The sequence below is a fragment of the Malania oleifera genome, chromosome 6, assembly GCF_029873635.1.
Source record: "Malania oleifera isolate guangnan ecotype guangnan chromosome 6, ASM2987363v1, whole genome shotgun sequence".
Lineage (NCBI taxonomy): Eukaryota > Viridiplantae > Streptophyta > Magnoliopsida > Santalales > Ximeniaceae > Malania > Malania oleifera.
This window is the reverse complement of record NC_080422.1, coordinates 72,036,179-72,108,267: the sequence shown is the minus strand read 5'-3', so window position 1 is coordinate 72,108,267 and position 72,089 is coordinate 72,036,179. Positions and strand designations below refer to the sequence as shown.

The following is a 72,089-nucleotide window of genomic DNA, read 5'->3' as shown; positions in this document are numbered from 1 at the left end:
TCCTGCAGTGGATGTAGGACAATTTTTGCGCCGAACCACATAAATGTGTTCTTGTGGTTTGTGATTGTGCATGTTTATATTTTGCTGAATTTATTGTGGCTTTACTGAATATTGGTTGGTGAATAAAAATTTTTCTTGGTCAGGCTTGACTCACCCGCACACATTGAAATAAGCAGGTTTTAGTTTAGGAATTGTTGTGGTTATTGCTTAGATAAAATCAAATTCTTATTGTGGTTTGTTTATAATTGATTAAAATCTAAAAATTAGTATAAGCAATTAGGTTATTCACCCAACAAGTGGTATTAAAACCTAACTATGTGATGGGGACCGATAAGTTTGAAATAGAAAAATTCACCTAAAAAAATGACTTTGGTTTATGGAAGATTAAGATGCGTGCGATCTTGGTACAGCTGGGGTTTGAGGAGGCTCTTCTTGGAGAAAAGAAAGGGGCATCAACTTCACAAGAGGGGAAACTAAGTCTACCCTCCACCGACAAAGTGAAGCCCGAAATCCTCCAAAAGGCACATAGTGCCATTATCTTGTCCCTAGGAGACAAAGTGCTTAGGGAAGTTGCCAATGAGGATACGACAGCTAGAGTTTGATCAAAACAAGAAAGTTTGTACATGAAAAAATCCCTAGCAAATAGACTCCATAAGAAGAATAGACTTTATACCTTTATAATGACCCCTAGAACATCTATTGATGAACATTTAGATGAATTTAATAAAAATTTTTTGGATCTTGCTAATATTGATATTAGTACAGACAAACAAGACCAGTCAATTCTTTTATTGAGTTCTCTTGATTCCACATACGAAAATCTTAAAGAAACAATGATGTATGGGAGAGGGAGCCTAACTTTAGAAGATGTGCAAGTATTTTTGCACTCTAGGAAATTGCACACTAAGTTTGAGTCTAAATCAGGGTCAAGGGAAGGGTTAAATGTGAGAGGTAGGTCTGAAAAGAGGGAGAAGAAAGGAAAAGGCAAGAGGTTTAGATTAAAGTCTAAAGCAAAGCACTAAAGTGGTTTTCTTGTCACAAGGAAAGGCATTTTAAGAGGGACTGCCTTGAAAGGAAAAAGGTTTGCAATGCCACCACCTTTGAATCAAAGTGTAAGGCAGCTGTAGTTTTAGATGGGTATGATAGTGCAGAAGTATTGAACATCTCTGAGAGAGGTTCGGGAAAAGAATGGATATTAGATTCAGGATGTTCCTTCCACATGTGTCCATTGAAAAACTAGTTTGAGTCCTTTACATGCTTAAAAGGAGGTCATGTTGTTCTAGGAAAAAATAAGTCATGTAAAATACAGGGTATTGGGATAGTGAGGCTTCTGATGCATGATGGGATTGAAAGAGTGCTAAGAGATGTGAGGTACATACCTGAGCTAAAGAGAAACTTAATTTCTTTTGGTAGCTTAGATAAGACAGGGTACATGTGTAAGTCTGAAGGAGGTAGCCTAGGATTATGTAGAGGTTCACTCGTAGTGATGAAAGGGGTGTTAAAGAATTGGTTGTACACCTTGGTAGGAAAGACAGTGATTGGTGAGGCTTCACCTATCAATCTATGGGTAGAAAATCGAGTTTCCTTGTGGCATGAGAGGCTAGGACATGTTAGCCAACAGGGCCTAACGGAGTTAGAGAAACAGGAGCTGCTTGGGGATAAGAAACTTGAGGAATCGTCATTCTGTGAGAAATGTGTCTTAGGTAAGTATACTAGGGTTAGTTTTAAGAAGTCCACTCACACCACAAAACAAACTCTAGATTACATATATTCAGACTTGTGGGGGCCTGCTACGGTTAGTTCTCATGGTTGTTCTTGGTATTTTCTGTCTATTATAGATGACTTTTGTAGGAAAGTATGGGTTTATATTCTAAAACATAAAAGTGATACTTTTGAAAAGTTTAAAGAATGGAAAACCTTACTTGAAACTCAAGTTGGCTGAAAAGTTAAAACACTGAGAAGAGACAATGGATTAGAATACTTGTCAAATGAATTTTTGTAATTTTGTAAAGCTGAGGGAATTACTAGACATAGGACTGTTAGGGATACTTCCTGACAGAATGGATTAGCTGAAAAGATGATTAGGACTATTCTGGAAAGGGTAAGATACATGTTTGCCACTTCAAGTCTGCCCAAGACCTTTTGGGGAGAGGCGGTGACCACTATTGTATTCCTTATTAATAGGTGTCCTTCCTCAACTCTAAACTTTAAAATCCCTCAAGAAATATGGTCGGGTAGGCCTGCTAATTATCAGGGTTTAAAAGGTTTTGGGCGCTTAGCCTATGCTCACATTAGAACTAATAAATTAGAGCCTAGGGCTATTAAATGCATTTTTGTGGGATACCCAGAGGGGGTTAAAGGTTAGAAGCTCTAGGTTACAGAACCTGGAAATCAAAAATGTATTATTAGTATGGATATAGTTTTTAATGAAAGTAAAATGGGGGGAAAACAAGAAAATTTAGACAAAAGTGTTAGACACTCTGATACTAGTGACCTACAGCTTGAGGTGGAGCAACCCTCCACTTCTCATAGCCATTTAGAAACAGATGTTGTAGATTTTGAGGAGCAAAACTTAGAACCAGAAACCTCTGAATTAAGTAAAACCTACCTTCTAACATAAGATAGGGAGAGAAGGGTCATAAGACCTCCTCAAAGGTATGGGGAAGCTGATATGACAGCTTTTGCTCTTTCTGTTACTAAAACAGAAATTGAGGTGGAGCCTAAGACTTTTAAAGAGGACATGGATAGTAAAGAGGTTGAAAAATAGATTCTTGCATTGCAAGAAGAAATGGTGTATCTAAACAAGAATAAGACATGGGTGATGGTACTTCGACCAGAAAAATAGAAACTCATAGGATCCAAGTTGATCTTTAGGAGGAAAGAGGGAATCCCTGGAGTTGAACCACCTCAGTATAAAACTAGGTTAGTGGCTAAGGGATTTACACAAAAGGAAGGGGTAGATTATAATGAAATATTTTCCCTTGTTGTGAGGCATAGTTCAATTAGAATTCTATTATCTTTTGTTGCTATACATGAATTGCATTTGGAACAACTTGATGTTAAAACTTCTTTCCTGCATGGTACTTTAGAAGAAACAGTTTATATACAACCTCTTGAGGGTTTTGATAGAGAAATGAATAAAAATCATGTATGTTTATTAAAGAAATCTTTATATGAGTTGAAACAATCACCTAGACAATGATATAAACGATTTGATTCTTACATGATTCAAAATGATTTCTGTAGAAGCAATTATGATGGCTGTGTTTATTATAAATCATGTGATAAATGTCATATATATTTTCTATTATATGTTGATGACATGTTGGTTGTTTGTGGAGACTTGGATATGTTAAATCAAGTTAAGTGCTTGCTTAAATCTGAATTTGAAATGAAAGACTTAGGACCTGTTAAAAGAATATTGGTATGGAAATAACTGGAGAAAGAAATAGAAAGCTTCTCTACTTGTCTCAAAAGTCTTATATTTCAAAGGTGTTAAAAAGATTTGGAATGAGTCTTGTTAAATCTACTTCTGTTCCTATTGCACAACATATTAAATTGTTTAGAAAATAGTGTCCAAAAACTAAAAATGAGTCACTGTTTATGAATAGAATACATTATGCTTGTATGGTTGGTAGTGTAATGTATGTTATGGTATGTTCTAGACTTGATCTATCTTATGTTGTAAGTCAAGTGAGTAGATTTATGAGCAAACCTGGAAAATCACATTGACATGCTTTGAAACAAATTTTTCAATACTTGTCTGGAACAAAATAGTAAGGATTAATATTTGAAAAAAGGGATATGCATTGTGAAATAGGATTAAAAGGATATGTAGATTCTGACTATGATGGAAATTTAGATACCAGGAAGTGTTTGTCTAGTATGGTCTTTTATTTTTTAGGTAGTGCCATTAGTTGGAAATCACACATGCAGTCGGTGGTAGCCTTGTCTACCACAGAGGCTAAATATATTGCCATGACTAAAGCCTTCAAGGAGGCTATATTAATAAATGGATTGTGTCTAGTGTTAGGATTGTATAGTGGAACCGTTATAATTTATTGTGACAATCAAAACACTATTCATTTGGCTAGGAATCATGTTTATTATTTCTAGTGGTGAAATAGAAGTAAGGAAAATTCCAACAAAGGATAATCCTTCTGATATGATGACTAAAGCAGTACCTAAATCCAAGTTTGAACATTGTTCAAACTTGGTTAACCTTGGAAGTTGCTAGTGTTTGTTTTGCAGGAACCGTCATGGGAGAAGCTAAGAAGGTGCAAGGGTCACAAGCTTGCCAAGGTGGAGAATTGTTGGTGTGTCAAGCTTGAAGGAATTCAGGCCATCCATTCTTTAGAGATCCAGCGGCTGTTTTTTACACTTTTATTATTGGGGGGGGGGGGCATTGATGCAATTTATCTGTAATTAATTGTAAATGGAAAAACAGGAAGGGAGGGGGGGGGGTTTTATTTCTCTTTTGGCAGCTTCAGAAGAAACGCAGCGCAGTGAGGATGTCTTCCCTTTCATAGCTGAGAGAGCCTTCACCCGAGAGAGAGAGAGAGAGAGACCAGCAACTTGAGAGTCGTCACCAGCCAAGGGAGATCTTTCCGTTGCAGTGCACGTGAGAAGGAGACAACTAGAGGAGGGTTGTTCGGCATTGGGGATCTCTATCCTCCAGCGGTGGGTCATGCACAGGTAAGGGGAAGGTAAGCACAGATCTAGGTCTTGGGAGGGTTTCTTTGAGAGAAATCAGGGAGGAAGATAGGAAGAACTCTTCGTAGGTTCAAAGGGGGCTTTTCTTGAGTCGTTTCTTGAGCTGATTTTCAGAGGAGATCGGTAAACCAAGAGAGGTAAATTTTTGTACTTAAATTTATTTCCACCGTTTTTAATATAGCATCTAAAAAAAATTTTGTTAAAAAAAAAATTTTATTATAGATATTTTACTAAAACTACCAATGGTTATAAAAATTATATCACAGGCAGCAGATCTTCATCTTCCATGCTCTGTTCTTGAATCACTGATTGTCCTTTCACTAAGCTTAACACCCCAGCATTACCAGCATTTCGAGTATTATCAGCATTAGTGATTAGCTCATTAAGTTTAGCACCCCCCCCCCTCAAGAGCAAAGCTGTTGCTGCTTGATCATCCAAAGTATAGTTGATGAGCAAAGATATTAATCAATCCCAGCTTCTTAATCATTCTAATATAGTTGTCTACACCAAATACCTTAGTAAAAATGTCAGCCAACTGATTTTTAGATGCAACATGAAAAGTTTTGATTGTACCATCTAGAACTCTGTTTCTAACAATATGATAATCCGCTTTTATATGTTTTGATCTTTCATGGAACACTGGATTTGCAGTTATATGCAATGTTGTCTGGTTGTCACAGTAAAGTAAAACTGATTTTTCATGCTTAACTTGTAAATCTCTTAGTAAAAATAAAATCCAAGTAATTTCACAGGTGGTGCTTGCCATAGATCTATATTCAGCTTTAGCTGAAGATCATGATACCATTGATTGCTTCTTTGATCTCCAAGAAATCAAAGCATCTCCAAAAAAAACACAATACCCAGCAAGAGACTTCCTTGTATCTAGACATCCAGCCCAAGCAGCATCACAATATGCCTTCAACTGTAAATCTGAACCACTAAGAAATAAAATTCCTTGTCCAAGTGTCCCCTTGATGTATTGCAGAATTCTTGTTGCAGCTTGCATATGAGGAATTGGCCAAAACTGACTTAGCCTATTCACAGCATATGTAATTTCTGGTATGCTAAGTGTTAAATACATCAATTTTCCTATGAGCCTTCTATGCTTGCCTGAATCTGATAGAAGTTCACCATTGTCATTTGACAATTTTAATTGTTGTTCCATTAGAGACTTAGCAGGTTTACAACCCATCATACCTGTTTCCTTTAAAATGTCTAAAGCAAACTTTCTTTGATTTAAGCTTATTCCCCTTTTTCCTCTAGCAATTTCAAGTCCTAAGAAGAACTTAAGTGATCCAAGATCTTTAATTCCAAATTTAGCATCCAAAACTGACTTTAAATTTGCTACACAAATGGGATCATTTCCTGTGATGATCATGTCATCCATATAAACCAATAAAGCTATGAATAACGAACCTTTGGCATGAACAAAAAGAGAATTATCAGCAGTCGATTGAACAAAACCAAGTCGTTGAATAACAAATGACAATTTTGTATACCATTGTCTTGAAGCTTGTCTTAGACCATAAAGAGATTTAAGCAACTTGTAGACAACAATATTAGATGATTGTGAGGAAGAAGAAGCAATTGAAGGCCCCCTTTTATTGTGAAAACCAGGAGGCAATGACATATATACTTCTTCATGTAAATCCCCATGTAAAAGAGCATTGTTTATATCTAATTGGTGAAGAGGCCAACACCTGGCAGCTGCTAAAGCAAGAAGTACTCGAACAGTTACTGTCTTAGCAGCTGGAGAAAATATTTCAAGAAAATCAATGCCTTCCTATTGTGTATACCCTTTAGCCACAAGTCTAGCTTTGTATCTTTCCTCTATTTCATCAGAATTTAGTTTAGTCTTATATACCCACTTACATCCAATAGGAGTTTTTCCAGGAGGTAATGTGGTAAGTTCCCAAGTTTGATTCTATTCAAGAGCCTGGATTTCCTTGTCCATTGCTGATCTCCATAAAGGATTTTGAACATTTTGAAAGAAAAATTGTGGCTCTTAAGGTAAAGAATTAACTGCCAGCCGATATGAATGATAGAGAGATTCTAAATGGGATAAAGTGAATCCATCAGCCATATCATAAGCTGCCCTAGAAACATGTGTTGTAGCACAAGCATAATCCTGAAAATATGTTGGTTTAGTGGATTGCCGAGATGATCTTCTGATAGGTGCTGATGGTGATTCATGAGCTGATGTAGAAGCAGGTATTGAAGTGATAGGAATAAGAACTGTAGGCACATGCAAAGAAGGAACTGCAGTAGATACATTAGAAACCTGAACTGGAGCAGAATTAGGCGCAAAATTTAAACAAGGAATAGACACATCTTGGATAGGAATAGGAGTGACAAAAAATTCATTTCTTGAGCTTAACTCCCCAGCATTACACGCATTTCCAGTATTATCAGCATTAGTGATTAGCTAATTAAGTTTAACAGTCTCCGAAGCTGAGTTCCTGCCATAGATGAAGGCCATTTTTTGGGCCGAACCATGTTAATGTGTTCTTGTGGTTTGTGATTGTGCATGTTTATGTTTTGTTGAATTTATTGTGGTTTTGCTGAATATTGGGTGGTGAATAAAGATTTTTCTTGATCAGGCTTGACACACATGCACAAGTTGAAATAAGCAGGTTTAAGTTTAGGTGTGGTTGTGGTTGTTGCTTAGATAAAATCAGATTCTTATTGTGATTTATTTATAATTGACTAAAATCCGAATATTAGAATAACCAATCTGGTTATGCACACAACACTATTAAATTAAAATTGAACAAAAAGGTTTTATTAATGTTAAGTGAGAATATGAGCAGCACATCATCCCAATCAGAAAAAAAGGAACAATTTGCAGAGTACACAATGTATAATTAGACATGATTGTATTTGTGGTAACCGTGCGTATGCGTTGGCCTTTTCACGAAGATCAGAATAAGAGTACAAATTTAGCTATGAAAATGAATAAACTGAAGGGAATGACATGGGAGCCCCGTTTATGCCACAGCGAAAAATACAATTCAATTAAAAAGCAGGCTGATTTATTTTTCCTTTAAGAAATCTTCTGCACAGCTTTTCCCAACACTTTCTGTCCGGTTCCGCTTTCTGCAGTCTCGATTTGGCGTCATCCACAAAACCCCTCTGTTGCCATTAATCAGCAACAATCATCATCAGTATAACATATAATAAATATTTAATTAAACAGATGATTAATTTAAGTAAATTAATTGAATTAATTAAGTATATATATATACCTCAATGGAGCCATTGGAGAGGAGACGATCGATGAGGTTGCAGAGAATGTCTTTGGTGTACTCAGGATGACCTTGAATCCCAAGAATGTGGTCTCCCAGGGTGAACATCTCCACTCCAGTTTTATCTGAGAATGCCACCACTTCTGCGCCCATGGGAACCTCCCACACCTCATCTTGATGGCACTTTATGATGGAAAGCGACGGTGGAATTTCGCCCACCTCATCCAGGAAGCTGCTGCTGCGTCCACCCGCCAGATCACCCTTCCTCGCCATTCTCACTTTCCTCAGCCCAATATCCCATCCACTGTACGCCCTTCCCACTTTTCCTCCCAGAGCCCTGCACAGCACCTGGCGCACACAAATTAAACCATTTCTTTTAGCCATGCAGCTAGCGCCCCAAAAAACACAAGACAATAAACAAGAGGAAAACAGAGACAATTAATTACAAAATTAAGCAGAAACATAAACAAAAGCGAAAGGGTATATATATATATAGTTAGGTACCTGGTGACCGAAGCAAATCCCGAGGATTTTCTTCTCCATGACGTCGAGGATTTGGAGTAGAAAGCAGAGTTTGAGGACCCAGTGGTCATTGGTGCAGGCGTCGAAGGGGCTGCCGCTGATCACGAAGCCGTCGTAGTTGTGAAGGTCGTTCGGTTGGGGGAACTCTCCTTCCACCACTCTGAACAAATCCCACTGCTCTCCATCCTCCTCAAACGCCGCCACAAACACGTTGAAGTATCCGCCGTACGCCTTCTTCACATACTCAGAGTCGTGCGCTGCCAGCAGAAGAGCGTACCTCTTCCCTGCTCCTGCTCCTTTAATCTTCATATCGATATATGTATCTCTGGCTAGCTAGGCTAGAAAGGAGAAGGAATTACAGTACGTACGAGAGAGAGAGAGAGAGAGAGAGAGATTGTGTTTGCTGTGTGGGTAGATATGGAAGGAATTGAAGTAATTAATGCTAGCTGAGGAGTGCGAAATGGAAGAGGAGAAATGGTCCTTTTATAGTTGAAGGATTTGCTTGGTTTGGCTGCGGGCATTGTATTTAGTTTATTATTTCTCTTGGGTGGGCTTTCTACGACGTTCACTGGTGCATGGCTGATGTATACATAATATTTATATATATAAATAAAAGTTCATCAGAAAGTATGCTATTAAACTCGAGAGGTTTATTGTTTTCGACACATTGTAAGTTATTAGTTGGGCGCTAAAGATGTGGAGTTGACAAAATTTTTTTTTTTTTTTGTTGATTGAGTTTAGAACTTAAAACAAATTATTTTTAAAACATTTTTCAAAAAAGTTAGAACTTATGACACATTATTTTTAAAAAACATTTTAAAAACATGACATAGTGTAATATTTTAGTAATTCTTTGAAAACTGGAAGTAGAAAAAAAAATTAGTTTTCAAAAAGTGAGTCTTTCTCTTAACTCTATAAAGATTTTATAAAGAAATGGTTATAATGCTTTTTAGAATATCAACCTAATTTTTAATTTCCATCATATTTATTTTCTCCCACCAAATGCTATTAAGACATAAGAATGAAAATTTGATCAAATATGATTAAAGATTAATAAAATTAGATGTCATTGATATATAAAATAAAATTTATATTTATTACTTTATTATTATACATGCATACAGGTACATAATCACTTTATTTAAAAAATTAAGTATTACAAAAAAAGTAAACTCTTTTTTATTTTTTATTTTTGACATGAAAAGTGAATTCTTTCACATTTATCTTCTCCTAATGTTTTTCAAGTTCCAAATAGACCATACCAGAAAGTTTCAACCATTGATTGTAAGTACATATACGATCTCCATACAAAAATTTTCAAAATATTCTTATACAACAATATAGTGATATTATATATATATATATATATATATATATATATATATATATATATCGAACATACCATCGTATCTTTCCCATATCATAGGCTTTGCTTTTCACATATGGATGATTCATGGCAAGAGACCCTCTTGAACCCTCCATATGCTAAACCTTCTATATGTTTAGTTGGTGCTTGGAACTTATAAGAAAATGTTAAGAAGAAAGGAACAAAAAATAAAGTAATTAAATTTTTTTTTTATGTTTGGTTATCAAAGAAAGTGAGATAGAAATAAAATATGTAATAGATTAATAAACAAAAAAAATTGATTTTACATGTCATTAATCAATTATTTTTCTTAATATTTAGTCATGTTAGGCGGTATTTTTTATTTTAAATATTAATTAATATACTAAAAAATACTTTTTTGTCCAATAAAATCGTTGATCCAAACAAAAAATACAAATTTTAAGTGAATAACTCTTTAATTTGAGCATAAATAGTAATAGTATATATTTAATAATATAATTTTATGGCACGAATTTTAAGTTGTATAAATTTTAATGAAAATATATATTTAAGATATTTTGAAGAACATTTAGTTAAAAATCATATTTTTACTTAATTTTTTAAAGAAAAATTACCAAGTTCAAGTTTTCATAAATAATATTTAATATATTTTATATGATGCACTAAGAAAGGGACTCAAGGAAAATGAGAGGGCCCTACCCATTAAATTATTCGCAGTGGAATACACACGGTTTCACGCCCAAAATAGGCATGTGCAGGGACCGCGTTCTAATATAATATGTACTATAGACCCACGTGCTCAGGCCGAAGTTAAATGAATGGGAATTATACTTTCGGCTTCCTATTTTATGAATACCCCAAATTATGGAACTTGGGCGCCCGAATTGTTGAGAAGTCAATAGTTGACTTAGGCTCTTGGACGACTGAACATATTTGTGCATACCATCCACGGGTGCCCGAACCACCTGAAAAATGACTTTTCACCAACTCGTGCTACCAAGTTATTTAGATCATATTAAGTCCCGAGCGACCAAACACTCAAGTTCAGGCCACCTAATATATGACCAGGCACCTGGAGTTACGAAGCAATGCTACTGACTTTGAATTAGGCCACCGAACTTTAATCCGGGCGACTGAACTGATTTAAATGACTTTTATTATTGTGTCTGTTTGGGCGACCAAACCGCGGTTCAGCCACCCGAACATCGCCGGGTTAAAATTATTTTAACTGTGATAAATATGGGTTATTTTGGGCTAACTGTGTTTAAACAATTTGAAACTTTTCTAAGAATACCCAATAGGTCCCAAATGATTATATTTTTGACCTTGTCTATAAATATGGTGTAATGACCCGAAAAATAATGGTGTTTAAATAATAAAGAGAGAGGAAAATGGGAATTCGTCGATGACGTGGCAGTATAGGCTCGTCAAAGAAGGCATGCTTCGTCGACGAGAAGATACCGAGAGGATATTTTGGGCGACTCTGAATTTCGTCGATGAAGGGGAGAGTTCGTTAACGAATTTCCTCCTGACCTCGTCGACAAGGTGACGTGGCTCGTCGACGCAACCAATAGTATAAATAGCGCAAAACTTGGTTTTTACGCAGAAAAATTAGAAAATCCTCACTCTCTCTCCTCCCTACGGTTTCTCTCTCCTCTCTCTTTGATTTCAGCTCCGTTGTTCATCAGATCGACGATTTAAGGCCACCACGACGCTCTTGGAGAAGTTCTCTCTAAGTCTGCCGGAGCGGATCGTTGGTGGGGCAGAGTTGTAATTCATCCCTAGACTAAGGTAAGATTTTTTGTGCAAAATTTGGTCTTACTGTAGTTATAGGTAATGATATTCATGGAAAAATACTGAAGTTTAGTTCTAAGAGTTGTTTTTTTCAGGGTGTTGAACAGGGAACCTTGTGGGTGCAGGACCAGTGCATTTATGGGGTTTCATTTCAATTTCAAGTAAGGGAATAAACTAAAGTAGTTATTTTCCATGCAAATTATTATTATTTATCAGCAAATTAATTTTCAGGATAGCATGTATTATATTTTAATATTACTAAGAAAGTGCATATTTGGGAAAATACTACTGTTATACAGAAAATATGATTTTAGAATGAAATGTATGATTTTACTCAGCATTGTGTGGTATGAATATTTTATGTTATAGCAATTTTATAAATGAAGTATGATTTTCAGAAGTTATGAAATATTGCAGTGCATTATAGTTTCAAAATACATGATAAATGAATTATTTCTTCAAAATGATACGTATGAAATATTCGGCGCGAGGCCGTGATTGATAGCCGGCGCAAGGCTGTGTATGATGTATGATTTTGTTGCAAGGTCGTATGTATATGTATGATTTTGGCGCAAAGCCACAGATGTGAAAGTAATCGGCATAAGGCCGTATGTATTTTTTTATCACAGAAAATGTTATCAATCTATTTATGCTAAGTTGTATATTATCATGTATTATATATTATCAGAACCTAGATGCTAGTTTAGTTCAGTTACAGGAGCATGATATCGTTGCTATACAGATCAGATATCTATGTTCAGACTTGTGCTAACCACCCCATAAGGGGGTGGGAGATGGATAGTCGATGTGACTTTCAATGTAGAGTTGTAGATGTCCACCTAGCAATCCGGACCAGGGTGTGGCAGGACAATCGTACTTACAGACATTTTTGACTCGGCAGTGATCGACCAGCCATTGTAGGGTCCCGCCTTCGGGTTGCACAAACCGTCATAGGAGGTAATACATGACATCAGATAGCTATACATCCTGGGTAAATTTTCAGTATCATCAGTTATATCAGAAATTTTATGAAATGTATGATTTATTAGAAAATACAAAAATATATGATTATTCAGTAGCTATGATGAATGTTTTTAGGTATATGAAATGTACTGTATATGTATAATTGCATCAAATGTTCTTGTTGCCACATAACTATATTTAGTTTATTTTCCCTTACTGAGAAGTGTCTCACTCCCGAACATTAAATAATTTTCAGGAAACCCCGAAGGATTGGCATATCGAGGCCGCCGTTGAATCTGTCGTGCTACCCTATTAGGAGGGTAAATTTGAACTAGGTTCAGGAGATTTTGATGTGAGGTCCTAGAGAGATTTTTGTATTTTTAGGAGATTATATATAAACACAGTGTTTTGGATTATGATTCTGGTATTATGTATTTTGTGGTTACGAGAATGTGATTTACATTTACTGTTGCCTAGGTTTCCGTTGTGAATGTCAGATGTGTCCCTGTTACCCACGGGTTTGGGTTGACCTTATTATTAAATATGTTTTATTAGACGATTAGATAAGCAGGTCGTTACATATGGGATCATTTGTGACTATTAGTAAGAGATTAAGAAAAATCATTAGCCAAAATTCTCTCAAACCCAAAATCTCGTTTTGCCTATAATTCTTCCAAACATACTCATACCTTCATCCCATTGATTATTCTTACCTATGTGAGAGTTCTTGTTTGGGTTATTACTTAGTATTATTGCTCACACTCCCATCACTTTATTTGGTTGATTGGTATTGATTTTAGGGAGTTAAGCAAGGTTTTCCTACAGATTTTATTTTTAATAGATCTTGTGTTGGGAAAAAACCTAGTAGCTTAAGGATCTTTGCATTGTCATTGCAAAGATTCCTGTAGCTTGATTTTGTTGTGCAAAATATTTTTATCAAGTTATATTATTCTTTCAAACAACTCTTGAGCATATTTCATTGAGGAAAATATTTTTGAGTTGATTTAAAGATTATTGCAGCATCTTTGAAACTCTAATTCATTATTGAGATTTAATATAACTTGTTTCAAAGAAATAGCTTGATTAGAACACTCCTAAGCATTCTTGCGATCATATCTTGTTGAGTGTAACTTGCACAAAAATACACATCACTGAGCTTACATTTACCTATATTGTTGATGTCTATGTGATTATGCGTATTGGGTACATATCTGCTTTACTTGAGAAGCATAATCATTGTACTGGTTATTTTGTGAAGAATATTGTTGTATTTTAAGGAGTGGCTTGAGGGGGCTTGATCTAGCGTGGAAGGATCAGGTTGGGGTCAACCCTGTGAATTTGACCTAGGGTCTTCTCCACTCCGCAAGGAGAATTTGTAAAGGTTGATATCAGCCCTGTGCTACTTGACTGGTTGTATTAGGTGTTGCTCCACCCATTAAGTGAGCATTAGTGGAATCCTTGAACTTGCAAACTAGAGGCGGGGACATAGGCACAATTGGCCGATTATATAATTATAAGCAATTGAAATTCTTCCCTTTTAATCCCATTCAAATTCAATAGACTTTGAAAATTTTTATAAGCCTCCATGGCTTTCGTCAGGCTCCGTGTCCTTCTAATCCTACTTAGCACCAATACCTTTAGGAATTTTTGGTTATGCCTCTTAATTTTTCTAAATTGAAATTAACTCTTTTAGCTGAAGTTCGGTATGATTTTTTCCTGAATGTTTCTTGAATTTGCATATATTTTTACTTTATATTTGGGAGCTTGCATTTTAGCTTCAAATTTGAATTTGTTTGAATTTAGATTAATGTATTAATGTAAAATTATCTTGAGTTTTATTTTAAATCCATCATATAAATTCAAATTCAGGGGCTGAAGCAACGGTCTCAAATACGATTCAAGGTAGTGTTTAGGAGTCTCAAACACCACCTAAGGTTGTGATTAGGAACTTTATTCCTGGGCTTGAATTTGGAAGAAAATATGGTTTTATCTTTTTATGTCACATATGGTCCAACCCTATGTAAATTCAAATTTAAACCTTGAAATCATTGATCTAGTACAGATGCTGAGAATAATTTCAATGTTCCCTTAGTGATGGAGGTTTATGCAACGGTCTTTGTTCATGAAGTTTTGTTGGCATTTATTAACTCAAAATTCTTTATGAGCTAGATTTTTTAGAGCTAAATATGTGAAGGGAGGACACATTGCTCTTTGAAAACCTCATGGATTGGATTCTTCCTTTTGGAGGAAAGTTCTCCAAGGTATGCCTGAACTTCTAAGTAAATCTAAGTGGAAGGTTAGAGAAGGAGATATAAATTTGTGGTATGATAAGTTTCTAGACTCGGGACCTTTGGTTGCAGAGTGTCCAAATGGTGCACATTCTCATATCAAATTAAAAGACTTGGTTATCCATAATACGTGGAATGTGGAAAATTTGCAGAGAATTCTGGGGTTTAATAAAGCGAAAGAAGTGATGGAAAAGGTGGGAAATCTTAGAAACTTTTGGGACATACTGCTTTGGCTTTCAGAAAAGGATGGTTGTTTTAATACAAAGTCCGCTTGGGATGTTATCAGAGCTAGAGCTCCAAAGTTTGAGTGGGCAAAATGGGTTTGGAATAAATGGTTACCAAAGAAAATTGTTATCTGCATGTGGAAGGCCGCTTTTTGGTGTTTAAGTGTTGATGAAAATGTGAGAAGGGTGGGGGTTTCGCTAGCTTCGGTGTGTAATTGTTGTGAGATAAGGCAGCCAGAAGATATAGAGCATGTGTTAAATAGGGGAGACTTTGCTACTGAGGTTTGGAGGAAGGTTTCGGTGGAGGTTAGTGTTTCTTTCCTTAGACAACAAAGTTGAAAAGAAAGAGTCCAAATGTGGTTTAATAGGGCTTCCTCATTTTCTCAATTGGGATCATTGATGGGTTTGATTCCTTGTTTAGTAGTTTGGAGGCTATGGAGAAGGAGATGTTTAGCTAGAATAGAGGGGAAATTGGAGAATAGTTCAGATGTGTGGCTGTCCATTAAGTATTGGGTGGGGGTTTTGAGCAGGAACATGACAGAATTGACTCAATTAAAGGAGGCTAATTTTCAGATATTGCAGAATATGGAAGTGCAAACTGTGAATATAAGAAGTAAAATTATGCAATGTGTGAGACGGCTAAAATTGGGGCAAGGGAGATTGAACTAAATTTGGACGAAAGCAGTTTGGGGAACCCAGGGCCGGTGGGTGGTGGTGGCATCCTTAGAGAGCATACAGGTACTTTTGTGTTTGGTTTTTCAAAATATTTTGGTTCTGGTTCAAATAATGAAGCTGAATTGAGAGCTGTGTTAAAGGGAATAAAGATTTGCAAACATTTGGGTCATACTAGTATTGATATTGAATGTGATTCGAAAATTTTTGTAAATTGGATAAGAACAAGGAGGTGCTTCTTGTGATATTTATGGGATTTTTGGGAGCAACTGATTGATTTATTGGAGGAAGTAAACTTTTCGACAAAGCATTGGTATAGAGAAGGAAATAAAGTGGCAGATGCCTTGGCTCGTCAAGGTGCTAGGGGGAGGAATAGGTTGTTTACAAATAGTAGTCAACTCCCTAGAGTTATCAATGGGTTATATAAATTGGAGAAGATGGGTACGGCTTATTTAAGGTATGTTAACTAATTTCTTATTGGTTTTGGTCTACGTTTTATATTATTTATCTTTTTTTTTGTTTTGTTGCGTAATATTTGGTTTGTAGGTCCTTGTTTTGTTTTGATTTGTTTGGTTTTGTAATCTTTTTTTTTTTGCTGGATGTTGGTGTTGTTATTTGGGAGGCCTTTAAAGGTTTGTTTTTAGCCCCTCCCTTTAAATATCTTGTAACCACGGTATTCCTCCGCCAAAAGTGGGGGTTTATCAATAAATAAATGGAGATATCGCCCTTCCTTTTTGAGAAAAAAAAAAAGTCAAATTTTAGATCTGTATCATAATTGGGTGCTTTGGGTTGCATATGATTTACAGATTTTTGAGGCGATGATACAATCTTCTAATGAAAAACTCAACTCCCAAGCCCCCATCGAGTCAAAGAACTGTGCAGCTGCAAAAGTCGGAAACCCAATGCAAAAACATTAGGAAGGATAGGAATTGTAATAGAAAGCAATCTGCTTTGCGAATCCCAGTTCCTACTACTATCGACTTAAACCAGAAGGAAATGAAGTTCAATGGAAAAAAGGTTGTTTTGCGACTCCCTCTGCCAGGATATGATTTAAACCACCAGGAAAAGATTTGCACTGCAAAGGAGGTGGTGCCACGGAACTCTTCAGTTTTGGACTTGAATGAGAACGATCGTATTTATAGTGGGCAGGAAACAAGTTTTCGAAACCCAGTTCTAGTGTTCGACTTAAACCAGATATCGGTAAATTGCTTAAGGAAGTTGTAAATTAATCACTCCAAGTCTTCCTTGGATCTAACTTTCAATTAATTTCATGTGTTGCAGAGAGAAGGAGAGGAATTTCAGGTTAATGGTGAGCCTGTGAGAGGGGAGGAACAAAGGAAGAGTTTGATTAGAGGTGGAAATGAGGAGCAGAATACGAAATTATCTGCCTGTAGAAATATCAGTAATGGGTCGAATTGGGCAAGGGAGAGGAAGATTTCATGGTAAGATCAAGTGGCTTTAAGGGTTTGAAATTGAAACTATCTTCCTTGGTTGCAATAGAGAGAGTATACGTTGTTAGGCATGGAAAAAAGTTTACCTTGCCTTTCAGTGTTGAATTCTCATTTTTCTTTTCCTTGTAGTATATAGTCGAACCTTGTAAAAATCCAGGTTTTATTCTCTCTTCCTTAATCTCTATAATTTGAACATATTTATATTTTCTTATATTTATTGTGAATATTGATTGGTTTTCTTGTACGTATTTAAATCACTTGCTCAAACCGTTGTTAAAATTGTTCTAGTATTTTCCTAATTTTTTTAAATACCCAAATCACCCTTCTCTTGGGAATACACAATTTCTAAAATTGTGCTTTACTGCTACAGGAGGAGATGAAGCTGAGAACAAGAGAAAATGATGGCAGCAGTGCTTTCACTGTGTGAATCAAAGGCAAGGACAATAATGATGAAAAGAAGAATGGAAAGAGCAAGAAAAGATTTTCTGTTATGTGCTACTACTACAGAAAAAAGGGGCATGTAGCCAAGGATTGCACAAAACATATCCACGATGAAAAGAATGGCACTTTGAAGCCTACGTGGAATGTCAGACAAGTAGCAAATTATGTTGAACCAGGATTAGATCTTTTCATGGTGACAGAGGAAATGTGCTCCACTTCTCAAACAGTACCAAGAGATTGCTCATGGGTACGTGACAGTGGAGCTTCCCGACACATGACCAGCAAAAAGGGTTGGTATGGTTCCCTCAAGCCTCTACATGAACCTATGAATGTGATTGTCAGAAATAATGCAAAGTGTCCAGTAAAGGGCACTAGATCCATTTCCTTAAAGACGATGAATTTCCAAGGTAAAACTCTTTCAGATATCCTTTATGTTCCTCAAATTAAGAGGAATCTTTTATCTGTAGCTACTATCATTAACCGTGACTATGAAGTGCAATTTATGAAAACAAAAGCTGAGGTCATTGATAGCAATGACAACATAGTGGGCGAAGGTATTCGAAAGAATAACTTGTATGATTTTGGGGCACTTGCCGCATCAACTAGTGATACAACTAGCAGGCTTTGGTATGAAAGGTTTGGAACCACCTAGATTTGAATTGTCAAATTCGAACAACAAAGTGTACAGGTTAAAGAAAGCCGTGTATATGCTAAAACAAGCCCCCGGAGCTTGGTACTAGAGGATTGATTCATTCTATACCAATTATTGATTTTGTAGAAGTACCTCTTATGCAAATTTATATATACCAAAAGGAGAATAAGATGTATGTAATAATTGTACGAGATGTAGATGATTGATCCTTGTACTTACAGGTGACCACGAGGAGAAGATCAACAGTATCCAAGAAGCCCTATGATTAGAATTTGAGATGATAGACTTGGGGCTACTCCACTTCTTCTTGGGAATTGAAGTGTGGCAACAACCATGAGAGATCTTTATTTCTCAGCAACGATATGCTCAAGAGTTATTGAAGGCATTTGGGATGGTAGAATGCACTCCATTGGTTACTTCAATGGAAGTAAATATTAAGCTCTCCATTGAAGATCCCTCTCCACTAGTTGATATGAAGAGGCACATAAGCCTAATTAGGAGTTTAGTGTATCTATGCAACACAAGGCCTAATATTAGTTTTGTAGTTGGCATTCCAAGTAGATTTGCAAATAATCTACGAGAAATTCACTAGAAGGCTGGAATGAGGGTCCTCAAGTATATAAAAGGGACTCTTCATTTTGGCATCTCTTATCAATCAGGGAACTCCCTAATTGGATATTGTGATTCCGATTGGGCAAGAGATATTGATTCTATAAAATTAGTTTCTGAATATTGTTTTCTCTTTGGGAATGGAATTATCTCATGGATAAGCAAAAAATAGCCAACAATGTCGTTATCATCCATAGAAGTTGAGTACAAGTCAGTTTGTCTCACCTCATGTGAAGCTCTCTAAACAATACTTCTTACTAATATTGGCATGACAATAAATTTCGCAACTCTAATTCACTGTGACAATTGAAGTTGCATAGCCATCAGTAAGAATCTAATGTTCCATGCAAGAACCAAGCACATTGAGATTTAGTATCATTGCATACGAGAACTCATTGAAGATGAGGTTGTTGAGAAAGAGTATTGCCCAATAGAAGACAATCATGCAGATATCTTCACTAAATCCTTGGATCAATCTGACTTCCAAAAGCATCGTGATGCTTTGGTATTGATCCAAGAGCTTAGGTTGACATTGAAGGGGGGTGTTGGTGTATGTATGTGCAAAATTAATGCCCACCTCCCACGAGTTGATTGACACACTTACCTAACATATGACTTAGATGAGGTCGAAGTGGTAGACCGCAATGATACTATGAAGATAAAAGACATTCCCCTCCGAGCCACAAGGTTCGAGGGCAGTGCCACTGGTAAGGGCGATGGGGGGCAACACCCCCTAGACAATATGGCCTATCTAGTGTGAATAGTGGGCACGATAAGTGAGCGAAGACTACCAGTGTGAATGGCAGCTACGATTGGTGAATGACGGCCATGAGTGTGTACAACGACCATAGTAGGTGAGCCACCGGCACCTACCATGGTAGGTGAGTCGCCACCACCTACCATAATAGGTTATTTATCTTCCAATTCACATTCTATCTAGACTTAAAATTTTTGTATATTCCTTCCAAATTCAAAATTTTCATATGCGTCAGTAAAGTGAAGATATATACTAGCAAAGTAGCCCCATAATTGATGAGGTCATTATGATTGGGAAAAATGTTTTACCAGGAGGAAGATATATATATATATATATATATATATATATTTATATATAGCCATTTTTTTAATGCATCACCTTGCTTTAATTTTCCATATTAGATATTTAAATAATAAGACTTCTCTTTCATTACTCACTAATTACAAGTAAATATTTAAATTATAAGATTTCCCTTTCATTACTCACTCATTGCAAGCAACGATTCCCAATGGTTATGTCTCCTTGCATTATTTATTTATTTAATTTTTATTATTATTTTAAAATATTGCTACGTTTTAACACTGTAAAACATACCAACTATACTTAATAATTTTTTTATAAAATAAAATGAGAATTAATTTTTTATTTTAAAAAAAATTAAGATATGAATAAATACATACATATAATACCATTACTTCCTTGTAATATATTTATTCCGTTTATTGTTTGGAAAGATATCTTATAGTGTGGTTGAGTTGGGAAGAAAAGAATAATTATAGAGAAGAACAATTATGAGTCACTAAAAGAAAAAAAAGAAAAAAGTTGAAGACACTCTCAAGAACATCTATGCCAAAAATTCCCATTCTATTTGTTGGAGTGTCAAGCTCGAAGGAACCCAAGTTGTCCATTCTTTAGAGATCTAGCGACTATTTTTTACACTTTTGTTACCGCGCGCGCGGGGGGGGGGGGGGGGGTGGGGGGTGTGGGGCATTGATGTAATTTACCTGTAATTAATTGTAAATGGAAAAACAGCAAGGGCGGGGTGGGTTTTAATTTTTGTTTTAGCAGCTTTAGAAGAATCGCATTGCAGTGGAGATATCTTCCCTTTCACAACCGAGAGAGCCTTCACCCGAGAGAGAGAGAGACCTGCAACCTGAGAGTCGTCGCCAGCCGAGGGGGATCTTTCAACCACAGCGTAAGAGAGGAAGAGACGGAAGGAGGAGGGTGGTTTGGCATTGGGGATCTCTAGCCTCCAGTGGAGGTTCACGCATGGGTAAGGGGAAGGTAAGCACAAATCTAGGTCTTGGGAGGGTTTCTTTTAAGGAAATTAGGGAGGAAGATAGGAAGAAGCCTAGGGCTCTTCGCAGGTGCAATGAGGGGTTTTCTTGGGTCGTTTCTTGTGCTGATTTTCAGAGGAGATCGGTAAGCCAAGAGAGGTAAATCTGTGAACTAGTATTTATTTCCACCATCTTTAACATAGCGTCTCCGAAGGTGAGTTCCTGCCATGGATGTAGGCCAATTTTTGGGCCGAACCACGTAAATGTGTTCTTGTGGTTTGTGATTGTGCATGTTTATGCTTTGCTGAATTTATTGTGGCTTTGCTGAATATTGGTTGGTGAATAAAGATTTTTCTTGATTAGGCTTGACTCACACGCACACGTTGAAATAAGCATGTTTTAGTTTAGGTGTGGTTGTGGTTGCTGCTTAAATAAAATCATATTATTATTGTGGTTTGTTTATAATTGATTAAAATATGAAAATTAGAATAAGCAATTAGGTTATTCACACAACAAGTGGTATGGCTATGTGATGCGTACTGCTAAGTTTGAAATAGAAAAATTCACAGGAAAAAATGACTTTGGTTTATGGAGGATTAAGATGTGTGCCATCTTGGTACAACAGGGGCTTAAGGAGACTCTTCTTAGAGAAAAGAAGGGGGCTTCCACTTCACAAGAGCGGAAACCAAGTTTACCCTCCACCGACAAAGTGAAGCCCGAAATCCCCTAAAAGGCTCATAGTGCCATTATCTTGTCCCTAGGAGACAAAGTGCTTAGGGGAGTTTTCAATGAGGATACGACAGCTGGAGTTTGGTCAAAATTAGAAAGTTTGTACATGACAAAATCCCTAGCAAATAGACTTTATAAGAAGACTGGACTGTATACCTTTAGAACAATCCCTAGAACATCTATTGATGAACATTTAGATAAATTTAATAAAATTCTTTTGGATCTTGCTAATATAGATATTAGGATAGACGAAGAAGACCAGGAAATTCTTTTATTAAGTTCTCTTGATTCCACATATGAAAATCTTAAAGAAACTATGATGTATGGGAAAGTGTTTCTGGGGTAAGTCTACTAGGGTTAGTTTTTAGAAGTCCACTCACACCACAAAATAGACTCTTGATTACATACATTCAAACTTATGGGGGCCTGCTACGGTTGGTTCTCATGGTGGGTCTAGGTATTTTCTATCAATTATAGATGAATTTTCTATCACTTTTGACTCTTGTTGAAATTGAGACAAGTTTGTAGTTAAAGAAACTTTGAATAGATTGAGGAGGCGAGTTTACCTCGGGGGAGTTCAACAGTTATTGCAGTGCATTTGGCAATAGGCACCAATAGACGGCACCACATACTCCACGGTGAATGGCATTGTGGAACACCGAAATCACACTATGATGGAGATGGCCAGAGCAATGATTTAGGCACAAAATCTTCCAAAATCATTTTGGCAAGAAGTTGTTAATACAACTATGTATATTCTCAATCGATACTTCATTAAAGCTTTGGGGAACAAAACACCTCATAAGGCTAACTCTAGCCAGAAACCCTCAGTTTCTTATCTTAAAACATTTTGTTGCAGATGTTTTGTGTATGTTCTAGGTGAAATTCGAAGAAAGTTAAATAACAAGAGTCGAAAGTGCGTCTTCTTGGGATACAGTACAAAGTCAAAGGCATATCGTCTGTGTGATGTAGAGGCAAAGAAGATCATCACAAGTCGAGATGTGGTATTTGATGAAGGACCACACTCAGTGGGAGATAGAGATCGGTCCACTTTATCATCAACTAATAAAGTAACCCACTAAGTGCCTCGCTCAGAGCGGTAGATTAAGGTGGATGATGAAGAAATTCAAAACCTGCCTGTTGTACCAGTAGCACCTATTCAGAAGCCACACCCCAGGTGGGTACAACAACACTTTCATGAACTGGCAATCCAAAACCTGTGAATCGAAGAGAATAAAGGAGCAACAATGATTAGAAAAACACTTGGTAAATATGGTCATAACGACTGAAATAATTAGTACAGTTAAGGAACCAAGTAGCCTAGATGAGGCACTGGCTGATCCAAAATGGAGAACGACTATGGAAGCTAAATATGAAAGTATCACTAAAAATGATACTTGGGGGGATTGTGGATCCCCTTATAGGAAGGTAATCGGCACGAAGTGGATATGGAAGGTAAAATATAAAGCATATGGTACTTTAAAGAAGTACAAAGCTCACCTTGTTGCATAAGGATTCTCTCAGGTGGAAGGTTTTAATGTTACTGAAACATTTGCACCAACAGCTCTTATGGAAACAATTCGTCTGGTTTTGGCTACTACTGCACATAGAAGATGAGTGTTATTCCAAATGGATATGAAGTCAACATTCCTCAATGGTCATTTTAAAAGGATGTTTATGTGATGCAACCACATGGATTTGAATTGTCAAATTCATACAACAAAGTGTGCAGGTTAAAGAAAGCCTTGTATATGCTAAAACAAGCCCCTAAAGCTTGGTACTAGAGGATTGATTCATTCTTTACCAACTATGAATTTCGTAAAAGTACCTCTCATGCAAATTTAGATATACCTAAAGGATAATAAGATGTATGTAATAATTGTACTAGATGTAGATGATTGATCTTGTACTTACAGGTGACCACGAGGAGAAGATCAACAACATCCGAAAAGGCCTATGCTCAGAATTTGAGATGATAAACTTGGGGCTACTTCACTTCTTCTTGGGCATTGAAGTGTGGCAACAACCATAAGAGATCTTTATTTCTCAACAACGATATGGTCAAGAGTTATTGAAGGCATTTGGGATGGTATAATGCACTCCAGTGGTTACTTCAATGGAAGTATATATTAAGCTCTCCATTGAAGATCCCTCTCCATTAGTTGATACAAAGAGGTAGATAAGCCTAATTGGGAGTTTAGTGTACCTATGCAACACAATGCCTGATATTAGTTTTGTAGTTTGCATTCTAAGTAGATTTGCAAATAATTTATGAGAAATTCACTAGAAGGCTGGAATGAGGGTCCTCGAGTATATAAAAGAGACCCTTCATTTTGGCATCTCTTATCAATGGGGGAGCTCCCTAATTTGATATTGTGACTCCAATTGGGCAAGAGATATTGATTCTAGAAAATTAGTTTCTGAATATTGCTATCTCTTTGGGAATGGAATTATCTCGTGGATAAGCAAAAAGCAGCCAACAGTGTCACTATCATCCACAGAAGCCGAGTACAAGTTAGCTTATCTCACCTCATGTGAAGCTCTCTAGACAAGAAGACTTCTTCCTAATATTGGTGTTGGCCTTACAAGGCTTAACATCTTGTTTTGATGCTAACAAAAAAGTAGAACTTAATATGCTTTGTTTAAGTGATGTATTTTCAGGACTCAATGATGAATGCAAGGTTAAAGAATTCATGAAAGCTTATATTTCAAAGAAAGATGATTTATATCCAGCTTGAAGCATGGATTCAAAAATGGATTTAAAGATAAAGCTTGAAGATCATGAGAGCATGAGGATTAAAGAGAACTTGATGAAAGCTTAAAGAAAGATGAAGCAAGCATAAAGACCTCAAGGAATTCAAGAATTGAAAATTGAAAGAGTCTATAGGAAATTTCATGTAAGTACTTCAAATAATTTTATTATGGATATATGAAACTCTTAGGTTAATTTATTGGACCTAAATACCTTTTAACATACATGGACAATATTTTTATAAGGTAAAAAATTATTTCAAAAAGACTAAATCATTTTTGGAATGAAAAGCACCAAAAAGAGGATTTTCCAAATGGTGTTAATTTTTCTACATCTGCATTAAAGTGCATTTTTATCTATCAAAAACTCCTTAGTTCAAAACGTGTTCAACAAAAAAGTTGTAGGATTTTCTCTTAGCTTTGGTTTGACATCAAGTTCGTCAAATTTGGAATTATACAGAAAACGTTATGACTAAAAGACTGAAGGGTACTCAAAACTGACAGCAACCAGTAAACTACCTGAACCAGAACAGGCGCCTAGTAGTCAAGCCAAGCGACTGGTTGTGTCCGGGAAAGCGATTGCCACCCTATTGCTTCTATTGCCCCTTTAAAAATAACATGGCAGGTGACTTCTAGATTGTGGCAGGCAACTGCCACGAATAGAATTTAAAAAAAAACCTCAACGAAAACATTTTTTAAATGGTTTGCTTAGGGCTCAAACTTTGTGGAAACTTGGGGAATACTCCAAATCACTTGGGTACCAAGTTACATACCTTTTAAAGTCTACAAATAAGCCTCAAAGATCATTGAATCAATACACCAAGAATTCAAATTCAGCAAAAATTCAAAATCTCTCTCAATTGCTCTCAAATTCTCAAGGCTTTCTCTTGCTCTCAACTTGCACGAATTCAATAAAGCTTTTGCTGATCTTCTTCCTCCATAATTGTGCAACAAATTCTAAATCTTTCAATCACTAAAATAATTAATCGGTGATATACTTCTTTGAGCTTCAAGTTAAGTTCCATATTATTATTTACTTTGAAGTACACTATAGTGCTGAATTGTTGTACTAATAAGCTCTTTTAGGAGCAAATTCTTTGCACACAAATATTTGATTTGTATCTTGTAGATTGATGATTCTAAGGTTTGTTTGGATCGTTGGTTAAGCAGGTTGATATTGCTTAGAGAGGTGGGCTCTAGCCTAGTTAAGGAGTGACCGAACGAGGGGACATTGCTTGACATAATACTGTTAGGGATACTCCCCAACATAATGGATCAGCTAAAAGGATGAATAGGACTATTCTGGAAAGGGTAAGATGCATGTTAGCCACTTCAGGTTTGCCCAAGACCTTTTGGGTAGAGGCGGTGACCATTACTGTATACCTTATTAATAGGTGTCCTTCCTCAACTCTAAACTTTAAAACCCCTCAAGAAATCTACTCGGGTAAGCCTACTAATTATCAGGGTTTAAAAGGTTTTGAGTGCTTAGCCTATGCTCACATTAGAATAGATAAATTAGAGCCTAGGGCTATTAAATGCATTTTTGTGGGATACCGAGATGGGTTTAAAGGCTATAAGCTCTAGGTTACAGAACCTGGAAAACAAAAATGTATTATTAGTAGGGATGTAGTTTTTAATAAAACTAAAATGGGGCGGAAAACTAGAAAATTTAGATGAAAGTGTTGGGCACTCAGATACTAGTGACCTGCAGCTTGGGTGGAGCAACCTTCCACTTCCCATAGCCATTTAAAAATAGGTGCTACAGATTTTGAGGAGTAAAACTCAAAACCAGAAACCTCTTAATTAAGTAAAACCTGCCTTCTAGCACGGGATAGGGAGAGGAGGGTTACAAAACATCCTCAAAGGTATGGGGAAGCTGATATGACAACTTTTTCTCTTTCTATTGCTGAAACAGAAATTGAGGTGGAGCCTAGGAGTTTTAGAGAGGCCATGGATAGTAAAGAGACTGAAAAATGGATTCTTGCAATATAAGAAGAAATGGAGTCTCTAAACAAGAATAAGACATAGGTGATGGTATCTAGACTGGAAAAAAAGAAACTCATAGGATCCAAGTGGATCTTTAAGAGGAAAGAGGGAATCCCTGGAGTTAAACCACCTAGGTATAAAACGAGGTTAGTGGCTAAGGGATTTACACTAAGGGAAGGGGTAGATTATAATGAAATATTTTCCCCTATTGTAAGGCATAGTTCAATTAGAATTCTATTATCTTTTGTTACTATACATGACTTGCATTTGGAACAACTTGATGTTAAAACTACATTCTTGCATGGTACTATAGAAAAAACAGTTTATATGCAACATCCTGAGTTTTTTGATATAGAAATGAATAAAAATCATGTATGTTTATTAAAGAAATCTTTATATTGGCTGAAACAATCACCTAGACTATAGTATAAACGATTTGATTCTTACATGATTCAAAATGATTTTTGTAGAAGCAATTATGATGGCTGTGTTTATTATAAATTATGTGACAAATGTCATATATATTTTCTATTATATGTTGATGACATTTTGTTTGCTTGTGGAGACTTGGATATGTTAAATCAAGTTAAGTGCATGCTTAAATCTGAATTTGAAATGAAAGACTTGAGACCTATTAAAAGAATACTTGGAATGGAAATAACTAGAGAAAGGAATAAAAAGGTTCTCTACTTATCTCAAAAGTCTTATATTTCAAAGGTGTTAAAAAGATTCAGAATGAGTCATGTTAAATCTACTTCTGTTCCTATTGCACAACATGTTAAATTGTTTAGAAAATAGTATCCTAAAACTGAAAATGAGTCACTGTTTATGAATAGAAAACCTTATGCTAGTATGGTTGGTAGTGTAATGTATGCCATGGTATGTTCTAGACACGATCTATCTTATGTTATAAGTCAAGTGAGTAGATTTACGATCAAACCTGGAAAACCACATTGGCATGCTTTGAAACAAAATTTTCAATACTTGTCTGGAACAAAACATCAAGGATTAATATTTGGAAAAAGGGATATGTATTGTGAAATAGGGTCAAAAGGATATGTAGATTCTGACTATGATGGAAATCTAGATACCAAGAAGTCTTTTTCTCGTATGGTTTATTCTTTTTTAGGTAGTGCTATTGGTTGGAAATCACACATGCAAGTAGCCTTGTCTACCACGGAGGCTGAATATATTGCCATGACTGAAGCCTTCAAGGAGGCTATATGGATTAAAAGACTATGTCTAGAGTTAGGAATGTATAGTGGAACAGTTATAATTTATTGTAACAATCAAAGCACTATTCATTTAGTTAGGAATCATGTTTATCATGATAGGTCCAAACATATAGATGTTAGGCTACATTTTGTGAGGGATATTATTTCTAGTGGTGAAATAGAAGTAAGGAAAATTCCAACAGAGGATAATCCTTCTGATATGATGACTAAGCAGTATCTAAATTCAAGTTTGAACATTGTTCAAACTTGGTTAACCTTGGAAGTTGCTAGTGTTTGTTTTGCAGAAACCACCATAAGTGATGCTAAGGAGGTGCAAGGGTCACAAGCTTGCCAATGTGGAGAACTGTTGGAGTGTTAAGCTTGAAGGAATCCAGACCGTCCATTCTTTAGAGATCCAGTGACCATTTTTTACACTTTTGTTATAGGGGGCATTGATATAATTTTCCTATAATTAATTGTAAATGGAAAAACAGCAGGGGCAGGGGGTTTTAATTTCTGTTTTGGCAGCTTCAGAAGAATCGCAACACAGCAGAGACGTCTTCCCTTTCATATCCAAGAGAGCCTTCACCCAAGAGAGAGAGAGACCAGCAACCTGAGAGTCCTCGCCAGCCAAGGGAGATCTTTCAGCCACAGTGCACGAGAGAAGGAGACGACAGGAGGAGGGTGGTTTGGCGTTGGGGATCTGTAGCCTCCAGCGGAGGTTCACGCACTGGTAAGGGGAAGGTAAGCACCGATCTAGGTCTTGGGAGGGTTTCTTTTATGGAAATCAGAGAGGAAGATAAGAAGAAGCTCTTTGCAAGTGTGAAGAGGGGTTTTCTTGGGTCGTGTCTTGAGCTGATTTTCAGAGGAGATCGGTAAGCCAAGAGAGGTAAATCTATTTACTTGTATATTATTTCCAAATGAAACCACCTTTTTTTTTTTTAAATGAATTAAGGTTTTAAAAACTTAGTCCCAAATTTGAAAGTTTCCAGACTCATGGAAATTTAAAAAGACTCAATTAACTAAGTTAGCTCTTTGAAGATTAAAATCAAAATTTAAAGGACGAGACTAGATTTTGGATTTAATAGACGACTCGAGTTATTATGAAGAATTTAAACTTCTGGGTTTAGAAACTGAAATCCTATACCTATTAAGAAGAACATGGGTTTTGAAATGAATGACCCTTTTCAATCGTGGGATTCCAAGCTAGACTTTGGGACTTTGAATTCAAAATTGAAAACTTACACCAAGACCTAGGCTCGTTGTGAAAGAAAGTAATTCTAAAATCCAAAAACTATAAAGATTAACGACTGTATTACTAGCCTAAGATGTAGGCTGGACATTTGCAGGACTCAACTTCACACCATTTTTTAGAGACTCGATTGAGATCCGGCAGACTCGAGTGAAAGGTCAGGGCCTTAATTTCAAAACTCGGGGTCATTCAAGGCTTGAAGTCAACTCCTGTTTTGCTAAGTTTCCTTGGGGTAGCTTGGTTAAAATTGGGGTGTCGCCATAAGCCTCATAACAAACATTAGTACCAAATGTATTTGTCATTATCAAAATCGAGATATGACCAACTAGGCCAATAGACATTATCAGATTATATAGAATTATGAATTTCAGTGTATATACAGATAGATATATTTTACAGACAAATATTATACATACAGATATATTTTACAGACAGATATTATATAAACAGATATATTTTATAGACAGATATTATACAGACAGATATATTTTTCAGAAAGATATTATACAGTTAGATATATTTTACAGACAAATATTTTATAGCATGCACAGATTACCATGATTTCCAAAATGTTAAAGCCATAACACTATGATATACATTTTATATAGTTCACATATTATAGATTAGTTATTACAGCTATTACAGTTTAGATATTACAATATTTTCAAAATAGTTTTTGGTGTTATGGTTATTTTGGAATCATGATGAAACAATAAGATGTATATATAGAAAATAGTAATATACAGTCTCAAAACTTGATGAATCAGTTCAGATTTCAGCAGAGCATGGTACCGTTGCTATTACAGATTAGAGTGCAATCACACATCTCAGATAATGTGTGGAGGTTTCCATCAACCGTTCCTGGAGAGATTGCAGGCTCCCTAAAGACTGGGTTGAGGTGGCCAGTTCGACGAGATAGATACCACTACCGTGCCTCATAGTGATTGCAGATAGTCGGATTGAGGATTGGTAGAGTTACAATTGACTTATTCAAGTAGGCAACCACAGTTAAGTCTCGCCTACGGGCCACACAACCCTATAATGAGGGGTTAAATCATGACGTACAATTTTCTAAGGTAAATATCACAGTTATGTATATGTATACAGTTTTACACAATATCAGCAAATATAGTATGATACTAGAAGTATGAAAAAGTAGAAAACTCATATATAAAAGTTGTATTTTAAATTATGACAGATGCAAGTTGTATTGGATGTTGTTTTACCAACTTTTATAGTTTCAGATATTTATCAATATAGTGTTCATGGAACTCAGTCCCTACACACTAGTAATAGCATATTTCCTCTTATTGAGCGTTGTCTCATCCCAATGATTTAACATTTTTAGGGGATCCAGATAGACAAGCAGATCAGGCTCACCGATAGAGGGGTTGTTGCACTGCCCTAGTTGAGTGGTAAGTAATTTCAGGAAGATGTGTTCTGGGTAGTTTTTCAGTATCTTGGTGGATGTTACTGGGAGATGTGTTTTTGGGTAGTTTTTCCGTGTCTTGGTGGATGTTACTGGGAGATGTGTTTTTGTGTATGTATATTTTGAGGAATTATGGAATTCTAGTATTGTAAATATCGATGTACAGTTTTATGTTTTCTCTTGCGTAGCTATGCATAATGAACAGGGTTTCCTCAGTACTCATTTGGGCCTGAGATGTTATAGTAGATAATCCAAGGGTATGAGAGTAAAATAAAGTATATAGTAAAGTTTATTTATTTGAAAAAAAAAATGGTATAGATTTTCGAGTCGTTACATTACTGAAACCTTTGCACAAATAGCTTGCATGGAAACAAGATGTTTGGTTTTGACTACTGCTGCACACAAAAGATGGGTGTTATTCCAAATGGACGTGAAGTCAACATTTCTTAATGATCATCTTAAAAAGGAAGTTTACGTGATGCAACCACCTGGGTTTGAATTTTTAAATTCGGAAAACAAAGTGTGCAGGTTGAAGAAAGCCTTGTATAGGCTAAAACAAGCCCCCAGAGCTTGGTACCCGAGGATTGATTCATTCTTCACCTATTATGGATTTTGTAGAAGTACCTCTGATACAAATTTATATCTACTGAAGGAGAATAAGATGTATGTAATAATTGTACTATATGTAGATGATCTTGTACTTAGGTGACCACGAGGAGAAGATCAATAACATCTGAGAAGGCATATGCTCAGAATTTAAGATGACAAACTTGAGGCTACTCCACTTCTTCTTGGGCATTGAAGTGTGGCAGCAACCAGAGAGATCTTTATGTCTCAGCAACAATATGCTCAAGAGTTATTGAAGGCATTTGGGATGGCATAATGCACTCCAAGGGCTATTCTAATGGAAGTAAATATGAAGCTTTCCATTGAAGATCCCTCTCCACTAGTTCATATGAAGAGGTATAGAAGCCTAATTGGGAGTTTGGTGTACCTATGCAAAACAAGGCCTGATATCTATTTTTCAATTGGCATTCTGAGTAGATTTGAAAATAAGCCACGAGAAATTCACTAGAAGGCTGAAATAAGGGTCCTTAAGTATATAAAAGGACTCTTCATTTTGGCATCTCTTATCAATCAGGGAACTCCTTAATTGGATTGTGACTCCGATTAGGCAAGAGATATTGATTCTAGAAAATCTGTTTATGGATATTATTTTCTCTTTAGGCTAGAATGGGATTATCTTGTGGACAAGCAAAAGCAACCAACTATGTCGCCATCATCCATAGAAGTCGAGTACAAGTCAGCTTGTCTCACCTCATGTGAAGCTGTCTGGATAAGAAGACTTCTTACTGATATTAGGATGACAATAAATTCTGCAATTGTGATTCACTGTGACAATCAAAGTTGCATTGCCATTAGTAAGAATTTGATGTTTTATGCAAGAACCAAGCACATTGAGATCAGTATCACTACATACAAGAACTCATTGAGGATAAGGCTGCTGAGATGGAGTATTGCCCAATAGAAGATAATCATGCAAATATTTTCACTAAAGCCTTGGGTACTTCTAACTTCCAGAAGCATCGTGCTACTTTTGGTATTGGTCCAAGAGCTTAGGTGGATATTAAAGGGGGGGTGTTGGTATATATGTGTACAATGCCCACCTCCTACTAGTTGATTGAAACACTTACCTGACGTATGACTCAGATGTAGTCGAAGTGGTAGACCGCAATGGTACTATAAAAGACAGAAGATGTTCCCCTCCGAGATACAGGGGTTCACGGATAGCTTGCCCCCCAAACGATATGGCCTATTCAGTGTGAACGGTGAGCACGATAGGTGAGCAACGACTACTAGTGAGAATGGCAGCTATGGTTGGTGAACGACAGCCACCAATGTGAACGACGACCATAGTAGGTGAGCCACTAGCACCTACCATGGTACGTGAGTCACCACCACCTACCATAATAGGTGAGCTGCCCATGTGTTTCTTCCATGGACCAGAGGCTATAAATAAGACTCCCTCCATTGGAGCAAAGTACACATCTCAACTGCAAGTTGTGTCCTCTTCTGTTTTTCTAGTTGTTGTCCTCTCGCCATTGAAGCTCATCTAGTGAGTGCATGGTTTGACAGATTATTGTAATAAAACTTTGTATTATCTCTTTAATCGTTTTTTTCTAAGCAGATCTTGGTGTTGTTATTTTACATAGGGGTCATTTAGCAGTAGCTAGTTAGAGCTCGTTTACCTATGGAAAATATTTTTTATATTTTTAAAGAATTATAAAAAAAATCAAAATTTCATTCACTTTTCCAATATTCCTAAAATGTAGTATTGTTTAATTATGTAAAATATTTATTATTTTTTTTCAAGATTTCAAAATAATTACAAAAAAGTTAATTATGTTTTAATTTTCAAAAAGTTATATAAGGTAGTCTTTGGGATCATAGATTTTGGGGGTTAAATTTAAATTTGTGTAGATTTAGAATAAAACAAATACATAATTTACACAAATTAAATTTTAAGATCTGAATTCTATATTCTCATACAATGAATAAGAAGTCAAAAATTTAGAAAATATTAGAAGGATATTTTTCAAAGTTTCTAAATAAATTTATAAACTAGGAAAGTAATTATGTACAAATTTAGAAATAAAAATAAAATTATTTTCAAAAGTGAATATGCTAAAATATTTTAATTTTGTTCATTTATTAAGCATAAATAATAGATAATTTTTTTGAAGACAATTTCTTAAAAAACTAAAATTAAAAAGAAAATTCTTTTCCATAAGTACACGAATCCTAAATTGTACATTTAATTATTATTATTTATTTTAATTTTTTTTATGAACTGAAACTCTAACTTGAATAGCCCTTTCTATCTCAACCCAAGCAGCACCAAACTACAACACTATGAAAGTGTTGAAAACTAAACTTGACTGAATCAGGAGATGGCCGATAGCCCACTGCAGTTGAATTTTCTAGAGTCGGCAGGCAACCTACTTCACCTAACAGCCGCATCTATTGATCACCAACCTCACCTACCAGCTGCATTTATTGATTTTTTGGTTTTGTATCTACTATAAATAGGTGTGTGTGTGTGTATGTAATGTATTATGTGGTGTGTTGAGAGTGTAAAGCTAGTGAGCGTGAGAGAGAGTTTTAATTTTAAGTTCTCTATATCCATTTTGAGATTGAAATATATTGTTATTGTGCATTTATTCTCGCTGAGTTTAAGTCACGACTAGTGACAGAGCATTCCTCTCCACACATCAGTGGTATCAGAGCGTCCGGGTATGCCGGAATTTGCCAAATAGAGGCGAACAGAGGAGAAATTCAATTTTCTTCCAAGTTTTGAAGTTCCTCAAACTCCAAGGATAAGCCTACTATTGTGAAATTCGACTCGAGACGATTCCAACAGTGGAAACCACATCTTCAACGGACTTCGGGAGGCTTCGCACGTGCTTACACGCACCTCAAACGGTTTCAGCGCCTTTCCCACGAGCTACAGGCGCCGACGAAGACTCTGGCAGTCGGCGACACGCTCTCATGCGCTCCGCACGCGTCTTCATCGCCCGCTTAGTGAGATCCGACCCAGACAGCAACTCGCAACCCAGATCTGCGCCCTGCAAATCTGATTCGTACCCGAGACTCGACCCGCTTCTAACCCACGTCCCAGCCTCCAACACGCAGCACATGTAGATACTGCCACGTGGACTAATGGTGAGCATAATGCTGTTAAACAGTCGTTAATTGAACCGGCCAGTTTAAAAACCACTCGAAAATTCCAGTAGCTAGTTCAGTGACTTTTGGACCAGTTCTTTGCAACCCAAAACCGGTTCCTAAGGTTTTTCAACCTTTTAAACACATTTGTGGCATCATAGTTGGCAAAATCAGTCCCCATCTCTCTATTTTTATATATTAAATTAAATGGCAAACAGTGCTGCCCAAGCGGTCATTCCAAAATTGACCCGGGAGAATTATGACTACTGGTCTATTCAAATGAGAGTCATACTAGGTGCTCAGGATATCATGGACATTGTTGAAGATGGGTACAAAGAAAGCCCATCAAAAGAAGCCGAAGCAGCTATGTCGGATGCTCAAAGAACGATCCTGCGAGCCAAGCGAAAGAAGGATTGTGTGATGACCCAAAAATATATATATAATTAAAGTACAATAATAATAAAATAATAAAAATGGTCATTAAGTTAATATCAATACAGAAGTGTTTTTCTATAGGATCCTTGATTGCATGTTTGATGCCTAAGAAAGACCTTGTCTTAGTGAGTGCTTAGAGACCATTGCGGCTCAGTCGCTCCCTGGAGGTCGGCCTGGTTAAAATGGAATTTCATAGGATAAACAGGATAGACACTGTTTGTACACATAAATAAGTATATATACATAAAATAGTGTTTTGACAGACATAATTTGTAGAAATACATAATAAGATGATAATAATATCGGTATCATATGTGGGACCCACAAGACTATGTGGGGTCCACATGAGTCTCGGAGCCACAAGACACAGTTTATATACGTAAATAAGTACATAAAATAATGTTTTGACTGATATAATTTGTAAAAATATATGATAAAATAATAATAATATAAGTATCCTATGCGGGGGCCACAAGACTGTGTAGGGCCCACATGAGTCCCGAAGCCATGTAGAGGTTTACATGAGTCTCAAAGTTATGTAGGACACATAAAATCGTATGAGGGTTATTCGAGTTACGTAGGATTCATTCAGGTCTCAAAGTTGTGTGGGGCTCACATGAGTTTTCAAAATTCAAATTTAATTTTTGTTCAAAAATAAATAGTAAAATAAATAAATACTAAAAATAATTTAAAAGTAAAAACAATGATAATAAAGATTAAGAAAAATAATAAAATAATAAAATAATTAATTAACTAATTGACTAATTAATTAGGTAAGTGATTAATTACAAATTTATTTAATGGGAATGGTGGCAAGCACTCCCACATGGCCTCCATCCCCATCCCATACTCAACCCATACCTTGCCCATCCCTTGCCCATTCTTTAATTTTAAAAAAATTATAATTTCACCCATCTCCCCACACTTTTATAAATTTCATTTCTTCCCCAAAATTTTCTTATAAATAGGGAGCTCTCAACCTTCATTTTTCACAACAATTTTCCAAGGAAGAGAAGGATTAGTGAGTGAAAGAAATTGTGGTGGAGAGAGAGTTTTTGAATAAGTTCTCAATCACCCACTCTTTCCGATCTCATTTCTTAGAGATAGCTACAGTATTCGTAAGGAAGAAAGTAAGTAAATTTTGATTATGTTAGTTTTTTTTATTTAAAATTCATACTCGAGTTTATTTTATAAGTAAATATCAATTATGTTAATTAGTTCCACAAAATTTCCATGAGTGTATTTTTACGCGTATTTAATTATACCAGTTCTATCTTTAATATACTTGCATATATTTTTGGGGTTAAGAAATATTCTAATCCCCTCGGGTAATTTTCAGCATTTCTTTCTATTCAAAAGTAAAATTATATATATTTTTAACACAAAAATTGTGTGGCATGAGTTTATTTTTACGTTGCATTTTTTATGAAAATATAAGTAAAGATGAGATTTTTACGATATTATTTTAAATTGCATAAATTATAATAAGATGATTTTAAAACCCCTTATGGCAACGAAAGTTCAAAGTTACAGATGTTCGGTACCGTAGCTTAAAGTTTATACGGATCAGAGTGCACCCACACTGTTTACAGAGTGGTTATTTATGTTAGTGGATTTCTCCTGAGTGCACACCTGGTTCCGGATCAGGACATAATAAGGAAAATCTCACTTAAAGTTTACGTACGTTGATTTAGTTTGGTCGGCCAGCCGGCTAAGTCCAGTCTTCAGACCGCACAACTCAGTCATGGGGGTAAACATAACTTACGATAAACAGGCCTAAGGGTGGTTTTTATAATATATGTTTATGCATATTTAATTACGTGTACAAAGTTACTGATGATTTGAAGGAAAAGTGTAAGTTTACGTGAAAAGGATTATTCTGGTGCTTAAATGAAGATCTAAGGAAAACGTATAAGGAAAAGTATATGTATGTTTATCATTAAATATTTTTACAGTTTTAAAGTTAAAAATCTAATTTAACAGTTATAGTATAGGATTATAAAAATTTACTGTTGAAATTGATGACAAAAGTTTTATGCAAGAAATTTTTAAATTTATATTTATTCTAAAAGCAGTCTTGAAGTTAGAGTATTAAAATATTGATTTACAAAATTTTTTTAAAGCTCATTTTGGCCACACACTAATAATAATCTTATTTACTTACTGAGTGTCGTCTTACCCCAATCATATTTATTTCAGATAACTCTGAAGGACATATCGGAAATCAGGCTTAGCAAGCATGCAGGTGGGGATTAGAAAAATAAAGATTTATATTAAATATTAGTATGGTTTCAGATATTCATGTTTGTGTAATTTTTCTTCTTTTGAAATAAATAATTGTAATATGGATAATTAGCGCTCTGATTTAATAATAATTGAGTTCATTTGCTTCCGCTGTAAATCAATAGTAAAAAGTTAATATCCCAGGCCCCTCGGGATTGGGGTGTTACATATTGCAAGGCAAAGTCCATAATCTACCAAGGCCTTGATGAGGCCATGTTCGAAATCATCGCCTCCGCCAAGACATCCAAAGAAGTTTGGGTCTCTCTCCATCGAACACACAAAGGGGCAGACAAAGTGAAGAAGATTCATCTTCAAACGTTGCAAAGTGAGTTCGAATCTCTAAAAATGAAATCTATTGAATCTATTGCTGACTACTATACACGAGTTATGGTAGTATCAAATCAATTGAGAAGAAATGGAGAGACTCTCAATGACGAGAGAAATTGTGAGAAAATTTTGTGATCTTTAGATCCAAAATATAATTATATAGTTGTGACCCTAGAAGAAACAAAAAATTTGGAAACAATGTCCATAGAAGAACTTGTGGGCTCACTCCAAACCCATGAGTAGAAAGTCAACAGAAGGAGTGATGATAAAGCACTAGAGCAAGCCCTCCAAACGAAGTTGTCCCTCACTGCAGATAGATACGACAAAGGGAGGACGTCACAGCAAGGAAGAGGACGAGGACGAGGCCGAGGATCTTGTGGAAGAAATTCTGGAAACTTTGACTCTAGAGGAGGTAGCAGAGGCAAAAGAGGTCCTACTAGAGGAGGACGAAATCAACAGAACTATGTCCTACGAGGTAGAGGACAAGGAAGAAGAGGAAGATACAATAACCGCTCGAATGTAGACAAAAGAAACATTCAATGCTACAATTGTCATAAGTACGAACACTATAGCAATGAATGTTGGGGGCGACAACAAGAAAAGGTTAACAAGGAGGCTAACCTTGCCGAAACTAAACATGCAGATGGAGAATCGTTGATGCTAATGGCACACAATTCAACTCCCCAGGATCAAAGTATTTGGTACCTTGATTCTGGAGCCAACAACCATATGACTGGCAGAAAGAACTTATTCTTTGAACTTGATGAGAAAGTTCAGGAGGAGATCTCTTTTGGCGATAATTCTAAAATCCCAGTCCGAGGGAAAGGAGATGTTTTGATCAAACAGAAGTCTAGAGATCATGCGTACATCTTCAACGTCTACTATGTGCCAGCCATGAAGACTAATATACTTAGTCTCAGACAGCTCGTGGAGAGAGGCTATCGAATTAGCCTTAGTGATAAGAAAATGGTGATAATAGATGCTCGAGGAAAACTTGTTACTCGAGTACAAATGGCAAAGAATCGAATGTTTCCGCTCGCCATCCAACATGATACGCCAAAGTGTTTAAGCGTTATCATCAAAGATAAAGAATGGCTATGGCATTTAAGGTATAGGCATCTAAATTTTGAAAGTTTAAAAAAATTGGGAAGCAAGAAGACGGTGAAAGGCTTACCCAATATCCATCATCCAAATGTGATATGTGAAAACTGTATTCTGAGTAAGTAACACAGAAACAACTTTGGAAAATAAGCCAACTGGAGATCTACCATGCCGCTCCAGTTAATACACACAAACGTGTGTGGTCCACTAAGACCATTTTCAAATGGACAAAATCGATACTTCCTAACCTTCATCGATCACTATAGTAGGAAGACATGGGTCTACTTCCTAAAAAGGAAGTCAGAAGTGTTCGACAAGTTCCAAGAGTTCAAAGCTCTTATGGAGAAACAGAGTGGCTACCACATCAAGTCACTCTGGTTAGACCAAGGAGGAGAATACAGAGAAAAAGCTTTCTTGGAATTCCTTAGGCATCAAGGGATTCAAACACAGCTCACACCAACCTACACTCCCCAGTTGAATGGTGTGACCGAAAGGAAGAACCGCATAATCCTTAACATGGCCAGAAGTATGTTAAAGGATAAGAATGTGCCCAAGAGTTTTTGGGCAGAAGTAGTGTTATGTGCAGTCTATTTGCTCAATCGGTGTCCTACAAAGAGTCTTGATTCAAAGACACCCCATGAAGCCTGGGGTACTCACAAGCCCAGTGTGAGTCATCTTAGGGTGTTTGGCTCCATAACCTACGCCAAGATCCTAAAAGCAAGAAAGACAAAATTGGATGATAAAGGAGAGAAGTGTATCCTTGTAGGATACGACAATAGCACCATGGGATATCGACTCTACAATCCTATCAACAAGAAAATCTTTCACAGTCAGGATGTCATTTTTGAAGAAAATGAATCTTGGAAATGGGACTAGGTTGAATGTTCCAAAAATGCAGAATTGGCACTTGAAGAAGAAGAACCTACACAAACAAGAGAAGTGGCTACCGAGTCACAAGTTCCTGAGCTGCAGACACCTCCACATGGTTCACCACAGAGGAATAAAGCTCCATCACCAATAGAGCGTGAAATCTCAGACATGAGACCTAGAGGAGCTCGAAATCTGGCTGACCTGTATGAAACTACAGAACCAATAGAAGAGTATGTTACTCTATACTGTCTATTGTTGACCAGCGACTCGGTTAGCTTTGAGGAAGCTAACGAAGAAGACAAATGGAGAAAAGCGATGGATGAGGAGATTCAATCCATCAAGAAGAACAAGACTTAAGAGTTGACAAATCTCCCGAAGGGCCGCAAATCTATTGGTTTCAAATGGGTCTACAAGATCAAGAAGAACGCTCAAGGAGAAGTTCAGAGATACAAAGCAAGACTTGTCGCCAAAGGCTACAAGAAAAAAGAAGAGATTGATTATGGAGAAATCTTTACCCGGTTGTCAGACTTGAAACCATCAGATTATTAATTTCACTTTCAGCACAAAATAGATGGAAGATTTACCAACTGGATGTGAAATTAGCATTTCTAAATGGTTTTATAGAAGAAGAGATTTATATCGATCAACCACATGGATATGTGAAAAAGGGCAAAGAAGATAAAGTGTACAAGTTGAAGAAAGAACTCTATGGCTTGAAGCAGACACCTCGTGCGTGGAACATGAGAATTGGTGACTACTTCCAGAAGAATGGATTTGAGAAGTGTCCCTACGAGCATGCGCTATACATAAAGATGGAGACATATGGAAGCACGCTGATAGTCTACCTATATGTTGATGATCTGATCTTCACCGGCAACAATCCAGAGATGTTTGTCACTTTCAAGAGTAGCATGGTCAAAGAATTCGAAATGACAGATATTGGTCAGATGGCTCACTTCCTTGGCATAGAAGTCGTGCAAAGCGAGAAGGGAATCTTTATCTCCCAAAGCCACTATGCAAAAGAAGTACTGAAGAAGTTTGGGATGGACAAATGCAACCCTGTGACAACTCTGGTTGAAACTGGATTAAAATTAAGAAAGAATGAGGAAGGAGATGTTGACCCCACATATTTCAAGAGTCTGGTTGGAAGCTTGAGGTATTTGACGTGCACCAAACTAGATATACTCTCTGGAGTTGGACTTGTTAGCAGGTACATGGAGACTCCTGACCAGTCCCACTTGAATGCAGTGAAAAGGATACTCCGATATGTCAAGGGTACCATCAACGATGGTATGTTCTATTCATCAAGAGGTGATTGCAAACTTATCGGCTATTCAGATAGCGATTCGAGAAGATATTTTGATGAAAGAAAAAACACGACGAGATTCACATTTTTTATGGAAGATACATCATTTACATGGTCTTCAAAGAAGAAACTCATCGTAGCATTGTCATCATGCGAAGCTAAGTATGTTGCTGTCAGCTCAGCTGTTTGTCATGGTATATGGATAAAGAATGTACTGAAGTATCTGAGATTTCTTCAAGATAGCCCCACAGAAGTCTACATCGACAACCGATCAGCGATTGCACTTACGAAAAATCCAGTTCACCATGAAAAAAGCAAACATATTGATACTCAGTATCATTTTATCAGGGAGCATGTCAAGAATAAAGATGTGGAACTAATATCTTGCAGAACGTATGATCAGATTACTGACATTTTAACAAAGTCACTTAGGCATGATATTTTTGTAAGACTGAAAACAATGCTCGGAATAACAAAGCTAGGAGAGTCAAGTTTAAAGGGGGATGTTGAAAACTAAACTTGACTGAATCTGGAGATGGCCGGTAGCCCACCGCAGTTGAATTTTTTGGAGTTGGCAGGCAACCTACTCCACCTAACAGCCGCATTCGTTGATCACCAACCTCACCTACCAGTTGCATTTGTTGATTTTGTGGTTTTGTATCTGCTATAAATAGGTATGTGTGTGTGTGTGTGTGTGTGTAATGTATTATGTGGTGTGTTGAGAGTGTAAAGCCAATGAGCGTGAGAGAGAGTTATTGTGCATTTATTCTCACTGAGTTTCAATCACAACCAGTGACTGAGCGTTCCTCTCCACCCATCAGAGAGGTTATTTATCTTCTAATTCACATTCTAACCAGACTTAAATTTTTGTGTAATCCTTCCAAATTCAAAGTTTTCATATGCCTCACTAAAATTAGATTACTTTTAGTTCAATTAATGTTTTTTTTTAAAGTGAAGATATATGCTAGCAAAGCAGCTCCATAATTGATTTAGGAAGTATATATATATATATATGTATATAGGCATCTTTGAATGCATCACCTTGCTTTAATTTTTCGCGTTAAATATTTAAATGATAAGACTTCTCTTTCATTACTCATTGATTACAAGTAAATATTTAAATGATAAGATTTCTCTTTCATTACTCACTGATTGCAAGCAACAATCTCCCAATGGTTACGGCTCCTTGCATTATTTATTTATTTATTAATTATTATTATTTAAAAAATGTTGCTACGTTTTAACACTGTAAAACATACCAACTATACTTAATAGATTTTTTATATAATAAAATGATGATTAATTTTTTATTTTTTTAAAAAAATAAAAATAAAATTAAGATATGAATAAATACATACATATAATACCATTACTTCCTTGCAACATATTTATTCCGTTTATTGTTTGGAAAGATATCTTATAGTGTGGTTGAGCTGGGAAGAAAAGAAAAATTATAGAGAAGAATAATTATGAGTCGCTAAAAGAGAAAAAAAAAAAAAAAAGGTGAAGACACTCTCAAGAACATCTATGCAGAAAATTCCCATTCTATTAAATTAAAATTGAACAAAAAGGTTTTATTAATGTTAAGTGAGAATATGAGTTGCACATCATCCCAATCAGAAAAGAAGGAACAATTTGCAGAGTACACAATGTATAATTAGACATAATTGTGGAAACTGGTAACCGTGCGTATGCGTTGGCCTTTTCACGAAGTTCAGAATAAGAGTACAAATTTAGCCATGAAAATGAATAAACTGAAGAGAATGACATGGGAGCCCCGTTTATGCCACAGCGAAAAATACAATTCAATTAAAAAGTAGGCTGATTTATTTTTCCTTTAAGAAATCTTCTGCACAGCTTTTCCCAACACTTTCTGTCCGGTTCCGCTTTCTGCAGTCTCGATTTGGCGTCTTCCACAAAACCCCTCTGTTGCCATTAATCAGCAACAATCATCATCAGTATAGCATACAATAAATACTTTAATTAAACAGATGATTAATTTAAGTGAATTAATTGAATTAATTAAGTATATATATATACCTCAATGGAGCCATTGGAGAGGAGACGATCGATGAGGTTGCAGAGAATGTCTTTGGTGTACTCAGGATGACCTTGAATCCCAAGAATGTGGTCTCCCAGGGTGAACATCTCCACTCCAGTTTTATCTGAGAATGCCACCACTTCTGCGCCCATGGGAACCTCCCACACCTCATCTTGATGGCACTTTATGATGGAAAGCGACGGTGGAATTTCGCCCACCTCATCCAGGAAGCTGCTACTGCGTCCACCCGCCAGATCACCCTTCCTCGCCATTCTCACTTTCCTCAGCCCAATATCCCATCCACTGTACGCCCTTCCCACTTTTCCTCCCAGAGCCCTGCACAGCACCTGCGCACACAAATTAAACCATTTTTTTTTAGCGATGCAGCTAGCGCCCCAAAAAAACACAAGACAATAAACAAGAGGAAAACAGAGACAATTAATTACAAAATTAAGCAGAAACATAAACAAAAGCGAAAGGGTATATATATATAGTTAGGTACCTGGTGACCGAAGCAAATCCCGAGGATTTTCTTCTCCATGACGTCGAGGATTTGGAGTAGAAAGCAGAGCTTGAGGACCCAGTGGTCATTGGCGTAGGCGTCGAAGGGGCTGCCGCTGATCACGAAGCCGTCGTAGTTGTGAAGGTCGTTCGGTTGGGGGAACTCTCCTTCCACCACTCTGAACAAATCCCACTGCTCTCCATCCTCCTCAAACGCCGCCACAAACACGTTGAAGTATCCGCCGTACGCCTTCTTCACATACTCAGAGTCGTGCGCTGCCAGCAGAAGAGCGTACCGCTTCCCTGCTCCTGCTCCTGCTCCTTTAATCTTCATATCGATATATGTATCTCTGGCTAGCTAGGCTAGAAAGGAGAAGGAATTACAGTACGTACGAGAGAGAGAGAGAGGGAGAGAGAGAGAGAGATTGTGTTTGCTGTGTGGGTAGATATGGAAGGAATTGAAGTAATTAATGCTAGCTGAGGAGTGCCAAAATGGAAGAGGAGAAATGGTCCTTTTATAGTTGAAGGATTTGCTTGGTTTGGCTGCGGCCATTGTATTTAGTTTATTATTTCTCTTGGGTGGGCTTTCTACGACGTTCACTGGTGCATGGCTGATGTATACATAATATTTATATATATATATATATATATATATATATATATATATATGAAAGTTCATCAGAAAGTACGCTATTTTCCTATTAATACTTCTCATTTTTCAAAAAGGTTAGAACTTATAACAAATTATTTTTAAAAATATTTTTCATACTTTTATGTAAACTTTGAAAAACATGACATAGTGTAATATTTTAGTAATTCTTTGAAAACTGGAAGTTGAAAAAAAAAATTAGTCTTCAAAAAATGAGCCTTTCTCTTAACTCTATAAAGATTTTAAAAAGAAATGGTTATAATTTTTAATTTCCATTATATTTGTTTTCTCCCACCAAATGCTATTAAGACCTAAGAATGAAAATTTGATCAAATATGATTAAAGATTAATAAAATTAGATGTCATTGTTATATAAAATAAAATTTATATTTATTACTTTATCATTATACACGCATACGGGTACATAATCACTTTACTTAAAAAATTAATTACTACAAAAAAAAAAAAAAAGTAAATTTTTTTTTATTTTTTATTTTTGACATGAAAAGTGAATTCTTTCACATTTATCTTCTCCTAATGTTTTTTAAGTTCCAAATAGATCATACTAAAAAGTTTCAACCATTGATTGTAAGTACATATACGATCTCCATGCAAAGATCTTCAAAATATTCTTACACAACAATATAGTGATATTATATATATCGAACATACCTTCGAATCTTTCCCATATCAGAGGCTTTGCCTTTCACGTATGGATGATTCATGGCAAGAGACCCCCTTGAACCCTCCATATGCTAAACTTTCTATATGTTTAGTTGTTGCTTGGAACTCATAAAAAAAATGTTAAGAAGAAAGGAACAAAAAATAAAGTAATTAATTTTTTTTATATATTTGGTTATCAAAGAAAGTGAGATAGAAATAAAATATGTAATAGATTAATAAACAAAAAAAATTGATTTTACATGTCATTAGTCAATTATTTTTTTCAATATTTAGTCATGTTAATCTATATTTTTTATTTTAAATATTAATTAATATACTAAAAAATACTTTTTTTTGTCCAATAAAATCGTTGATCGAAAGAAAAAAATACAAATTTTAAGTGAATAACCCTTTAATTTGAGCATAAATAGTAATAGTATATATTTAAAAATATAATTTTATGGCACGAATTTCAAGTTATATGAATTTTAATGAAAAAAAATGTATGTTTAAGATATTTTGAAGAACATTTAATTCAAAATCATACTTTTATTTAATTTTTTAAAGAAAAATTACCAAGTTCAAGTTTTCATGAATAATATTTAATACATTTTATGTGATGCAGTAAGAAAGGGACTGAGCTGACAGCAGACGAAGCCTTTTTCCACGTGAAAGGGTTGAAGGAAAATGAGTGGGCCCTATCCATTAAACTATTAGCAGTGGAATACACACGGTTTCACGCCCAAAATAGGCACGTGCAGGGACCGCGTTTATCCACCTATTTATCTCATATAATATTATAATATTCTTCTAGAAGTGGATCTTGAGATCGCGTGTCATATCTTTTGAGAATTCCACTTGTAAAGTTCGTCCCACATTGAAAAAAGTGAGTATTTAATGGGTACTTATATACATGGTGTAGTCCAAAACCCAATAGGCTCAAACTTTTGGGTCAAGTTAGTGCTTATCCATGTGTATTAAGCATACGTTTGGACCCCTCCGAGTTTAACAAGTGGTATCAGAGTTGACGATTCATAACTCTAGGTGTGGTAGTGTGTGACCGAGGCTAAGAAGGATCATTTAAACTGTCAAGATGGATCAAAATAGGGTCAAGACGTAGGAGCTAGGATTGGTTTGGAGGCGTCATTTGGAAAACAATCCGAGATACGTTAGACGGCCCACTAGAGCAAACTATTGTAGAATTTGTTCCGTAAAGGAGAAGATGACTTTTGTTCAAGGGGAAGCAGTTGGAACTCACATGTGCTGGAGTTTCCGTACAAGGGGGAGCAGTTGGAACTCACAAATGAGGGGGAGATTGTTGAGAATTCCACTTGTGAAGTTCGTCCTACATTGGAAAAAGTGAGTATTTAATGGGTGTTTATATACATGGTGTAGTCTAAGATCTAATAGGCTTAAACTTTTGGGTCAAGTTGGTGCTCATCCATGTGTATCAAGCATACCTTTGGACTCCTCCGATTCTAACAATATCTTGATTGCTTCGTTATGTGGTGTCTATACGCTAGCAAACATCTAGATTTACCAACTCTTATCATTCGTTGGACGTTTGCAAAGGAAAGCTCCAAAAAGGATCATTATTCCCTACACACCAGAAACTAAATTGAAAAATCATTTGCATATGGTACTTGTCTTTGCATCCCATAAGGATTTCAAGTTTTATGAAATCGATGCTACTTGGGTTTTAAAATCCCTTACTCCTCACGTGAATATTCAAAATTTTAATTGAGGAGATTAGACAAAGTAAACAAATAAGTTGGGAGAATTAGAATCCTTTTGATGATAAGGGAAAAATTTAAACAAAAATGGAGTTTTTATATGTAGTCCTGAAAAATGGAAATCTTATTTTGAGATAAAAAGGGGGAGAATTTTGAACAAAATATTAGAATGAATGATCTTAGATCAAAAGGAGAAAGTAAAATAAAATACAAAAAGAAGGAGAAGATGTAGCCGATTAAGACTAGATTGAGGGATAGCTTAAGTTTAGGGGGAGAACATATTATGTGAATATATTTTGTTTTGAAAACATTTTGTTTTTAATATATATGGTTTGTTATAATCATATGAATGGTTGTGCTGATTGATGCATATTGAGAATGTTATGCTGATTAGATTGTGAGTCAGCTGATATTGAGGGGAGGGGGGGAGTTTGTTGTCTATATGATGTTGTGCCTTGAAACCCTTTGTTGTTATATTATCACTTTTTGCAAACACTTGTTTTTTGTATGTATGAATAGATGCTTTTTGAAAACATCATGTGAATATTAAAGGAATATAATTGATGACATATTTTGAAATTGCATGCTGGACATTGATTATTGCAAACCTTGTGAAATGCATATTGATTGGTTGAATATTTATAAAAGGTAAAAGCTTCTGCATGCTCAATGAAGACAATTGTATGAATATTCTCATTATTGAATACCTATAGCTTCTGCATGCTGGATGCAGATCATTGTATATATACAGCTACTGCATGCTGGATGCAGATCATTTTTAGGGATAATATTGCATGTTGGATAGTTAATGTTGGTTATTGCATGGTTATTGCATATTGATTGAGTATGGACTTGATAGCTATTGCATGATGGTTATAGCATTATATGCAGGTAATAGTCATGGTTATTGTATACTAATTAAGTATGGACTTGATAGCTTGGATGATGGTTATAGCACTATATGTAGGTAATAGTCATGGTTAATGTATACTAATTGAGTATGGACTTGATAGCTTGGATGATGGTTATAGCATTATATGCAGGTAATAGTATACTGAATGATAGTCATATGAAAACTATTGCATACTAGATGGATAATATTCGGATGGATGCTATTATGATGGAAATTGCATGCTGAATAGTTGAATAGGTTGATGCATGCAGCTTGTGTTATATTATGTGAGATGCTAAATGATGGATGAATAAATGAACTTCATCCTTGGTAGAAAATGCATATATGTGCGTATAAATTCTTTGTGGAAGAATATACAAGGGAGCATGAGCTTCATCCTAGGGGAAAGAACTTTACATTGAACTTACTATAAATTTATAAACATCATATTAGACTTGCTTTGCATGTTGAGATCATGAATATCATATATAACTTCTATGGATTCAAGTATATATATGGTTGTTCTTAAGGATTCATGAACATCGAATATGACTTTATATTAGATTTTTGATGCATTTATGTTCTATATGGTTGATCATACTGGTTTTGGATTATAAGAATGACATGATCCATATTAAGTATAATTGTTTTACAAATAATGCATCCAAAATAAATCCATTACATCAAAGCTTGACTGAAAGATTATTTTGACGTATACAACTAGTATAGTTCCTAGCGCCTTTTGATGATGTCAAAAGGGAGAGATTTTGAACAAAATGGAAAATTGAGGGCAAGAAAGAACTTGGAACAAAAATAGAAATCTTATCTATTCATAAAATCAAAAGAATAAAAACTCTAGCCAAAATATGGAAGATCAAAAGCATTCATGACATGTGGTATTATAAGTATTATGAAATTGAAATTTATGTCATGATGGAAATAGTTGAAAATTCTTCTAAAGTCTTACTGTAATTTTTGAAGATATCGTGTTTAGATTACACCTTTTGCTGATGTCCTAAGGGGGAGAATTTTTGGAGCAAAATGTAAAAAATATACTTGTACGTTGATTTCTATTGAACCTTTTGTTGATGTCAAAAGGGGGAGAATTATGAGCAAAATGATTATATGATCAAATTTGGGAGAACTATGCGCATTATGATTATACTTTTGAATTCAAATTCAAAAAGGGAAGTTTATGATGGTTAAATTTGAGGGAATTAATAAGAAAATACATTTTGAAAGCTGGTTAAAATTGAGCTTAAACGACTATAACTTGAAGAATTCTAAGTCTTAATCTCAATATGCCTAACATTCTTTACATTACTTATTCTTATGTTTATGTATATTGTGAGGGGGAGCCTTATCAAGGCTACCTCATTTTGCTTCTTGTTTGTCATCATCAAAAAGGGGGATATTGTTGGTTTTTCTAGGTTTCATCCTGTTTTGATAATGACAAATCAAGAAGTCTAATTATGCTACTAAGTATGTTTACAAGGATTAAGGTATTAAGCACGATAATAGGTGCAAATTGGAAAGCGATGAAGTGTACAAGAGGATGATATTTGGTTATGAACATTGGAGCTTATAAAGATCAAACTTGAAGACTATGACTATGGAACACATGAAGTCCAAGCTTGAAGAATTTAAAGAATTTATTTCATGTATTTTGCAAATAGGACCTATGTAAGTACACTTTCATTGATTATGTGAAGAAGCTCATAGATGACCTTAGTTGGACCCTAGGCACTCTATATTCCGTTGAAAATTATTTTTAAGATGTGCAAAAATTGTTTAAAAGTGTTGAAAATTATTTTACAAATGTGCAAAAATTATTGCAAAGTGTTAAATTTTTTTTTTTTTTTTTTTTGAATGAAAAACCTCAAAACAAGTTTTTCCAAATCCTTCATGTTTCTGCCGCCGCATTGATGATCAATTTTATTAATCAATCACTTCTCATCTTAAAAAGTGTTCAACATGCAAGTTGTGTGATGTTCATTTAGCTTTCTTTTGATGCCAAGACGTCCACTTTGGAGTTGTATAGAAAACATTATGACTGAAATACTGAAGAGTGTCTGTAGCGAAAAACTCAAAATCCAGTCAACCAAACCCTTGGCCTAGTCAACCAGAACTCTCGATAAAAGCATCGTAATGGCCATAACACGGCTAGTTTTCAAAATATTTTTTTATTTTCAACCCCCAATAGTCATAAAGTAGCTAGTAGGCCATTTTGGCTATAAATACAAGGTTTCTAACTTGTTTTAGGAACAAGAAAAATAGAGATACACTGCCATAATCTAAATCCAAGTTTCTGATCCTTTGTTGAAAATATTTCTCAAGAACTTTGTAATTTCATTATTCATCCTTCAAGTGCTCACCTTATAGATACCCTTTGAGCTTCATTCATAATCTTTTGAGAGTGTAATAGTGAGCCATTCTTTTTGTACTCATTAGCTCGATTGAGGAGCATTTATTGTGTACCATTTGATTTTTATTTCTACAAACGACGGTTTAGGTGTGAATCGCGCCAAGCAAGGGGATATGTCTTAGAGAGGTATCTCCGCCTACAAGGAGGGATTGTAAAGGCATCTCCACTTATAAGGAGGGATTGTAAAGACTTCTCCGCCAAGTGAAGGAGGGAGGTGGCTCCACCTATTAAAAGAGTGGATAGTGAAATTGTAAAGACCTGCTTAATTAACATGATTTTTTTTTTCATTGTAATAATTAACATACTCTGATATCACATTAATAACCTAAGCAGCAAGAAGCATATCTCATAGACATAACCATATGAAAGTATATACACAATACAAAAACCAATACCAGAGTACTACCACTTTCCCCAAAATATACACATAACACTGTTTTCCCAAAAATACCCTTAGCTAGCTGGGGTAAACAAAAATCTTCCACTATACTCACTTTACTGTCAGGGCACTACAGATGCCCCTCTACCTGCGAGCCTGATCTGCTTGCCTACCTGAATCACCTGAAAAATGTTAAATCAACTGGGATGAGCCAATGCTCAGTAAGGCGATATATGTCATTACTAGTGTGTGGCAAATGAGTCATCATATCATAAAAATCCATTTCCATATAATCATGTACATCCGGATCTATAAGTACAGTATAAATCATGATATTCATTACCAATTTCATGTCATTTAACACATCTGTATTTAAGTTAATATTCGAAATACTTCTAACATACATAAGTAATTTCCTTGTCTTTGTAAATCATAATATACATAATAATAACTGTAAAGCTTCCCCTGTGGATATTTGTATGTCATGATTTAACCCCTCATGATAGGGTTGTGCGGCCCGTAGGCGGGATCTACACTGGCTAGCCGACCAGGTAAATCACTATACTCCCTCGGTCGATCTGCCCACCTCTACCCATATCTGATGGGGAGCCTGTCCACGTCAAGGGCACTATACAATCGACCTACAGCCTATTATCTGAATAGGCGATTGCATTCTGTAAACTGTATGCTACATGTAGCTACGGTACCGTACTTTGTAAACTGTATGGTCCAACAGAGTCTGATACTATATACATATTCGTATATACTCTTTCACTGTTTTCATCATGTTTTCAAAATTACCATAACGCTTTCTTTCTGTTCTATAAATACTGTAACTGTAGCATCTCGATGCTACCTTTGTATAACTGTCTATATATATACTTTGTAAATGCTCTGTCTGTATACTCTGTATGTTATGGTAATAGAAAACATGACATGCTTTAAACTCTGTAAATCATAGTACTGGAATTACATAATCATAATACTATATCCGTAATTCATATAATCATGGTAATAAAATCCGTAAAATCATGATACTGTAATTCATATAATCATAGCACTGAAATACATAAAATCATGAATCTACAGTTCATAAAACATACTCCCATATTGTATACGTATACTCAAGCCACACCATATTGTAATACATAATTTTCGTAAATAAATACACTGCATAATATTTAGAAATTTCCTAGCATAGCATATATCTCTTACCTTAACTCCGAAAAGCCCCTACTGTACTCTAACTCGATACCCGTAGGGCTTCCTACAAAACACCCTGAAACCAATATTTGTCAGAACTAAATATCAGTATTTTTCTGTCTATAACATTATCTCTAACTACCACAAGGCCAAAGGGAGACTAAAATGCCTTACCCCAAATTTGGGATGATTTCCAACTCTGATTTCCCTACGATCCACTCCTGTAGATGCGTAGAAAACTCTACCAGGAGCATCGTGGTAGCTTCGGATCATCGATCTGGCGACCGGTGGGACCAGAAATGAAGAGAGAAGGGAGAGGGAGTCGTAGGAGAGAGAGAGAGAGAGAGAGCAGAGAGTGAATGAAAAAATCCTGATTTTCCACTATTTATAGAGTTAGGTTCGTCGACGAGACCCTGTGTTCGTTGATGAGCCCTTCACAAAATTCATCGACGAGGCCTTGTGTTCGTCGACGAAATTCAGAGCAGCCCGAACCATCTCTTGGTATTTTCTCGTCGACGAAACCCTATGTTTGTCAATGAAATTCTAAAGACTTTCGTCGACGAAACCCTATGTTCGTCAACGAAGCTTGGCAATTTCTGAAATTTTGATTATTTAATATTATCTCCAAAATGCAATGTCGTCGACGAAGTCTACGGCCTCCTTCTGTTTCTAGTTCTATTTTCTCTCCCTCTAATATTTAAAAATGCTATTATTCTTCAGGTCACTACAAAAATTCTTAAGTGATCAATTTTCTTGAAGCAAGAACGTAGGCGAGTATAGCCGAACCTTGTAAAAATCCATGTTTTATTCTTTCTTCATTAATCTCTATAATTTGAGCATATTTATATTTTCTTATATTTATTGTGAATATTGATTGGTTTTCTTGTGCGTATTTAAATCACTTGCCCAAACCGTTGTTAAAATTGTTTTAGTATTATCCTAAATTTTTTAACTACCTAAATCACCCCCTTCTTGGATTACACCATTTCTAACATTGTGCTTTACTGCTATAGGAGGAGATGAGGCTGAGAACAAGAGAAAATGATGGTAGTAGTGCTTTCACCGTGCGAATCAAAGGCAAGGACAATAATGATGAAAAGAATAATGGAAAGAACAAGAAGAGATTTTTTTGTATGTCCTACTACTACAAAAGAAAGGGGCATGTGGCCAAGGATTGCCCAAAACATATCCACGATGAAAATAATGGCATTTTGAAGCCTATGTGGAATGTCAGATAGGTAGCAAACTATGCTGAACCAGAATTAGATCTTTTCATGGTGAGAGAAGAAATGTGCTCAACTTCTCAAATAGTACCAAGATATTGCTCATGGGTACGTGACAGTGGAGCTTCCCGACACATGACCAGCAAAAAGGGTTGGTATGATTCCCTAAAGCCTCTACATGAACCTATGAATGTGATTGTCAGAAATAATGCAAAGTGTCCAGTAGAGGCACTAGATCCATTTCCTTAAAGACCATGAATTTCCAAGGTAAAACTCTTTCAAACGTCCTTTATGTTTCTCAAATTAAGAAAAATCTTTTATCTGTAGCTGTTATCACTAACCACGACTATAAAGTGCAATTTATGAAAATAAAAGCTAATATCATTGATAGCAATGACAGCATTGTGAGCAAAGGTATTTGAAAGAATAACCTGTATGATTTTGTGGCGCTTGCCGCATCAGCTAGTGATACAACTAGCAGGCTTTAGCATGAAAGGTTTGGATACATCTCCTATGCAGTTTTGAAGGAGATGTAGAAAAAGGAAATGGTGGCTGATATGCCTATAGTAGTTGATATTGTAGAGCCTTGTGAAGCTTGTATGTTAGGCAAGCAACATCGAATGTCATTTCCACAAGATAGCAACAATAAATCAAAGCTTCCTCTAGAGCTAGTACATGTAAATCTCTGTGGTAAAATAACTACTCCTGCACTAGGAGGATATTTATACTTTATGCTTTTAGTCGACGATTATAGTACAAAGATATGGGGGTATTTTCTTCATGATAAGGCTGAGGCTCTTGTAAAATTTAAAGTGTGGCATAAACTTGTTGGAAATGAGACAGGTATACAGTTAAAGAAACTTTGAACAGATTGAGGAGCCTAGTTTACCTCAGGGGAGTTCAACAGTTATTGCAGTGCATTTGGCATTAGGCACCAATTGGCGGCACCACATACTCCACAACGAATGGCATTGTGGAACGCCGTAATCGCATTATGATAGAGATGACTAGAGCAATGATGAAGGCACAAGATCTTCCAAAATCATTTTGGCCAGAAGTTGTTAATACAACTGTGTATATTCTCAACCGATACTTCATTAAAGCTTTGGGGAACAAAACACCTCACAAAGCTAACTCTGGCAAGAAACCTCAGTTTCTCATCTTAAAACATTTAGTTGCAAATGTTTTATGAATGTTCTAGGTGAAATTCGAAGAAAGTTAGATGACAAGAGTCGAAAGTGCATATTCTTGGGATATAGTACAAAGTCAAAGGCATATCATCTGTGTGATGTAGAGGCCAATAAGATCATCACAAGTCGAGATATGGTATTTGATGAAGGACCACACTCAGTGGGAGATAGAGATCGGCCCACTTTATCATCAACTGATAAAGTAACCCACAAAATGCCTCATTCGAAGCAACAAATTAAGGTGGATGATGAAGAAATTCAAAACTAACCTATTGTACCAGTAACACCTATTCAGAAGCCACACCCTAGCTAGGTACAACAACTCTTTGATGAAGGCAATCCAGAACCTGTAAGTCGAAAGGAATTGAGGAACAACAACGATCAGCAGAACACTTGGTAAATATGCTCTTAATGGCTGAAATAATTAGTACTGTTAAGGAACCAAGTTGCCTAGATGAGGCGCTAGCTGATCCAAAATGAAGAACGACTATGGAAGCTAAATATGAAAGTATCACTAAAAATGATACTTGGGAGACTGTGGATCCCCTCATAGGAAGGTAATCGGCACGAAGAGGATATGGAAGGTACAATATAAAGCTGATGGTACTTTAAAGAAGTACAAAGCTTTCCTTGTTGCACAAGGATTCTCTCAGGTGGAAGGTTTTGATGTTACTAAAACATTTGCACCAACAGCTCACAACAATTTGGTCTAGTTTTGGCTACTACTGCACACAGAAGATGGGTGTTATTCCAAATGGACGTCAAGTTAGCATTCCTCAATGGTCATCTTAAAGAGAAAATTTATGTGATGCAACCACCTGGATTTGAATTGTCAAATTTGGACAAAAAAGTATGTAGGTTAAAGAAAACCTTGTATATGCTAAAACAAGCCCCCAAAGCTTGGTACCAGAGGATTGATTCATTCTTTACCAATTATTGATTTTGTAGAAGTACCTCTGATGCAAATTTATATATACCTGAAAGAGAATAAGATGTATGTAATAATTGTACTAGACGTAGATGATTGATCTTGTACTTATAGGTGACCATGAGGAGAAGATCAACAGAAATTGAGAAGGCCTATGCTCAGAATTTGAGATGACAGACTTGGGGCTACTCCACTTCTTCTTGGGCATTCAAGTGTGGCAACAACCATAAGAGATCCTTATTTCTCAGCAACGATATGCTCAAGAGTTATTGAAGGCATTTGGGATGGTAGAATGCACTTAATTGGTTACTTCAATGGAAGTAAATATTAAGCTCTCCTTTGAAGATCCCTCTCCATTAGTTGATACGAAGCACATAAGCCTAATTGGGAGTTTAGTGAACCTATGCAACACAAGGCCTGATATTAGTTTTGTAGTTGGCATTCTAAGTAAATTTGCAAATAAGCTACGAGAAATTCACTAGAAGGCTGGAATGAGTGTCTTGAAGTATATAAAAGGGACTCTTCATTTTGGCATCTCTTATCAATCAAGGAACTCCCTAATTTGATATTGTGACTCTGATTGGGCAAGAGATATTGGTTCTATAAAATTAGTTTCTTAAATATTTTTTTCTCTTTGGGAATGGAATTATCTCATGGATAAGAAAAAAACAGTCAACAATGTTGTTATCATCCATAGAAGTCGAGTACAAGTCAGCCTGTCTCACATCATGTGAAGCTCTTTGGACAAGAATACTTCTTACTAATATTGGAATGACAATAAATTTCGCAACTCTAATTCACTATGACAATCAAAGTTGCATAGCCATCAGTAAGAATCTAACATTCCATGCAAGAACCAAGCACATTGAGATTTAGTATCATTGCATACAAGAATTCATTGAGAATGAGGTTGTTGAGAAGGAGTATTGCCCAATAGAAGATAATCATGCAGATATCTTCACTAAATCCTTGGGTAAATCTGACTTCCAGAAGCATCGTGATGCTTTCGGTATTGATCCAAGAGCTTAGGTAGACATTGAGGGGGGTGTTGGTGTATGTATGTGCAAGATTAATGCCTACCTCCCATGAGTTGATTGACACACTTACCTGACATATGACTTAGGTGAGATCAAAGTGTAGACCGTAATGGTACTATGAAGACAAAAGGCATTCCCCTTTGAGCCATGAGGTTCGAGGGCAATGCCACCGGTGGGGGGGATCAGGGGCAACACCCCCCAGACAATATGGCCTATCCAGTGTGAATAGTGGGCACAATAGGTGAGCGACGACTACGAGTGTGAATGGCAGCTACGGTTGGTGAATGACGGCCACCAGTGTGAACGACAACCATAGTAGGTGAGCCACCGGCACCTACCATGGTAGGTGAGTCGCCACCACCTACCATAAGAGGTTATTTATCTTCCAATTCACATTCTACCCAGGCTTAAAATTTTTGTATATTCCTTCCAAATTCAAAATTTGCATATGCGCCAGTAAAGTGAAGATATATACCAAAGTAGCTCTATAATTGATGAGGTCATTATGACTGGGCAAAATGTTTTACCAGGAGGAAGATATATAGGCATTTTTGAATGCATCACCTTGGTTTAATTTTTCATGTTAAATATTTAAATAATATGACTTCTCTTTCATTACTCACTGATTACAAATAAATATTTAAATGATAATATTTTTCTTTCATTACTCACTGATTGCAAGCAACAATCTCCCAATGGTTACGTCTCCTTGCATTATTTATTTATTATTATTTAAAAATGTTGCTACATTTTAACACTATAAAACATAAAACCTATCCTTAATAAATTTTTTTTATAATAAAATTACAATTAATTTTTTATTTTTTAAAGAAATAAAAAAAATTAAGTTATGAATAAATACATACATATAATACCATTACTTCCTTGCAACATATTTATTTTGTTTATTGTTTGAAAAGATATCTTATAGTGTGGTTGAGTTGGGAAGAAAAGAACAATTATAGAGAAGAACAGTTATGAATCGCTAAAAGAAGAAAAAAAAAGTTGAAGACACTCTCAAGAACATCTATGTAGAAAATTCCCATTCTATTTGTTGGAGTGTCAAACTTGAAGGAATCCAGGTCATCCATTCTTTAGAGATCCAGCGACTGTTTTTTACACTTTTGTTATTGGGGGGGGGGAAGGGGGGGTTGTAACGCCCCGAACCCTTTAACCCAGGTCCGGCGCGTTATACCTGATAAAATCTCGGTTATTCCATAATTAAACCATACATACACAGCAGAAAACACAACTATGAACCTCAATCATACAAATAATACCAGAGTTTCCTAGTTCTATCCATAGACCATAATATCATTCAACACCTGTATTTCCATAATTACATATATCTCCAAAACATTTCAGTATGTTCACAAACTTTCTTTTCTCCACAGACTTAAAATATAAGGACGTAAAACATAAATATTTGCATCCTAAAATTAACATAGAAATATACCATTTTCTTTTTCTATTCCCCAATAATGCTATAAAAACCTCGAACTTTTAAAGCCCGATCTCGAGGAAATCCTGAAAAAGATAATTTCATATTCAAGTGAGACACATCTCAATAAGAGAAGAAACCATATATTAAAACAGTATATGGCCAACATGAGTTTATATATAACATAATATTTAACATTTGAAAATCCTAAACATAATTTCCAAAATCATTCTCTAATCCTAATCAAACACATGCAAATGTTTAACCCACGAGATTATCCGAGGATAGGGTTGATTACCCACCCATCAAGTAGCACCCCTCTGCTCTGATACATTTGACAATCCAAAGGTCACAACTAAAGCATACCAGGGCACTCACCTTACTCAATAAGCCCTCAAGTGATAAATTAATCTCGTACTCACACAGTTCATACAAAAGTTTACCGACAAAGGCCCTAAGGATGGGTAATTCTACCCGCCCATACAAGTAGGTTCCCTCTGCCCTAGTGCATTATGCAGCTACTACCACATCTGAAGCTATTAGTGCACTCGCCTTACTCAGCAAGCCCTCAGGCGAAGAGTATGCCTCACCCAATCGTAACATGTTCTACATACATAAATATTCCTAATATCATAATACATCATTCTTTCTATCATTATTAAATCATTCACATTTCTTCATGTTCATAATTTAACATTTCCTTGTGTTTCACTTTAAGTGACTCTTTCCCATTTGTATCATTCACATTTCACATTTCATTTCATTGCATTTTCATTCCTTATCATTTCATTTCATAATATTTTAATTTCATTCCTTTGTACTACAGCCGCTCTTTAGCCATCATTTGTTAGTCCACATAGAAATGTGCTAGAATCTAACACGGCTCCTTTTAGCTGTCATAAGTTAATCCACATAGAAATGAGCTAGATCTGCTAACCCAGTTTTCAGCTGTCGTACCTTTACATGGTTGCATTTAACATACATAGGCATTGTCCATATCACATTTTATTCTCATTGCTTTACTTACTTAACCTGCATCTCGTACATTTAACATATATTTGCACATATTCTCATGTCACACAATTTAACTAGTAAAATTCATACATATTCTTGTAAAATAGGCCAACCCACATTTTACATTTATATACTCAAAATACAATTCATTTCTTACATAATTCCTTAGAAAATTCCTTTCACTTTCGTTCGTTTACTTTCACACATACATAACTATATCGATAATCCTAAGTTCAGAAAACATAAATTTCATGGCTAGAATTTTAAACCCACATAAAAACATATATATATATATATATATATATATATATATATATATACATAAATAACACATAATCATTTTTAATTCATGAAAAACCTGATTTAATATATAAATTTTCCCCTTACCTGGTTTCTTGAACTACGCCAACAGGGACTCCGAAAAATACTTGTGGCACTCACTCGGACCCTGAAATTAAATTCCTAGTTCCAATAAATTATTTCTGAATAAAATATTATTTAAATATTTCCTAGGACCATAATTCTTAAATAAATAATAATACCCTTAAATTTAGCCAAATTCCCAAATCTCACTCTCGCTTTGGAGGTGGGCCTAGAAAACCCCAATTGAAACCTACGCCAAAATGACGACGACGACTAGGACCCCATGGTGGTGTCCGTTCGTCGATTTAACCACATATTAACAGCGAAATTGAGAAAATGAGAAAAAATTACCTTTCCCCAAAAGTAGGGCCTAAGTTGTTCCCACGACAAATATACTCTAGTAGAAATGTCGGCAGTGGAATCAAGATTCCAACGGCACCTTCCGTTTCCCGATCCATCCCAAACTTACCGAATAATTGAGAGAGAGAGAGAGAGATGGAGACAGAGGTGGCTGGCAGGAAAAAATATTCAGAGCAGGGGGGGGTTGGTTTGTGTGAGGCTTCTCCTCCTTCTTCTTTCTTCTTTCTTCTTCTTCTTCTTTCTTCTTTCTTCTTTCTTTTTTCTTCCTTCTTATCTCTTCAGATTACTTTATATATATATATATATATATATATATATATATATATATATATATAAAACTTATCTTTTACTTATATATATAATAACCTACTATATATGTATATATATATATATATATATATTCTTATTTCAATTAGGTTTTTTTTTTAATCCAATGTAAAAATATTTAATTTAATAACTAATTATTTAATTCATCTTAATTTAATTTAATTTTTTTTTAAATTTTTTTTTTCTTTTTCCCACGCCATTCCTTTTATTTTATTTATCTGTTATTTTATTTATTTTTTTTCTAAATTATTTTAATCCTTTTAAATTTTCGGGTCTTTACAGAGGGGGGCATTCATGTAATTTACCTATAATTAATTGTAAATGGAAAAACAAGAGGGGCGGGGGGGGGGGTTAATTTCTATTTTGGCAACTTTAGAAGAATCGTAGTGCAGCGGAGATGTCTTCCCTTTCACAGCCGAGAGAGCCTTCACTCGAGAGAGAGAGAGAGACCGGCAACCTGAGAGTCGTCACCAGCCGAGGGAGATATTTTAGCGGCAGCACACGAGAGAAGGAGACGGCAGGAGGAGGGTGGTTCAGTGTTGGGGATCTCTAGCCTCCAGCGGAGGTTCACGCATGGGTATGGGGAAGGGAAGCTCAGATCTAGGTCTTGGGAGGGTTTCATTTAGGAAAATCATGGAGGAAGATAGGAAGAAGCCTAGAGCTCTTTGCAAGTGCGAAGAGGGATCTTCTTGGGTTGTTTCTTGAGCTGATTTTTAGAGGAGACAGGTAAGCCAAGAGAGGTAAATTTGTGTACTTGTATTTATTTCCACCATTTTAATATAGCATCTCCGAAGGTGAGTTCTTACCATGGATGTAGGCCAATTTTTGGGCGGAACCACATAAATGTGTTCTTATGGTTTGTGATTTTGCATGCTTATATTTTTCTGAATTTATTGTGTCTTTGTTGAATATTGGTTGGTGAATAAAGATTTTTCTTGGTCAGGCTTGACTCACCCGCACACGTTGAAATAAGCAGGTTTTAGTTTAGGTGTGGTTGTGGTTGCTGCTTAGATAAAATCAGATTCTTATTTGGTTTGTTTATAATTGATTAAAATCTAAAAATTAGAATAAGCAATTAGGTTATTCACAAAAAAGTGGTATAAGAGCCTAGCTATGTGATGGGGACTGATAAGTTTGAAATAAAAAAATTCACCGGAAAAAATGACTTTGGTTTATGGAGGATTAAGATGAGTGTCATCTTGGTACAGCAGGGGCTTGAGGAGGCTCTTCTTGGAGAAAAACAGGGAGCTTCCACTTCACAAGAGGGGAAACTAAGTTTACCCTCCATCGACAAAGTGAAACCCGAAATCCTCCAAAAGGCACATAGTGCCATTATCTTGTCCCTAGGAGACAAAGTGCTTAGGGAAGTTGCCAATGAGGATACGACAGCTAGAGTTTGGTCAAAACTAGAAAGTTTGTACATGACAAAATCCCTAACAAATAGACTCCATAAGAAGACTAGGCTTTATACCTTTAGAATGACCCCTAGAACATCTATTGATGAACATTTAGATAAATTTAATAAAATTCTTTTGGATCATGCTAATATTGATATTAGTATAGATGAAGAAGACCAGACAATTCTTTTATTGAGTTCTCTTGATTCCACATAAGAAAATCTTAAAGAAACTATGATGTATGGGAGAGGGTGGCTGACTTTAGAAGACGTGCAAGTATTTTTGCACTCTAGGGAATTGCACACTAAGTTTGAGTCTAAATCAGGGTCAGGGGAAGGGTTAAATGTGAGACGTAGGTCTAAAAAGGGGGGCAAGAAAGGAAAAGGCAAGAGGTCTAGATAAAAGTCTAAAGCAAAGCACTAAAGTGTTTTGCCTGTCACAAGGAAAGGCATTTTAAGAGGGGCTACCCTCAAAGGAAAAAGGTTGTCAATGTCACCACCTCTGAATCAAAGGGTAAGGAAGTTGTAGTTTTAGATGGGTATGATAGTGCAGAAGTGTTGAACATCTATGAGAAAGGTTTGGGAAAAGAATGGATATTAGATTCCAGATGTTCCTTCCACATGTGTCCATTGAAAAACTGGTTTGTGTCCTTTACATGCTTAGAAGGAGGTCATGATGTCCTAGGAAACAACAAGTCATGTAAAATACAGGGTATTGGGATAGTGAGGCTTCTGATGCATGATGGGATTGAAAGAGTGCTAAGAGATGTGAGGTACATACCTGAGCTGAAGAGAAACTTGATTTCTCTTAGTAGCTTAGATAAGACAGGGTACACGTTTAAGTCTGAAGAAGGTAGCCTAAGAGTATGTAGAGGTTCACTGGTAGTGATGAAAGGGGTGCTAAAGAATGGGCCGTACACCTTGGTAGGAAAGACAGTGATTGGTGAGGCTTCACCTATCAATCATAAGTAGAAAATAAAGTTTCCTTGTGGCATAAGAGGCTAGGACATGTTAACCAATAGGGCCTAAAGGAGCTAGAGAAACAGGGGCTGTTTGGGGATAGGAAACTTAAGGAATCGTCATTCTGTGAGAAGTGTGTCTTGGGTAAGTCTACTAGGGTTAGTTTTAAGAAGTTCACTCACACCACAAAACAAACTCTTTATTACATACATTCAAACTTATGGGGGCCTGCTACGGTTAGTTCTCATGGTGGTTCTAAGTATTTTCTATCAATTATAGATAACTTTTCTAGGAAAGTATGGGTTTATATTCTAAAACATAAAAGTGATACTTTTGAAAAGTTTAAAGAATGGAAAACCTTAATTGAAACTTAAGTTGGCAGAAAAGTTAAAACACTAAAAAACAGACAATGGATTAGAATACTTGTCAAATGAATTTTCGTAATTTTGTAAAGCTGAGGGCATTACTAGACATAGGACTGTTAGGGGTACTCCCCAACAGAATGGATTAGCTGAAAGGATGATTAGGACTATTCTAGAAAGGGTAAGATACAAGTTTACCACTTCAGGTCTGCCCAAGACCTTTTGGGCAAAGGCGGTGACCACTACTGTATACCTTATTAATAGGTGTCCTTCCTCAACTCTAAACTTTAAAACCCCTCAAGAAATCTGGTCGGGTAAACCTGCTAATTATTAGTGTTTAAAAGGTTTTGGGTGCCTAGCCTATGCTCACATTAAAACTAATAAATTAGAGCCTAGGGCTATTAAATGCATTTTTGTGGGATACCCAGAGGGAGTTAAAGGCTATAAGCTCTAGGTTACAGAACCTGAAAATAAAAAATGTATTATTAGTAGGGATGTAGTTTTTAATGAAACTAAAATGGGGAGAAAACTAGAAAATTTAGACGAAAGTGTTAGACACTCTGATACTAGTGACCTGCAGCTTGAGGTGGAGCAGCCCTCCACTTCTCATAGCCATTTAGAAACAGATGTTACAGATTTTGAGGAGCAAACCTCAGAACCAGAAACCTCTGAATTAAGTAAAACCTACCTTCTAGCACAAGATAGGCAGAAGAGGGCCATAAGACCTCCTCAAAGGTATGGGAAAGCTAATATGGCAACTTTTGCTCTTTCTGTTACTAAAACAGAAATTGAGGTGGAGCCTAGGACTTTTAGAGAGGACATGGATAGTAAAAAGGTTGAAAAATGAATTCTTGCAATGCAAGAAGAAGTGGTGTATCTAAACAAGAATAAGACATGGGTGATGGTACCTAGACCGGAAAAATAGAAACTTATAGGATCCAAGTAGATCTTTAAGAGGAAAGAGGGAATCCCTGGAGTTGAACCACCTAGGTATAAAACTAGGTTAGTGGCTAAGGGATTTACACAAAGGGAAGGGGTAGATTATAATGAAATATTTTCCCCTGTTGTGAGGCATAGTTCAATTAGAATTCTATTATCTTTTGTTGCTATACATGACTTGCATTTGGAACAACTTGATGTTAAAACTGCTTTCTTGCATGGTACTTTAGAAGAAACAGTTTGTATGCAACCTCCTGAGGGTTTTGATAGAGAAATGAATAAAAATCATATAAGTTTATTAAAGAAATCTTTATATGGGCTGAAACAATCACCTAGACAATGATATAAACGATTTGATTCTTACATGATTCAAAATGATTTCTATAGAAGCAATTATGATGGCTGTGTTTATTCTAAATCATGTCATAAATGTCATATATATTTGCTATTATATGTTGATGACATGTTAGTTGCTTGTGGAGACTTGGATATGTTAAATAAAGTTAAATGCATGCTTAAATCTGAATTTGAAATGAAAGACCTGTTAAAAGAATACTTGGCATGGAAATAACTAGAGAAAGAAATAAAAAGCTTCTCTACTTGTCTCAAAAGTCTTATATTTCAAAGGTGTTAAAAAGATTTGGAATGAGTCATGTTAAATCTACTTCTTTTTTTGTTGCACAGCATATTAAATTGTCTAGAAAATAGTGTCCTGAAACTGAAAATGAGTCACTGTTTATAAATAGAATACTTTATGCTTGTATGGTTGGTAGTGTAATGTATGTTATGGTATGTTCTAGACCTGATCTATCTTATGCTGTAAGTCAAGTAAGTAGATTTATAAGCAAACCTGGAAAACCACATTGGCATGCTTTGAAACAATTTTTTCAATACTTGTCTGGAACAAAACAATAAGGATTAATATTTGGAAAAAGGGATATGCATTGTGAAATAGGATTAAAAGGATATGTAGATTCTAACTATGCTAGAAATCTAGATACCAGGAAGTCTTTGTCTAGTATGGTCTTTGCTTTTTTAGGTAGTACTATTAGTTGGAAATCACATATGCAGTCGGTGGTAGCCTTGTCTACCACGGAGGCTGAATATATTGCAATGACTGAAGCCTTCAAGGAGGCTATATTGATAAAAGGATCGTGTCTAGAGTTAGGAATGTATAGTGGAACCGTTATAATTTATTGTGACAATCAAAACACTATTCATTTGGCTAGGAATCATGTTTATTATGATAGGTCCAAACATATAGATGTTAGGTTGCATTTTGTGAGGGATATTATTTCTAGTGGGGAAATAGAAGTAAGGAAAATTCCAACAAAGGATAATCCTTTTGATATGGTGACTAAAGCAGTACCTAAATCCAAGTTTGAACATTGTTCAAACTTGGTTAACTTTGGAAGTTGCTAGTGTTTGTTTTACTGGAACCGCCATAGGAGAAGCTAAGGAGGTGCAAGGGTCACAAGCTTACCAAGTTAGAGAATTGTTGGTGTGTCAGGCTTGAAGGAATCCAGGCCATCCATTCTTTAGAGATCCAGTAGCAATTTTTTACACTTTTATTATTTTTGGGGGGGGGGGGGGCATTGATGTAATTTATCTGTAACTAATTGTAAATGGAAAAACAACAAGGGAGGGGGGGTTTTTATTTCTTTTTTGGCAGCTTCAGAAGAATCGCAGCGCAGCGAAGACATCTTCCCTTTCTTAGCCGAGAGAGCCTTCACGAGAAAAAGAGAGAGACCAGCAACTTGAGAGTCGTCGCCAGCCGAGGGAGATCTTTCAGTCGCAGCGCACGAGAGAAGGGGACAACAAGAGGAGGGTTGTTCGGCGTTGGGGATCTCTAGCCTCCAGTGGTGGTTCACGCACGGGTAAGGAGAAGGTAAGCACAGATCTAGGTCTTGGGAGGGTTTCTTTGAGGGAAATCAGGGAGGAAGATAGGAAGAAGCCTAGGGCTCTTCGTAGGTGTGAAGGGGGGGTTTTCTTGGGTTGTTTCTTGAGCTAATTTTCAAAGGAGATCGGTAAGCCAAGAGAGGTAAATCTGTGTACTTGTATTTATTTCCATCGTTTTTAATATAGCATCTAAAAAATTTTCTGTTGAAAAAAACTGTTACAAATATTTCACTAAAACTACCCATGGTTATAAAAATTATATCACAGGCAGCAGATCTTCATCTTCCATGCTCTGTTCTTAAATCACTGATTTTCCTTTCACTAAGCTTAACACCCCAGCATTACCAACATTTCCTGTATTATCAACATCAGTGATTAGCTCATTAAGTTTAGCACCCTTCCTCAAAAGCAAAGCTCTTGCTGCTTGATCATCCAAAGTACAATCCGAATTTTCAACTTGATGAGCAAAGATATTAATCAATCCCAGCTTCTTGATCATTATAATATAGTTGTCTACACCAAATGCCCTAGTAAAAATGTCAGCCAATTGATTTTTGGATGCAACATGAAAAGTTTTGGTTGTACCATCTAGAACTCTGTTTCTGACAATATAACAATCTGCTTCTATATGTTTTGATCTTTCATGGAACACTGGATTTGCAGCTATATGCAATGCTGCCTAGTTGTCACAGTAACGTAAAACTGATTTTTCATGCTTAACTTGTAAATCTCTTAGTAAAAATAAAATCCAAATAATTTCACAGGTGGTGCTTGCCATAGATCTATATTCAACTTCAGCTGAAGATCATGATACCATTGATTACTTCTTTGATCTCCAAGAAATCAAAGCATCTCCAAGAAAAACACAATACCCAGCAAGAGACTTCCTTGTATCTGGACATCCAGCCAATTAACATCACAATATGCCTTCAATTGTAAATCTGAACCACTAGGAAATAAAACTCCTTGTCCAGGTGTCCCCTTGATGTATTACAGAATTTTTGTTAGCTTTTTTCACAGCATATGTAATTTCTGGTCTGCTGAGTGTTAAATACATTAATTTTCCTATGAGCCTTCTATGCTTGCCTGAATCTGATAGAAGTTCACCATTGTCCTTTGACAATTTTAATTGGTGTTCCATTGGAGACTTAGCAGGTTTACAACCCATCATACTTGTTTCCTTTAAAATTTCTAAAGCAAACTTTCTTCGAATTAAACTTATTCCCCTTTTTCCTCTAGCAATTTCAAGTCCTAAGAAGAACTTAAGTGATCCAAGATCTTTAATTCCAAATTTAGCATCCAGAACTGACTTTAAATTTGCTACATAAATGGGATCATTTCCTGTGATAATCATGTCATCCATATAAACCAATAAAGCTGTGAATAAGGAACCTTTGGCATGAACAAAAAGAGAATTATCAGCAGTCGATTGAACAAAACCAAGTTGTTGAATAGCAAATGACAATTTTGTATACCATTGTCATGAAGCTTGTCTTAGACCATAAAGAGATTTAAGCAACTTGCAGACAACAGTATTAGATGATTGTGAGGAAGAAGAAGCAATTGAAGGCCCCCTTTTACTATGAAAACCAGGAGGCAATGACATATATACTTCTTCATGTAAATCCCCATGTAAAACAGCATTGTTTATATCTAATTGGTGAAGAGGCCAACACCTGGCAGCTGCTAAAGCAAGAAGTACTCGAACAATTATTGTCTTAGCAACTGGAGAAAATGTTTCAAGAAAATCAATGCCTTCTTGTTGTGTATACCCTTTAGCCACAAATCTGGCCTTGTATCTTTCCACTATTTCATCATAATTTAGTTTAATCTTATATACCCACTTACACCTAATAGGAGTTTTTCCAAGAGGTAATGTGGTAAGTTCCCAAATTTGATTCTGTTCAAGAGCCTGAATTTCCTTGTCCATTGCTGATCTCCATAAAGGATTTTGAACAACTTGGAAGAAAAATTGTGGCTCTTGAGGTAAAGAATTAACTGCCAACAGATATGAATGATAGGGAGATTCTAAATGGGAATAAGTGAGTCCATCAGCCGCATCATAAGCTGCCCTAGAAACATGTGTTGCAGCACAAGCATAATCCTGTAAATATGTTGGTTTAGTGGATTGCCGAAATGATCTTTTGATAGGTGCTAATGGTGATTCATGAGCTGATGTAGAAGCACAAGCATACGTTGAAATAAGCAAGTTTAGGTGTGGGTGTGGTTACTACTTAGATAAAATCAGATTCTTATTGCGGTTTATTTATAATTGATTAAAATCTAAAAATTAGAATAACCAATAGGTTATTCACACAACACTATTAAATTAAAATTGAACAAAAAGGTTTTATTAATGTTGAGTGAGAATATGAGCTGCACATCATCCCTATCAGAAAAAAAGGAACAATTTGCTGTGTACACAATGTATAATTAGACATGATTGTGGTAATCGTGCGTATGCGTTGGCCGTTTCATGAAGATCAGAATAAGAGTACAATTTCAGCGACGAAAATGAATAAACCGAAGGGAATGACATGGGAGCCCCGTTTATGCCACGGCGAAAAATACAATTCAATTAAAAAGCAGGCTGATTTATTTTTCTTTTAAGAAATCTTCTGCACAGCTTTTCCCAACACTTTCTGTCCGGTTCCGCTTTCTGCAGTCTCGATTTGGCGTCTTCCACAAAACCCCTCTGTTGCCATTAATCAGCAACAATGATCATCAGTATAGCATACAATAAATACTTTAATTAAACAGATGATTAATTTAAGTAAATTAATTGAATTAATTAAGTATGTATATATACCTCAATGGAGCCATTAGAGAGGAGACGATCGATGAGGTTGCAGAGAATGTCTTTGGTGTACTCAGGATGACCTTGAATCCCAAGAATGTGGTCTCCCAGGGTGAACATCTCCACTCCAGTTTTATCTGAGAATGCCACCACTTCTGCGCCCATGGGAACCTCCCACACCTCGTCTTGATGGCACTTTATGATGGAAAGCGACGGTGGAATTTCGTCCACCTCATCCAGGAAGCTGCTACTGCGTCCACCCGCCAGATCACCCTTCCTCGCCATTCTCACTTTCCTCAGCCCAATATCCCATCCACTGTACGCCCTTCCCACTTTTCCTCCCAGAGCTCTGCACAGCACCTGCGCACACAAATTAAACCATTTCTTTTAGCCATGCAGCTAGCGCCCCAAAAAACACAAGACAATAAACAAGAGGAAAACAGAGACAATTAATTACAAAATTAAGCAGAAACATAAACAAAAGCGAAAGGGTATATATATATATAGTTTGGTACCTGGTGACCGAAGCAAATCCCGAGGATTTTCTTCTCCATGACGTCGAGGATTTGGAGTAGAAAGCAGAGCTTGAGGACCCAGTGGTCATTGGCGTAGGCGTCGAAGGGGCTGCCGCTGATCACGAAGCCGTCGTAGTTGTGAAGGTCGTTCGGTTGGGGGAACTCTCCTTCCACCACTCTGAACAAATCCCACTGCTCTCCATCCTCCCCAAACGCCGCTACAAACACGTTGAAGTATCCGCCGTACGCCTTCTTCACATACTCAGAGTCATGCGCTGCCAGCAGAAGAGCGTACCTCTTCCCTGCTCCTGCTGCTTTAATCTTCATATCGATATATGTATCTCTGGCTAGCTAGGCTAGAAAGGAGAAGGAATTACAGTACGTACGAGAGAGAGAGAGAGAGGGAGAGAGAGAGAGAGATTGTGTTTGCTGTGTGGGTAGATATGGAAGGAATTGAAGTAATTAATGCTAGCTGAGGAGTGCGAAATGGAATAGGAGAGATGGTCCTTTTATAGTTGAAGGATTTGCTTGGCTTGGCTGCGGCCATTGTATTTAGTTGATTATTTCTCTTGGGTGGGCTTTCTACGACGTTCACTGGTGCATGGCTGATGTATACATAATTTTTTTTTTTTTTTTTTTTCTGAATTTAAGATCCGAAGTATGTAGTCGAATGAAAATTTTTGGGTCCTACAAGCGTGAAAAAAAATATATTTTCCTATTAATACTTCATATTTTTCAAAAAAGTAAGAACTTATAACACATTATTTTAAAAAATATTTTTCATACTTTTGTGTAAACTTTGAAAAAATATGACATAGTGTAATATTTTAGTAATTATTTGAAAATTGGAAGTAGAAAAAAAAAATAGTCTTCAAAAAGTGCGCCGTTCTCTTAACTCTGTAAATATTTTATAAAGAAATGATTATAATGCTTTTTAGAATATTTAGTACATATTGTATAAATGTACGAGAAAAGTACATGTACATTAAATCAAAAAAAAATTAAGAAATAAAGAAAAAAAAAATGACGATTTTGTATAAGTACATGATTCTACAATTAATGTGCATCTACAAAACTTTTGCAAAATCTCCACTACATCAATGAAAAATGTTTTGAACTCACCCCCATGGGCATGGCACGGTGCAAAGGCATCGGCACGTAAGAAGGAGCATGAGGATTCAATTCTAGGTAAATACACTCACGAAGCCAACGGTACCTGTGGATGGTGAGAATTTACTCTGTGAGCCATCGGGGATCATGGATGGTGAGAGTTCGATCTGTGAGCCAGCGAAGACCGTAGATGGTAATGGAGATGTGTCTCCGGGGTCGGGTTGGCCGAACGTCCAACTGATGTACGGAAGCCGTGTCCGCATTCCGAACTTTATCTAATCAGTGAGACCTAGGGGGAGGACAATGATCCGTAGGTTTGGTGCCGCATTAGGGGGTCTGAAGGGCTTGTTGGTGATTGGAGTTCCTATGTAATAAAAAAAAAATATTTTGAACTCCATTTAACTCAAGGATTTTTTATTTTTTGGAAAAAAAGAAAAATTATCAAAAAATCAAGAAGGAATTTTAATTTTCGTCATATTTATTTTCTCCCCGCAAATCCTATTAAGACCTAAAAATGAAAATTTGATGAAATATGATTAAGGATTAATAAAATTAGACGTTATTGATATATAAAATAAAATTTATATTTATTACTTTATTATTATACATGCATATAGGTACATAATCACTTTACTTAAAAAATAAGTATTGTTAACTTTATAAGTCATTCCCGTTTTGATTATGATAAATCCAATAGTTCTTGCCTATGCACCGAGCTCTTCAAATAGGATCATCTTTTACATGCATTGAGGGTAGAAACATAAGGAAGCCATAAGGAGCGCAAAGATCACGTCACATATGGCATTTGAAGAGCAAAGAAATTGAGGAACAAAAAGAATGAAGACCATTTGCTTATTGTATTTGCATTTATTCTTTTGGGTCTGTAATATTTTATATGGTCTGTAATAATGCGTCTGTATACATGATAGGGTTTAAATGTTAAAAGACCATAGACTGACCGTAGGCAACCAAACTTGACTCCGATTCACTGACGCAAGATTTTTGGCCTTATTTTAAAAGCCTAGGTCATAGACTGACTCTTGATCCCCAAGCATCTCATGACAAATCCCCTATAACTCAAAAGTTATAAGTATATGAATAGGGGTGATTACTTATCAAAATCAGGACCTAAAATGAACTTTGAAAGGGTCTCGATCGACTGAACTGTGGTACTATAAAATGTCATGGTCGACTGAATGGTCAAATAAGTCAAACACTTTGACTTCGCACGGTCAACCATTCATCTTTTGAACATAGTGTCCTCGGTCGACCAAATCACCATGGGTCTGACACCCCAATTGTTCAGCCGACCAAATGTGTAGTTCATTTTAACACGGTTGATCAAATATGTTGTGTAGCCGACCGAACTTGTTATCGTCGACTGAACCCACGAAGGGGTTCAAAATCGCCAAATGACGGTCGACCATATTCTCATTTCAAAATCTCCACGGTCAACTGAACTTGGCAATATGGTCGACCAAACCATGAATACGGTCGACCAAAACTCTCAGATTGCCATATTTTTAACCGCAGTAACTCACTCTAAACATGGGTTAATTATTAAATAAACTTTTCTAAAATTCTCTTTGTATCTTTAACGGTCTAAAATTAAGGGAATTCTATATATACCCCTCATTTGTCAAGATTAGTACATGATTAGCAATACAATTAGACAAAAAATTCTCTCTGATTTTTCTTGAACTCCCATTGCATATACTTCATATCTTCAAGCCTATACTTCATACTTTCATATATTTTTGCTTGAAAAATCTCTTCAAAACCAATGAGTAATTTTTGCTCACTCCTTTCTTGCAAACAAATTGCAAGTTAGAGGGAATTTGAATTTTACTTGGTGTGTGCCTACATAGATTTGTTCTTGAAGCTCATTACTCTCCTTTTTGTGTATTGATTAATATTTTTGGAGAGTAAAGCTATGGTTCTTTCTCAATATATTTGATTGATATATACCTTTTTTTAGAAGAACTTTAGCTTCTGAGTCTAGGCATCTTTATTGCCAGATTAGAAAGCTTGCTTGCATTTTCGATAAAATACTTTTAAGCAAGTTTGAACCCTAATCTCGTTTGTGCTTATACTTGAAAAATATATTGTGTTGAGATTTTCTTTTTAAGATCCAAGGTTCCTTTGATATATACTGATTTTATTTTTCTTGGATCAAAGGTAATTATTCTCACGTTTACACACATATATACACTGTTATTGAGAGCTGAAATAGTGTTTCAGCAAATCTCACTTGAGCATTAGATCTTATCATTTGTGAGTGCATATATTTTAGATCGTAATCTTGTACAAATCTTCTTGTGTTAGAAGCATTGAAATTGTACACGAAATTGTGTTGATTATCTGTTATATTCCAAGTGTGGCCTGAGAGGGTGTTTATCTAGTTAGCTCGTAAGGATTGTTTGTAAAGGTTGAGGTCAGCCCTGGTAATTTGACCTCATATTGTAAACGGTGTCGCTCCACCCGATAAGGGAGCATTAGTGGAATACTCGAGCCTACGAGCTAGAGGTGGGGACGTAGGCAGTATTGGCCGAACCCCGATAACATATTAAGTGTGCATTGTTTTATATTTTCGTGTATTAAATTTATCTGTGCACCTAGTTTTTGCTTAGAAAGACCCTAGGTTGTATACTACTACTGCTGGCTTAGTTTAACCTTGGAAGAATAATTTTTTAAATATCCATTTCACCTCCCTCTTGGGATTACACCAAAGTCAACAATTGGTATTAGAGCCTCGTTGTATTGACTTAAACGTTTTTGCAAAAAGATCGCAATGGCTCACGTTAGTGTTTTCCCATTTTGTGAGGGAAAACTCTTTGCAAGCCCTCTTATGTTCTCTGGTGAAAATTTTGCCGATTGGAAACTTAGAATAACTATTTTTATCGAATCATTGAATTGGAGGACTTGGAGAGTTATTTCTCAAGGGAATATCGTGCCTATGAAAATTGTTAATAGTGTTGATATTCCCAAATTTGAAATTGAGATGAATGAGAATGATATGAATTTATTACGTACAAATAAATTTTAAAGCCATGAATATTCTATTTTATACCTTAGATACTAATATCTTTCATGAAGTAAGGGCATGCCAAAATGCTAAAGAAATATGGTAGGAACTCGAAAAGAGGTGTGGAGTAACTAAGCAAGAAACAGCTATCTCTTTGTGTGATTCAAGCTCAAAAGATCATGAAGGAGAAAATCGGTGCTTTATAGCTTTAACCAACGAAGAGGTAAATTCATCTCCTTCTACTTCATTGAATTATCCATGCAATGATTCTCATTATAATTCTTAGGATACATCTAATACTGAATCATGTGATAGTTCTGGTAGTGAAAGCATGCCTACTTATGAGGAATTGCAA

At 36.0% G+C, this 72,089-nt stretch overlaps 3 protein-coding genes across 3 annotated transcripts; all 3 read right to left on the bottom strand.

Moving 5' to 3' along the window:
• Positions 1–7,473: 7,473 nt before the first annotated feature.
• On the bottom strand, positions 7,474–8,937 carry LOC131157351 (gamma-glutamyl peptidase 5-like). Its single transcript, XM_058111423.1, has 3 exons — positions 8,463–8,937; positions 7,959–8,306; positions 7,474–7,845 (listed from the first exon to the last, which is right to left on the bottom strand). The coding sequence occupies exons 1-3, from the start codon at positions 8,787–8,789 to the stop codon at positions 7,729–7,731; spliced, it is 792 nt and encodes a 263-aa protein (XP_057967406.1). The 5' UTR covers positions 8,790–8,937; the 3' UTR covers positions 7,474–7,728.
• A 32,973-nt stretch (positions 8,938–41,910) lies between these two features.
• Positions 41,911–43,394, bottom strand: LOC131157609 (gamma-glutamyl peptidase 5-like). Its single transcript, XM_058111894.1, has 3 exons — positions 42,906–43,394; positions 42,403–42,750; positions 41,911–42,288 (listed from the first exon to the last, which is right to left on the bottom strand). The coding sequence occupies exons 1-3, from the start codon at positions 43,236–43,238 to the stop codon at positions 42,172–42,174; spliced, it is 798 nt and encodes a 265-aa protein (XP_057967877.1). The 5' UTR covers positions 43,239–43,394; the 3' UTR covers positions 41,911–42,171.
• A 23,339-nt stretch (positions 43,395–66,733) lies between these two features.
• LOC131157965 (gamma-glutamyl peptidase 5-like) lies at positions 66,734–68,082 on the bottom strand. Its single transcript, XM_058112450.1, has 3 exons — positions 67,600–68,082; positions 67,097–67,444; positions 66,734–66,982 (listed from the first exon to the last, which is right to left on the bottom strand). The coding sequence occupies exons 1-3, from the start codon at positions 67,924–67,926 to the stop codon at positions 66,866–66,868; spliced, it is 792 nt and encodes a 263-aa protein (XP_057968433.1). The 5' UTR covers positions 67,927–68,082; the 3' UTR covers positions 66,734–66,865.
• Between the last annotated feature and the right edge of the window lie 4,007 nt (positions 68,083–72,089).

What these genes read in the sequence shown, in the direction of transcription:
- LOC131157351 (XM_058111423.1), bottom strand. Translation starts at nt 8,789, where the DNA reads ATGAAGATTAAAGGAGCAGGAGCAGGGAAGAGGTACGCTCTTCTGCTG. An exon ending in GGATTTGCTTCGGTCACCAG is followed by an intron (nt 8,307 to 8,462) that starts GTACCTAACTAT and finishes TGTGTGCGCCAG; the next exon opens with GTGCTGTGCAGGGCTCTGGG. An exon ending in TCTCCAATGGCTCCATTGAG is followed by an intron (nt 7,846 to 7,958) that starts GTATATATATAT and finishes TAATGGCAACAG; the next exon opens with AGGGGTTTTGTGGATGACGC.
- LOC131157609 (XM_058111894.1), bottom strand. Translation starts at nt 43,238, where the DNA reads ATGAAGATTAAAGGAGCAGGAGCAGGAGCAGGGAAGCGGTACGCTCTT. An exon ending in GGATTTGCTTCGGTCACCAG is followed by an intron (nt 42,751 to 42,905) that starts GTACCTAACTAT and finishes TTGTGTGCGCAG; the next exon opens with GTGCTGTGCAGGGCTCTGGG. An exon ending in TCTCCAATGGCTCCATTGAG is followed by an intron (nt 42,289 to 42,402) that starts GTATATATATAT and finishes TAATGGCAACAG; the next exon opens with AGGGGTTTTGTGGAAGACGC.
- LOC131157965 (XM_058112450.1), bottom strand. Translation starts at nt 67,926, where the DNA reads ATGAAGATTAAAGCAGCAGGAGCAGGGAAGAGGTACGCTCTTCTGCTG. An exon ending in GGATTTGCTTCGGTCACCAG is followed by an intron (nt 67,445 to 67,599) that starts GTACCAAACTAT and finishes TTGTGTGCGCAG; the next exon opens with GTGCTGTGCAGAGCTCTGGG. An exon ending in TCTCTAATGGCTCCATTGAG is followed by an intron (nt 66,983 to 67,096) that starts GTATATATACAT and finishes TAATGGCAACAG; the next exon opens with AGGGGTTTTGTGGAAGACGC.